This window comes from Pinus tabuliformis, chromosome X (assembly GCF_031772625.1).
Source record: "Pinus tabuliformis cultivar Carrire ecotype Pingquan chromosome X, CPIR1, whole genome shotgun sequence".
NCBI lineage: Eukaryota > Viridiplantae > Streptophyta > Pinopsida > Pinales > Pinaceae > Pinus > Pinus tabuliformis.
This window is the reverse complement of record NC_142308.1, coordinates 456,791,548-456,863,636: the sequence shown is the minus strand read 5'-3', so window position 1 is coordinate 456,863,636 and position 72,089 is coordinate 456,791,548. Positions and strand designations below refer to the sequence as shown.

At 37.9% G+C, this 72,089-nt stretch overlaps 1 long non-coding RNA gene and 1 pseudogene across 1 annotated transcript; one reads left to right on the top strand and one right to left on the bottom strand.

The window, feature by feature from the left end:
- Positions 1-43,680: 43,680 nt before the first annotated feature.
- On the bottom strand, positions 43,681-50,179 carry LOC149140580 (polyadenylate-binding protein 2 pseudogene; annotated as a pseudogene).
- Positions 50,180-57,836: 7,657 nt separating this feature from the next.
- Positions 57,837-58,802, top strand: LOC149140579 (uncharacterized). Its single transcript, XR_016263999.1, has 3 exons — positions 57,837-58,028; positions 58,188-58,301; positions 58,461-58,802. It is a non-coding gene; the product is annotated as an uncharacterized LOC149140579 (long non-coding RNA).
- The last annotated feature ends 13,287 nt before the right edge of the window (positions 58,803-72,089 follow it).

Sequence of the window (72,089 nt, the reverse complement as noted above, 5' to 3'; positions counted from 1 at the left end):
AGATACCTTGCGGATCCAAAAGAAGCAAGAGGAAGCCAAGAGGGCTTTGGTCATTTTTTGTCCTAGGTGCACTAGAAAGTATCCTAGGAACGAATGTCCAATGCACTCCCTAGAAGTGTGTTTCATCTGTGAAGAATACCATCCTATAGATCAGTGCCCTTCCTTACCCAGATTCAAAGCTGCATATCAGAGAGCCAAAGGAGCCACTGAATCACCCTATTACATGAACCAAAGTTGGCCGCATGGACCTAGATCTTACCAGCAGGAACTGCAAGGGACACCCGAGACCTATTATGACCCCTATCAAGACACTTTCATTCCTTCTTGGGGTCCCCCTGCTCATCCTTCTTGGTTCACACCTCCTCCTTGTTCCTTCACAGATCCATATTATGCCCAACCAGCTGCTCATTCATTTCACTCTTATGCTCAACCACAGCCTCAGTGGAATGCACCTTATCAGGAGTGGAGGCCCCAGTACAACTCTCATCCCGCTCATTTTCCTCCACCACCTGCTCATCCACAACCATCACCTCCTCCTCCACCAAGGCAACCCCAAATGCCTACCCAACCACAATGCCATCCATCTCCATCTCAATTTCACACCTCCACTCAACTACCCGTACCATTTCCAAAGCCATACCATGGAGTAGCTCAACCCAATTGCAAAGCTGAGGCACAACATGTGCAAATGACTCCTCTTGAGCTCAATGATCTTCACCATAGCTCAGGAAAAGCATTGCAAAAAAGAGATCATCTTGAAAGCATTGAAGGATCACATCCAGCAAAAGAAGATTCAAAAGAGGAGATCAAAGAACCATGGGCTGCACTTGATGAAGAGAAGAGATCAGAATCAGAGATCGAGAAAGCTTCCTCATGGTTACCATCAAATCTTCCATGTATTCAAGAGAAAGATCAGCAAAAAGAGGAAGATGAGAAGGTCATGATAGAAGGTGACATGAAGAATGATCCAGATCAGCAAAAGGACCAAAGATATCAAAGCTATATTGAGACATGGTTCCAGACAGTCACTAAGTTGCAGCAGTACTCTCTTCCTCAGCTTTGTTTGATCCCTTCAAAGCCAGATCATTTGGTCTCTGAGATCTGGATACCTGTCAAAGCATGCATTTTGAGCCTTCACATCATTTTTTATTTAATCTCGATGTGCACATGGCTCCATTGGAAGTATTCTTATACTTGAAAATGATTTTATTTTTCAAGTAGGGTAGGGTAGAAAAAAGAAAAAAAAGAAAAAAAGAGAAAAAAAAAGGAAAAAAAAATGAAAAAAGAGGAAAATAGAAATCTAAGGTGAAAACCTCCTCAGAGGCGCCTTAGATTGGCTCATTGATTGAAAACCTCCATGAGGCGGTCAATGGGTTGGAAAAAAAAGAGAAAAGAGAATAAGATCTTTGGGTGAAAACCTCCCTTGGAGGCGCCCAAGGCAGGCAATTAGGGTGAAAACCTCCATGAGGCGCCCTAGTTGTTTTTCAAAAAAAAAAACAAAAGAGAAAAAGAAAAAGAAAAATAAAACTAATTCCATTGGCTAATTGCAGGTTGCAAGAAGGACGTTTCATGACGGGAGGAGCACTCAAATCAAGGTTAAAGGAATTTTTCTTGTGCCTTCTACAGGAAGCTCTGTATTCTACAAGAAACATCCTGTAGAACCTTTGGATGAGCCAAATTCAAGTCTAAAATGGAATCTGAAGGTGGGAATCTATTGGTTAGGCCTGCAAGCACTTGTGTGACCATCCCTTGCCTTTCACCATCATTTTTTCCACCTCCTTGTGCTTCTCATTGTGCTTCTACAGGAACTTCCTGTAGAAATTGTGGGAAACTAGACATGGATTTCAAAAAGTGGTTTGGCGAACATGGTAGCTTCCTCAAGGGTTCAGAAGTCCTCATGCAATCTTCCAACTCCTCCTCCATCATCTTCATACCTGCATCACAGCCCAAGCTCAGTTTTCCCTTCCATGCAAACACATGCAAAGTGCCTTGAAGCAAAAACACATAGAACAAAATTTGTTTTTGCCATAACTTGAAAACCATGCATCCATTTGACAAACCATTTTATGGGGAATTGTACAAGGGTGATGGCAACATGCTTGAGCAGTTTCAGCCAATTACGGTGCACGGTTTCCAAGAAATCAGCCTCCATCACCATCAGCCATTTTTGCATTTTCTCCATAACCGTGCATCTGTTTCAAAACTTGTTTCATGGGGATATGCATATGAGTGATGGTAACCTACCCAAGCAGTTTTAGCCGATTCCGATGCACGGTCTCCGAGAAATCGAGCTCTGAAATCTTCAGCCATTTTCCATCTTTCTCGAAATCCGTGTATCCATTGATCACGATTTTGCTATGGGAGATGCATAATGATGATAGGAACATGCTCACCGAGTTTCAGATCAATCCGGTTTACCGTTTGAGAGCAATGGTGAAAACAAGTTCTGGTTTTGTGACCATGCAGCAGCAGCAACTTGAAGGTGCATATCTGAACGTGGAAACAATTGCATGCAGCTCAGATCCGGCCAGAGGATACCTGCACAAGGAAAAGCAATCAAATATTAGCAGCCAAGCAACATGCAATCAGAAAAACCAATGCATGCAGCAATGACAGGCCACAACAGCTCACGGCAGCCATTCAACTTCGAGGTATGTGACTGAAACTCATTCCTCTATTGCATAAATTTAATTTAAAAACTGCATGAATTAATGGGATGGTGGAATTAAGCCACGAATATAGCAAGGTTAAGTCAATTTCCTTCTCTAGCACTCAGCTGGAAGTCACGCAGTACACATGGACAGCTGACTTACGTGAAAATTAAAGCAACCAGGAGTGTTGGCCATTTAAACTTCAGTTCAATTCACGGCAGTGATTACAGGGGTAAAACATGCAGTTCGGGGACAACACTTCCAGTTGCATGTGGCCACGTACACTTGGCCACTTCACTCTCTCACGTGAATCATGCAGCAATTAACGAACGCTCAGCTGAAACTCACAGACTGCTGTTAACTTGCACTTGCAACATTTTCAACTGAAGTATGCATCCTCTGCTTCCACAAAATGATTAACCCATCGTCCTCCATTGAGATTTGTGGCCTGGTTCACAATTCTCCAGCGTATCGGGCTCACTCAGAGGCGCAGGGGCACTCTACAGGCGTTTCTACAGGAAGACGTCCTACAGGAAAGTATAGCAAAGTCTTCCAGAGTAGAAAAGCCCGAGTTTTTCTTCATCCAGTTTGGAGATTGAAGAAAGGTAGGTTGGAAAACACCATTCCCATGCATGATATTTCGGAAGGTGGTGAATTAAACTGTTTTGAATAAGAATGTATGAAACAAGTCTGCTTGTGAATCCAGAATAGTAGTTTTCCTGTGTGTTACATGGAATGTTTTAGTTGGTTCTGCGTCAAATTCTCTTCCACAGTTCATGTTAAGAAATTCCTCTGCTAGAAACGATAAACCACTATGAGGGTTAACCTATGCATGAAGAATATGAATTTTATGTGGTTGTATGCGTGCTGGGGATGAAAATTAAGCTCTACACTTTGTCTGTGGGAGCCTAATTCCCTTCTGACAGTCGAGTATTTGGGCAGCAAAAGTCTTGAAATGAGGGAATTGTTGTTCATTGATCAAACAGCTGAGGAATTCTTCCTTGAGTCCAGGGGGAAACTATAAACAACACTTCTGTTTCTGAAAAAAGAATAAGAAAAAAGGGAGCACTCTTACCATGCCAGGGGGATTCATGATTCTGCATTATCCATGGTTGTCATGTGAACTTACACTTCCTCCAGCAGTGAGGAAAAAGAAGCAGTGGCCAAGGGAAAGAAAGAAACAGGCCAGAAGACCCCGACCATAGTGCAGAAGAAAGAACAAAAGAGGAAGCATGAGAAAAAGGATGACAAAGAAGAAGGTGACACACCCATCTTGTCAGCAAGAGAAAAAAGGTTGAAGAGCGGAACGGACAAAGCTGAGGTGGTCCACATCAGCCCAAGTACCTCATCAGCACCTGCAACCAAACCAAAAAGCAAAACCCATGCAGCAAAGCAAGCAAAGGTGGTGACACCCGTGTCTACAGGAAAGCAGAAACAGGGGCTTCTACAGGAAGCCCGAAATTGGCTAAAACAGGGTCTTCTATAGGAAGCCTTAAAAAGGCGAAACCCAAGGAGAAGAAGGCGGACATCCTAGCTAGGGAGGCAGCAGCTGTGCTGTCCGCCCTAAGAACCTCTCCCAAGCTGAAGGAGAAGTGAAAGAGGGAGCTTCCACTACATTTTAAGGCGAGAAAAGGGATGCAGATAAGAACTGGCAGACCCCAAACCACAGTCAAAGAATCAAACTGTCATTGAGGACACAAAAGTTAAACAAAAGGAGGAGTCTCCTTCAAGGATGTCCATCACCTACGAATGAGAAAGCCAAAAACCTTCACTGGAAGAGAGAGAATTCAGATAATGGACTTAAAAACAGTTCTACAAGAAGACAGAGGACTGTTTCTACAGGAAGCCAGTGAACTGTTCTACAGGAAGTTTGAAAAGAGGGAAGCCAAGGAAGAAAACAGCCAAGATGTTAGCCAAAGAAGCCACCAGGGCTATCAAAGATGAGGAGAGAGATTGGTTGCTCAGAGGATGAGCAACACTTTCAGTAGGGGGGTGATGATGAGCCCCAAAAATGGACAATTATTTGGGCTCATTCAATCTCCTAAGTTGACTTAATCCACCATTCTCATTAGTTTATTGCATGTTTTTTATTATATTTATGTTAAGAGAGTGAATTTGGTTAGTCATTATGCCAACAAGTCTAATGGGTGCTTTGTGTAGCCTTTTTGGTCAACTTGGAGACAAAATTCAAGGTCTTAATGAGCACTTGGCAGCCAAATTCGTGGGAGAACAAGCTAGAGGATTTGTAGGAAGGTGTCCCCCTCATTTATGGGCCCTTACCTCGAATTCTCCACCATCAGCTCGAAGTTCAAAGGCCACCAAATCAATGAGCACAAGGGAAGCCAAGCAAGTCAAGTAGGACTGCTGTTAACTGCAAGTCTTGGGCAGCCAAGTCCCTAAATTTTAGGAGGACTGTTGGGTCCTCAAATTGTATAAATAAGAGGGCTTAAGACCTCATTTCAGTTAGTCAATTTGGTTAGCCAGTTAGTCATTTTGTTAGCCAGTGGATGTTAGCTAGTTAGCCAATAGATAGTAGCTAGTAGTTAGTCATTTCATAGCCTTGTTGTAGTCATTTTGTAATTCGATTTGTAGGCCATGGATTAGCTTTGCTTTCAGCTCATTCTCGAGCTCTCCTTGTGGACAGTTTTGATGTAACTCTTCATTTCTTGATCAATAAAGATGAATCCAGCTCTAAATCTCTCTTTGGAGGCTGTAGCTCTTGGGGTTGGGCCCATCTCAAGCGCCCAGTACCTCCTTTGTTTATCTTTATGTGTTTTGCTGCGTTCTTAAAATAAAATCTACTATCTAGATTTAGATCTTTCTTTGTTATTTAGATTTCTTTTGATGGTTAAAGTAGCTTTTTATGTTTGGAATAGAGCAGTAGGATTTAGTCATGCATTCAGATCTTTTGGACTGTTCTTGCTCACGTGTTGTACATGGTTTCCTTGCAAATAAAGCTGCTGTCCATTCTTGTTACTGTTAGCTAGATCATATTAGGGTAGCATAACTAGATCTTTGTTTTCTTGCATGTCTTTGTTTGTTCAGTTTGAAAAACCACTTGCAGAGTACCTGTTATCCTTCCTTACCTGCCCATACTCCATCCAACCTACCTGCTTCATCCTTCACTTATAAACCTTACCTTACATTTGCCTCATCTGCTTACTTTGCCATGATTCTCATCTTCTTGTGCAACATCGCTTCATCCATCCTTGAACAAATCCAATCGCTCCTTAGCCTCATCCACCAAGTCCTAGACCTTTTCACACCCCTATTTCACCTCCATACTCATTCCTCCATCTTTTTCCCTCCATCCATGCTCCAAAATCCCATTTCGAAACATCCTGTAGAAGAATTACAGAACATCCTGTAGAAACCCCTGCAGACTTCCTGTAGAAGTTCATAAACACGGTTGCATGGCATCCAGACTTTGTGAAACTCTCGGAAAGAATGTTAGGGATCCCTTAGACCCTCTTTGTACCTTCCTGACCTCTTCCATGCATTTCTCCTCCTTGATCCACCTCTGCACAGTGAAAAGCCAGTTAAAAGCACATGCATGATAATTCTAATAACTTAATCAAAAATACAAAAAGATGTTTTCTTCAGATAGTGATAACTTAGACACATGCATTTTACCTTCCTAGAAGTAATGGCATCTCTTTTCGTAGTTTGCATTCTCTCCTTTGCATCAATAGGACTAGCTGGTAGAATTAGGGTTTGCTAGGGTTTGCGTTTCTTTTTGGCTTTCAGTTTCTTTTCGCAATTAGATTAGCTTCTTTTGAGTTAGCTTTCATCCATCAATTAAAAAGCTTTTTCTAAGAGCTCATAGAAGTTGGCTTAAGCTCCTAGCGGACTTGTGCCAGCTGACCAAGTGACAGCTGCGGCAAGAGCTAGTACTTGTGCATACAGCACCGTCGCTTCCAAGTTTGTTACGAACTACCGGGTTGATAAAATTAAAGAAGGGAGTTCTAGGAGTTGTAGCATTATTGCTACAATACTGGAGCCCACCAGCAGTCACCATGGAGGAGCTAGAATCCACCATTAAGTGGTTCAAGAAGGACAGAAGCCCTGGTCCGGATGGTTGGACCATCGAATTCTATATCGCTTTCCCTGATCTACTGGGCAATGATCTCCTCAATATTATTGAGCAAAGCAGAAGATCTGGAAGAATATCATCTGCTATTAAATCCACCTTCATCGCTCTCATCCCGAAAGCCAATCTCCCATCATCCTACAATGACTTCCACCCCATATCCCTCTGCAACTGCCTATACAAAATCATAGCTAAAATCATCGCCAATCGTCTTAAGCCCATTTTATCCCGCCACATATCCCCTGAACAATTCACTTTCCTCCATCATAGGCAGATTCATGAGGCCATCGCCACCGCACAAGAGCTCCTTCATACTCTCCATACTAAAAAACAAAAGGGCCTGATTTTAAAGGTTGACCTGTCAAAAGCATTCGATAGAGCCATCTGGCTCTACATCAGGCTTCTCCTGACTCATCTAGGCTTTCCCTACAGCTACACTAAATGGATAATGAGCTGCATCTCTGATGTGCCCTACAGCATACTTCTTAATGGTGAAGCCACATCCTTCTTTACCTTTGAACGAGGGCTCAGGCAAGGATGCCCATTATCTCCACTACTATTCCTCCTTATCATGGAAGGATTGAGTCGGCTTATCATATCTGCCCGAGACAGGAATCAACTCAATGGCATCAACATCTCTGAGAATTTTCATCTCACGCACCTCTTGTTTGTTGATGACATACTCATCTTTCTTAATGGTTGCACAGGTGACACCACTACTCTCCAGAACATTTTTGCTCTCTTTCAACAGGGCACAAGCATGCAGATCAATGAGAACAAATCTACAATCACGGTTGCAGGCTGCTCTCAACATGAATGTACCTTTGCTCTACAGCGCTTTCCCTTCATCTCTTTATCATTAACTGACGGCATCAAATACCTGGGGTACAGATTAAAACCACTTGGCTATCGGATTGCAGATTGGTCTTGGTTAATAGCAAAGGTGGAGAAAAGACTGCAGGTTTGGTATCACTGATATCTTTCCAGAGCCGGTAGATTAACTCTTATAAAAGCAGTCATCGAGGCCACTCCAGTATACTGGATGACCTTGGCATGGATACCTCGGGGCATCCTGAATAGATTACAAGCCATATGTGTCAATTTTTTATGGAATGGGCAACACACAGGAAAGCATTTTTCCTAGGTGAATTGGGCTACCATAGCAAAACCCAAGCGATGGGGCGGATGGGGCATCAAAAACCTCGACTACTTTGCCAAGGCGCTGGCTGCCAAACTTGGGTGGTGCCTCTTGACCACGGATAGCCTATGGGCTCGAGTCGCACAGGCTAAATACATCAAACCAATGCACCTTATGGACTGGTTACGCCTACAACACAACCCGGGCCGGAACATTTCAAATATCTGGAAAGCTGTCCTCCAATCGTTGCCGCTATTGAGGGAAGGAATCACCTGGCGCATCAAAGAGGGAAACCGTGTTAGGATTGGAGTGGATCCGTGGGTCGGGTGCGGTAATTCGCACAGGTTACCAGAGGAGTTAATAGCGCACCTCCATGCCAAAGGCATCTCACATATCAAGCAAATCGGAGACAGGGCGAACACCACCTTTCTGCAACAAGCGTGGGCATCCCCCCGTACCTTAGAGTTACCTGAACAATGGCATCAAGTATGGCGGGTTTATACCGATGCTCTGTCGCAGGCCCACATACGGCTCACTGAAGGCCCCAACGACATAATCTGGGCAATCGCACCCCATGGCAACTATTCGCCTAGGTTGGGATATTTAACTCTTATGGAGCCATATAAACCCACAGTTATTCTCCCTGTCTGGAAAGAGCTCTGGAAACTGGACGCTGCCCCCCGAACCCATCTCCTTATGTGGAACATCTTAGCTGATAAAATTCCAACTGGTACCAACCTCATGAAACGTGCATTCCATGGCCCTTTCAGATATCATTTGTGCTGTTCAGGTGAGGAAAGCACAGCGCATTTGTTCCTCTCTTGTCAGGTCACTTTAGCATTTTGGCACAACATCGTTTCACATTATCCATCCCTCAAGGTCTGGCAGGGACAGAACCTCATGGAAACATGGAGCGAATGGTGCTGATCCCAGACAGGCAAATCCGTCAACATGCCCTTACTTGTTTGCTGGGCAATATGGATTGCCCGAAACCAGGTCATTTTTCAGAACAAGGAGCCACATTGGCCTGTCATACTAAGACACACCATTGCTGATTTTGAATTACTTCCTATAGCTGTACCAAAAAATACCACACGCACCTTCAGACATATCAACCTGGATAAATCGATGCCTTGGGCTTTTTTCGACGGCTCTGCCCAAGAAATTGGTTGTGGTGGAGGAGCGCTCCTATATCTCAACGATACCCATTTCTATAAAATTCAGATTAATCTGGATCGTGGTACCAACAATTTTGCTTAATTATGTACAGCAAAGCATATCATCCACTTTGCCATACAGAAACATTGCAGCCATCTTCAGTTATTCGGAGATTCACAAATTGTATGCAATTGGTTGAACGATACAACACATTTCCATTCTTACTCTCTGAGCCACATTCTACAAGAGACAAAAAGGCTGATTGCATCACTTCAATCCTTCAACTGCAGCCACATATACAGGGAACAGAACACTGTGGCGGACCAGCTATCCGAAGCAGCAACACAAATTCAAAGGGCAGGCTGGCTTATCCAAGAGGAGATTGATGGATCATCCCATCAATACTACCACAGACCATTCCACGATATTCCTTAGGATTGGGCTTGGTCCCACATATATCCAATGTTTTTTTTGTAGTTTACTTGACCAACTGTTTTATTTTATGTAGCTGAACCAGCAACTGATGGGCTCTCTGCGCAGAGCCGGAATGTGAAAGTTTATAACAGGCATACTACAGCTTTCGCTGTTAGGACTCCCTATCAGTAGACATGATAATGAGGCTCCTACAGGATGGTTACCATCCCACAATCTTGAATGCAACTGCATCTGTAAAATGTAATTTCTCCATTAATAGAAGTTACGATATTTTCCTCATGGGAAAAAATTAACCATCATTTAAAATTACTTTATCTTAATATATATATATATATATATATATCTATATATATATATATATATATATATATATATATATATATATATATATATATATATTAAAGGTGTGGTTATTTGTCCCTCTATCTTAATATAACCATCTTTATATATAATATATTAAATTAACATATTTTATGACCTTGGTCTAACTAACTGATCCCCTATCAAAATTAAGTCGTTGGTCAATATAGTCGTTGCCCGATCAGGAATTGTAGCTGTTGGAGGTTCTGCTTTGACCATTTAACATGCAAAAGCTTGATCTCATTCTTCAACTTGTCCTGATGATGAACCACACTGGTTGGTTCGAAACACGTCGACAAATCAAATATCATGTGATTTACACCGAAAAATCTCACAGAAGCCTCAATTCAACAAGTATAAAGTTTTAATTTTAAAAATGTTATATATTAAATTAAAATAGAATATTTATAAAATTTGTTGATGTTATGGTTTTTGGGTATATTACATAACAACATCTCTGTCAGCGCAAAAATGTTATAAAATTAAATTAAAATAAAATATTTATAAAATTTGTTGATTTTGAAATGAGTTATGGTTTTTCGTTATGTGGTATTGATAAGCCATGGTATTGGCTCATGGTAATGCAAAAAAGCCTTAATAGTCATGGTTATATTGTAAATATTAAAATTTTATGTGCTTATTAATTAAATTTAAATATGGTTTTGGAATTATAATTTTAATTTCTATGGTAAAATGAATGTTAATTTATAACTATTATTTATATGTTATATTTTAATGTGATATGTATATTAAGATTTTCTTTTGTCTAATCCTAATTTTACTAATAAAAAAAAAATTACAATATAAAGAATAAATTTAAAAAATATCTACATCTAAAGCCTACACATCTATTCTATACTAAGAGAACCTCTTGATGCAATAAAATTTATATTATCTTTTTTAGACATGGAATTATATTATTAAAGAGGATTATATTTCTAGAAAAAATGGTTTTGTAGGTTTTTTAATGCTATGTTTAGGCAGGGGCTAATGTTTCCACTCTAAAATGGATCCATAGAGTGAGGAAATATCTCTTACTAGTACTTTAAAATATCAAAGTGAACTAAATTGATTTTTAAAATCAAAAGGAAATAAAGAACATTGAGGAAGTGATAATCAAAATCAAAAGACAATAAAAGCATTGATGAAGTGATAGACATCCCCAAAAGATCATACACGTAAGTTAAATGTTAGGGGAGCCACTAAAAATGATCCAACAAAAAGATATTAATATCATAATTATTCAACAAGTTAAAAATAAAGATAACATAAAAATTGACCACATCATTACATTTATGGTGGTTAGATATATGTTAATATTAAATTATTAAATTTATATTAAATTTTAATTTATGTATTTTTATTACGAAAGGTAATTATATTTATGGAAAGTTTGGTTATATATGCGTGTGTTACTTTATGCTTAGGTAGGGGCTAATTCACATGTTGGATGGAAGATTGATTTGTTTTTAGAACGAAACATCTTTACTCCCTATCAAGTCTCAAGTTCATATCTCATGGAGAGAAGCTAAGGGTGGGACCCAGTTGTGGGTATTAAAAGAGTCTCACACAATCTTTGTGACAACATCCCATTATTGTGAAAATCATTCTTACATCCAACATCTGGGTTGGCCCCAACCTAGGCACAATCTGGTGTTGAAAAAAAAATAGAACCATTTTTTTCTAAATATAAATTACACTATAATAATAAAGAATACATAGAAGAATATACATAATAAATGATATAACTATATTGTATTCATGAAGAATACAAAGATTGAAATTCTATATGTATTCTTCATTCTTTCAAAATTTCGATCTATGTATTCTTCATTATTACAATATAATTATATTATTCATTATGTGTATTTATTATGCATTCTTCACTATTATAGTATGGTGATATTTTAGAAAAGTGTGGTTCTATATTATCTTTTTTTCCTATGGGCCAACCCACACGTTGGATGGAAGAACCAAATCTCAATCTAGGTATTCTTCATTATTACAATATATCTATATTTTAGAAAAGTATGGTTCTATATTTTTTTTCAACATTAGATTGTGCCTAGGTTGGGGCCAACCCACATGCTGGATAGAAGAACCAAATTCAAATTTATGTCTTCTTCATTATCATAGTATATTTATGTTTCAATAGAGTTAGGTTCTACATAATTTTTTCAATAATAGAATGTGCCAAAGTTGGGGCTAACCAACATGTTGGATGGAAGAACATTTTTCCCAACAACGGGATGTTGTCACCAAGAATATGTGAGACTTAATCGAGCCTGGATACCTCTTTGGGCAATGTAACCCCCCAGAATTAGCTCCCACCCTCAACCCCTACCCACGAGATAAGAACATGAGACATGATAGGGACTAAACCCCATAAAAACCTCACACCTCATGGGGCAACTAAAATCACCTCAATTTCTCTCCCCTATGGCATTTGGGTGACCATACTTAAAAACATCACCATTTCATGTATAACTTTCAATTAATAAATCAAATTCCTAATTCAAATCAAAGTTTAATCCACATTTAAAGATACTAGTTCAAAACTAGTAAATACTTTTGTGATCAACCATACTCAAACTAGAAATTCAAAATAATACATATAAAAAACAACCTTACTACTTTATGGTTTAAATCCCATAAACACTGATGTTAGACATCAACCATATTCAGTTTTACCAAGTTAAAAAATTAAATAAACAAGCTTACTGCTTACTACTTTATAATTTAAATCATATAAATACTTCTTTAAAACATCTATCAAACTCAATCTATCCATTCAAAAAATTACATATACAAAATAACCTTATAATTACCTTATTTCACATACTAAAATTTAACTAATCAAAACATTAATTACACAAAACAACTTTACTATTACACATTAAAAAAAACCTTACTACTTTTGGATTCACTAGATTTTGTAGATACTTTTCTATAAAACATCATTCATGATAATATTTGCCAAATTTAAAGAATTACATATACAACACTAGGTCATTGTTCACATACTGTGAATACTTCTGCAAAAATTACATATAAATTAGAATTTTGATTTTAAAAAGTTAACATACTCCTCAAACATTACAAATCAATGCATTGCATTAAAGTAACATACAAATCAAATTTCCAATCCTGTCTCCTCAAACATTACAAATGAATGCATTACAGTAACACTGCTTTCTGGATACAAATCAAATTTCCAATTTTAATCAGGAGACCACTCTCAATCTCTACCAAATGAAATCAAAAGAGAATGCAATCCCTAAATCTCTTACCAGAGAATCCAAAAGAGAATCCAGTCACAACAATGCAAACCAAATTATGTTTTCACAGACTAAGAAAAATGCAAGCAAAATCAATCAAAACTGCTTTGACGACTTCCATTAATAATAATAAGGTCGATAGCGTATGGGGCGCCTGTATCTTCGCATCTTCCCATACCCATACCCATAGCGTAATAGTAAGGCCGAGCATATGGACTGTTTTAGGATTTTCCATTGTGAATAACTTAGTCCAATGGATTGTTATTGTGTCTAGGTTTAGTTATGCTAAAGGAATAAGTGATTGGTTTACAATCTTCCACATGAAAATGATGAAGAAGGTCACATGCATACTTAATATATGGATGAAGATAAATTCCTTTCTTGGTTTGCAATACTTGGAAGCCAAGGAAACACTATAAATAACCTAAGTATAACATTTAAAAAAAAATAGTAGTTGAAGTAGCAAGGTCTAGCATGGTGGGGATCTACACTTATTGAGTGACCTTGGCATGCATTTCTCTAAGGGTGACTTCCTCTTCTCCAATTTCTTGTAGCCTTTTCTTCATCACATCCAAATCTCTCACTAATGTCCATTTTGATGTCTTATGATTCATACTCCGGAACTTCCCTTCCATACACTTCATGCTCCTCCTCCATTATTAGCTTGTCTCCTATCGTTTGGTAAGATTATGGTGTTTAAGTATTTCTACCATATGGAAATGGGTATATATATATATTTTATGCACATCATTAATGGAAGTATCTATTTCCCAAGGCCAACATGGATGGATGGAGAATCACTAGACATAAATGTTGTTAAGCAAGTTGAAAGGTCATGTACCTTGTGATTATGGACCTTGGGGTTGTTGAAATAGCAACAAGAAATGCTAAATATAGAAATGCTAAAAATAGCATTGCTATAAATACCATTTCGGGATACATTCCAATTTTAATTAGTCCCTAAATTAAAATTGTGAATTAAAATTCGAATTTGAGCTCAGCGGTTGTTTGTAAAATAATTAATTAATTCATCTCGAGTTAATTAGTTAGAGAAAATCAAACATGAAGTCTATGTGAAGACATGCAACAGTTATCCCTTTGATTGAGGAAGTTATCCCTTAATTAAGGAGATCAGGATGAGTTGTATTTTGATTTGTAATTAGTTAGCTCAGTTAACTGAGTTAAGTCCAGTTAGATTAGTTCCAACAGTTTTTGGAACTGATTGTGAGTTCAGTTAGTCAATGCATGCATGCATGCAACTAGTGTACTTTAGATAACTAAATGTTCTCTCATAAATAACTCATGCATGTTAGTTCAGACAGAGACCCAGATGAGATCAAAGGATGGGACAGTGTACTATTAGTTGCAGGAATATTCCCATGAGGATATCTCTTGCATGCAGAAGGAATTCTTTCCTTGAGGATTGCACAGTTATTTCTGTGGTTGGTGAGTAGTGTGTGAAGTGATTACACACAGGTGGCAGCTTGAGGACCCATGAGAAACTACGCAAGGAAATAGGAGGCTTGGAGGACTGAAGGAAGGCATATGTGTTGTCTATTTTGTCTATGAGCGACAGTGAGGGATTGTACTGAGATATGGATAGCTTGAGAGCTAAAGCTTTGTGTAATGATGAGATATTTCCACTTGTATGATTATACAAAGATTAGGGTTTTTAGCTGAGGCTTTCCCCAGAGTATTCTTCTGTGTTCATGTGTGATTCATTTCTTCTTCATTTGTTATATGTGTTCTATTTGATCTTGCTCAAAATCAATTAATCTTCCACAAGTTTGTTTGTCGAAGTAGATCTAGTATTTTTCTTTAGTACATTGCATTATCAGGTGATCTACAGTGAGAATTTCTACATGGTATTGGAGAAAAGGTGATCAAAGCAAAGAACAGTATACAAAGAAGGGAGAAGTTTGAAGTTTGAAGTTCTTGATTGTAGAAATCAAATTCTTATCACATCTCAAAGTTCACCAATGGCGTTCAACGGTTTGAGACTCGAGTATGCCCTCGATGGTAGCTCAAATTATATAGCTGGGAAGGATCGCATGGAAGTGGTATTAGAGGAAAATAGTTTGAAGGACTTCATTGATCAAGAAGTCCCCAAGCCAGCAGTAGCTAATGCCCAAGAATTGGCGGAATGGAAGAAATGTGTGGCTAGAGCGAGGAGGATTCTTCTGGAGGGAGTTCGAGACCATATTGTCTCGAGTCTCCATGGAAAGGAGACATTGTTGTCAATGTGGAAAACATTGAAGGATCTATATCAAAATAGTAGCAATCAGAGGAAGCTAGTGCTAAAAGAAAAGTGAGAAAAATCAAGTGAGAAAAGGGCAACATGATCTCTACATATCTGAATAAGCTCACCACTTGCAGGGATGAGCTTGGAAGTGTATGAATCACAACAGTCGATGATGACATGGTGAGTCTTGCTTTCCTCGATCTTCCTAAGAGCTGATCCGGATTTAAACAGGAATGCAACAAATTACAGAGATAATCATAAACACAGAGGTGCAGCGGATATAATATTGAAATATGCTTACAAACAGGAATGGAAATAAACCAGCTAGGGCGATGGTAGCTTATCTCTGAGAAGAGATGTGGCGGCTACATGCCTCTGAACTTCCTTACAATGAGGCTTAAGGGCCTTTTTATTATTGAAAAATAAGAGAAAACCCTAAACAACCAAAACCCTAACCCGAGGAGATGTAACACCAAGAGTTTATGGGCCCTGTTAGGGTGAGTTGGACAGCCAACTTCCTGGGGTCGCGACTTGGTCATATTATCTCTGTTTGATGCACATGATAGCCCATTGGAATGATGTCTCCGAGGACTATGACAAAAAATACAATTTTGGTAAAAAGATCGCTGGTAGTAGATTTCCAAAAAAACGTCGTTTAGGACCCGAAAAACTGCTAAAAATAGTAAATTGTGCTATAATTAAGGAAACTGAAAAATTGAAAGAAGAAATGGTAGGGGTCCAGTGGAATTGGTGGGTGGCCACCAATATCCACCTGGATCATTCCTCCCCCCTTAGGAAGCAATGGTCCCCATTGCATTGTGTTGCTCCATGAGATGAGGGAACTTCTGCTAAACTTGGTCCCTAGTGAGCCACTTGCCCTGGTGAAGGAGTTGGCCTGCTTTGACAACTCGATACAGTTGGATATTCTGCTGGCGAGCGTGCTTGATCTGTGTGTCCATGATCCAATTAGTTATAGCTTGTTCCATGCAATCTGGATTTAACTCTGTGGGAGTGAGATGTTTTGCAATGTCAGATGTGTCTAGTAATGGTGGAAAGTATGGCCGAAGGCAGTCCACATTGAACACTGGGTGCAGGCCAAGGAATGGGGGAATGTTGAGCTCAAATGCGTTGTCTCCCAAAGCCTTGGTAATGGTGTAAGGACCATAACAGAGTGGTCTGAGTTTCCGATAAGCTCCGGTAAGGTGTTCCTTTTGCAAATGCAACTAGACTTTGTCGCCCACCTGAAATTTGTGTGGCACCTAATGTTGATCATGTTGTTGCTTGTACTTGGAATTTCACTTCTCCAAAATGTCATGGACATGCTGGCGAATATGTTGGATGTGCTCAATGAAGTTGTTTTCCTTATCTGTTTTGGACTAGACATGCGCCGAATCTACGTGAGTAGCTGCAAATGGCATGGCCACGTCAATGGGACATAGTGGCTGGAATCCAAAGCCCACCTGAAAAGGGCTATGGCTAGTCGAGATATGGAGAGCCCGGTTGTAGTTGTGCTAAACATAGGGGAGGCTCTCGTCCCATGTGCGTGGATGCTTTGAGTTGTACATACGCAGAATGTGTATGATCATCCTGTTGACAACCTCCGTCTGGCCCTCAGTTTGAGGATGGAAGGCTGTGGACTTAGTGAGTTTGGTCTCCAGCATCGACCGAAGACTGGACCAAAATGTACTAAGGAACCTACTATCCCGATCTGAGACAATAGATGGTGGGATCCCAAAGTGTACCCACACTCGTTCAAAGAAGAGTTTAGCAGTGAATTCTGCTGTGATATTCTTCTTCCAGGCCGCCATAATGGCCATCTTCGAGAACCTATCAACAACCACAAAAACACAGTCATTTCCATGATTAATGGAAGGAAGGCCTGACATGTAATCCATGGCAATGGATTCCTAAGGTCGACTAGGGGTAGGCAACGAGGTATAGGCCTTGCTTCTTGATGGATGGTTTGGCAATGGCACAACAGTGAATGATCTGATGTACTTCCCAACATCCTATAGAAGATTCAGCCAATAGAAATACTTTTGCAATACTGCCACCATTTTCTCGACCCCGAAATGCCCAGCAGCCCAATTGTAGTGTGCTTCCCAAATTGTCTTGGCACGCTCACTTGAAGGAACACAAAGGTGACCTAGGTGGCATAACAGGGCATCGTGAAGGTGAAAATCTGGAACATGCTGACCCTCTAAGAGTGTTTGGTATGTGTGGCCGAATTCTGGGTCGCTTTTGTAGAGAAGTGGCCAATCAGAATTCTCATGCCCACAAGAGTTGAGAACGGTGGTTAACGTCATGATTGGTGGTCGACTGAGGCAATCTGCAACATTATTGGTGTTGCCCTTCTTATACTTGATATTTCAAATGGAACTGTTGCATGTATGTGGACCACTTCTAATGACGATCATTCTGCAATTTCCCTTGGGTCTGTATGAACTGCAGGGGTCGGTGGTCTGTGTGTATGACCGTTTCCTTCCCCAAAATGTAATGCTTCCATTGTCAGTAGGCCTGCACAATGGAATAAATCTCTTTGTCATAGGTGGGATACTTTCAAACTGTGTTTGAAAGTGTCTCACTGTGATATGCCACTGGATGCCCATGTTGAGTAAGGACTACCCCAGTAACATAGTCAGAGGCATCCGTCTCGACCTCAAATGGTTGTTACAAGTCTGGTAATGCGAGCACTGGTGCTGAGCAGAGGTGATCTTTCAACTCTATGAATGCCTTCTGTTGTGATTCAGACCAAAAGAATTTTGCTTTCACTCCTCCCTTAGTGACTGGACTCAAGGGCCAAGTGATATGAGAAAATCCCAACATGAACCCGCAGTAGAAGTTGGCAAGACCTAGAAAGCTGTGAAGCTCTCTCAGAGTGGTTGGAGATGGCCAATCCTAAATGACTTGGATCTTGGCTGGATCCACATGCACCCCCTGTTCATCAATAATGTATCCCAGATACTGAACCTAGGTCATGCAAAAAGTGTATTTCTCTAAATTGGCACATAACTTGTGTTGTCGTAGTGTTTGGAGAACCTGTCGGATGTGATGGAGGTGCTCTTCCCAACTCTAGCTGAAGATCAGGATGTCATCCAAGTATACCACTACAAATGAGTTGGTGAATGGCCACAATATGTCATCCATTAGCCTCATGAAGGTTGCAAGAGCATTCGCCAATCTGAAAGGCATAACTAGCCATTCGAAAAGGCCCTCCTTGGCTTTGAAGGTAGCCTTCCACACATCAAAGGGTTTGATTGGTACTTGGTGATATCCTGACTTCAAATCGACCTTGCTGAAATATTTTTCCCCTTTAGTTGGTCTAGGAGGTCATCAATCCATGTGATCGTTGACCTATTATAGACAGTGATCTTGTTTAGTGCCCGATAGTCAATATAGAGTCTCCAAGTCCCATCCTTCTTCTATACCAACACGATCGAGCTCCCACAGGGTGATGAACTCGGATGGATGTGACCTTTTTGCAGCAGCTCCTAAATCTGCCTCTTGATTTCATCGTTCTCTAGAACGGAGCACCAATAGATTGGTCCATTGGGCAGGGGCGCACCTGGGGTCAGATCGATGGAGTGCTTAACCTGATAGTGCAGAGGAACCCTTGCAGGAGAGGTGAAGATGTCCTCGTACTCCTCCACGACCTTGTCCATCTGTAGTTATCATGCGAAGGGACCCTGTCTAGAGGTCGTGGCCACCGTCTTCTTCTTTCCTTGAAGGCGTATCATCAGGAAAACAAATTTCCCAGTTTTGGAAATGAGCTTACTACATTGTTTTGCAATAACCAAAGAGATGGCGGTAGGCGGTGCTACCTCTGGTATCATGTACAACTTATTTCCTAAAGTAACGATAACAACACGAGGCCTTGATTCATACACATCATGTTGCTTCCACAAGTATGGTTGTCCTAATAATACATCAAAAACTTCAAGGGGAGCAATGTCACACAATACCTCATCCGTGAAGGGCTTGATGTTGTATGGGAGGTGACACTACTGGCTCATGCGAAGATCTCGTCCTTGGTGAAGCCACCCGATGGTGTACAGTTGTGGATGTGTTGTGGTCGGTAAGCCCATCTTCTTCACGACCTCTGCCGAAATGAGGTTCTTTTGGCTCCTGCTATCGATAATGAACTGTAGTGGGGAGCCCTTTACCCACATCTGGGAGTGGAAGAGACGCTCCTCCTCCTATGGATATTCGGGTTCCTCCTTCTGGATCTTCATGGTGGCAACGGTGGCGTTTGGCTCTGCATCGATAATCTGCTTCCCTTTTTCATTCCCCTTGTCGGGTTCTAAGTCAGAGTCGAACATGCATCTGATTTTGAAACCTTTAGCTCGGCCACCAGTGACTACTTGGCCTGACACTCACTTGTGTTGTGAGTGGAGCTCTTATGGAACTCACAACACTTTCCCGTGTCCTTTTTCGGCTTCGCAGCGCTATTCTTTGCTTGTATCTTTGGCGGGTTGTCTTGCGCCTCCCACCTTGGCTTTGTCCTTTGTTCTGTGGTTTGGGGGCACCTTTCCCTTCCTTCGGATTCGCGGATCCAAAGTCTCGCTTATTCTGTTTAAACTTTTGCTCGACCTTGACAACATATCGGTATTTCGTGCCGAGTGAGGAGATGTTCAAGAATTCTATTTCTTCATGGATGTACTTGTGTAGGCAGTTGCAGTATTTGAGTACCAAATGCTGCTTCGTATCCTTGATACCCATCTTTGTCCGAAGGGTATGGAAAATATTGGTGAACTCCGACACGTCTTGGTCCCTTCCCTGCCGCAGCGTGGTCCACTTTATGTATTGATTCTCATAGCTTCGGACAGGGTAGTACTGCTCCTTGATGGCATCCCAGAATGAATTCCAAGTGGGTGCGGCTGAAAATAGTGAGCCTGTACTTTCATCCTTTTGCTCGCGGTAGGTTTCCCACCAATCCTTGACGTGGGGGGTTGCTTTGAGAAGAGCGAAAATAATCTTTTCCCGAATGGAAAAATCATGAACAGAAAAATAACCCTCTAGCAGATTTAACCATTTATCGATGACATATGCGTCTATCTGACCCTCAAATATGGGGATTTAAAAATTAACTTGTACCTCAAATGGTGTGGCGTTTCCAAAGTAGCTGGTGGAAGCTGATGCATCACCCTTGGGTAGCAGCTGAAGGATCTGGGCAAAGTTGTCCATCATCTCATTCCTTTGTTGCTAGAGAGCTTCTTCTAGCAAGATTTTGATAGGATCTCCTGCCCCCTCATCTTTCTTTTCATCCACCATGGGAGGCCGTCGAGATTTGTGAGGCTGGCCTTGCAAAGGTTCGACCAGTTCAAGCCCTAACTCCTTATATCCCAACCTTGTTGGGGACATGCAAAGAAAAACAGAGAAAAAAAGAAGACCGCTTTGATACCAATGATCTGGATTTAAACAGGAATACAACAAATTACAGAGATAACCATAAACACAAAGGTGTAGCGGAAATAATACTTCATTTCATTAATGTAAAATACTGAAATATGTTTACAAATAGGAATGGAAATAAACCAGCTAGGGTGATGGTAGCTTATCTCTGAGAAGACATGTGGTGGCTACATGCCTCTGAACTACCTTACAATGAGGCTCAAGGGTCTTTTTATTATTGAACAATTAGAGAAAACCCTAAACAACCAAAACCCTAACCCAAGGAGATGTAACACCAAGAGTTTATGGGCCCCGTTGGGGTGAGTTAGACAATCAACTTCCCAGGGTCACGACTTGGTCATATTATCTCTGTTTGACGCGCATGATAGCCCGTTGGAAAGATCTCTCTGAAGACTACGACGGAAAAGACGATTTTAAACAGAAAATTGATTTTAAACTCAATTGTTGGCTCTAGCATTTTTCTTGCATCCTTCGTAACATGATAGTAAAATGATGAACCAAATATCTTGAAGTGTGCCACATCTGGTTTCTTACCTGAAAAATCTTCTTCTGGTGCACTCATCCTGAGAATCTCATTAGGAATCATGTTTTTCATATATATAATTGTGTTGCGTTCTTCAGCCCACAAGTGAAACGTTAGGCCCTGATCATGTAACATCGCCCATGAAACTCCCACAATACATATGTTCTTCCTTTTATCCACCCCATTTTGTTGTGGGTTATGGGGTACTATTAACTCTCTTTGAATTCCTTATGATTGATAGAAGTTCTTGAATTCATTTGACACATATTCTCCATCGTTATTTCTCATGATAGCCTTCACTTACCTGCCACTGTCTTTCTCAACAAGCACTTTAAATTCACAAAATTTAGATAATGTCTTATCTTTCTTCTGCAGGAAGAAAATCTAGCACTTACATGAGAAATCATCTACAAATATTGCATAATACATGTGCTTGGTCATTGAGGTTGTCAAGAATGGTCCACACACATCTGAGTGAACTCTTTCAAGGATTGCTTGCACTCTATTGTCCTTACATTGAAAGGTGGATTTGGTGTACTTCCCCAATGTACATCCTTTGCATGCATTTCTTTTCACTAGTGTACCCTTTGGAAGTCCTGTAGAAATCTATTACATGATCTTCAAACCTCCGTGGTGCAAGTGACCCAATATTCTATGCCACAACTCACCGATGTCTAAGCTTTGCACCTTCCCTGCTTTTGTGCTCAAAGCAACATAGTCTTCTAATCCAATTTGTAGAGTTTCTTCAACTGAACCCGATTTGCTTCACTTGTTCTAAGGCTATGTGATGAAGGAAATCCTTTCCTTTTCTAAATATCACATTGTAGCCATGGTCCACCAACATAACAACTCAAACCAAATTCTTCTTCAAACCCTGAACATATACGACATATTTTAATGTGAGAGGAGAACCAGACTCCCTCTGAAAAGTAACAGTATTGATGTTGGTCGTGCGACACCCTCCATCATCTCCCATTTAGATGTGCATCTAGAGGGTCCTTCTCCTCCAAGTCACCAAAGAATTATTTGTTGTCAGTCATATGGAATGAGGCTACATTAGTAAGATACCACACACTACCCATCACCGATGTCACCATGAAAGAAATGAAGGTGAAATTGAACTTGAATTATGAAGCAAGAGCTTCATCTGCTGCTCCTCTCGAGGGCTTATTTCCGACCTTCTTGTGCAGACACTTCGTGGCATAGTGTCCCAGCTCATGATAGTGAAAATTTTTAATCTTTAAAAAGTCCTTCTTCTTTCCACCCTGATTAGAATATGATTTGGAATGGGATGAATTCCCTTTCCCTTTCTTCACCTTTCTAGCCAAGGCACATTTCTCCTCATTATCATGCTTGGATGATGTTCCATCTCTGGTGTTTCGTCGATTCTCTTCTTGCACCAAGTCAGGCCACAAATTCTCCCACTTTGGTAGCTTCTCCCTCCCATTTACCAAATCTTGGTAGTTGTGTCAACTCTTGGGAAACCATAAAAGTGTTAGGCTAACTAAATAATCTTCATCAATTGTAACACCAACAGTTCCAAGCTCATCCCAGCATTGGGTGAACTTGGTCAAGTACTTTGGTATTGTGTCGCCCTTCTCCATCTTGATTTTTATGAGCTTGCCCTTCTGTGCCAGCTTCCTATGATCACTGTTGTTTTGAAATAGTTCTGTCAAGGCCTTCCACATTTGATATGGAGTGTCCTTACCATGGAGGTTTGAGATAATATGACCTTGAACTCCTTCTAGGATAATCCTTCTCACCTTTGCAACACATTTTCTCTACTCTACCAGATCTTGAGCATCAGTTGGCTTAGGAATATCAATGTCTATGAATTCCTTTATCTTGTTGTCTTCCAACACTACCTCCATCCTATCCTTCCAAGAAATATAGTTCTAACTACCCTCAAGGGCATATTTGAGTCTCAATCTGTAGAATGAATTCCTACTTAACTCTGAAGAATGATACTGCAAATTTGATTTCACCTGCAAAAGAATAACTCGTATTCTCCTCTTCAAGAGTGATTTCTGCTCTGATACCATGTAGAAATTCCTTGTAGATTCAAATTTATAATTGTAATTTATTAAGAAAATAGACTTGAATCTACTCTACTCATCAGCTGAAACAATTAAATGATCATGAAATCACGAAGCATGCAAGAGAAAGAATTCAATCAACACATTACACAATGATTTCATGGGGAAAGCCATAGCTAAAAAACCCTCCTATCTGTATATTGCATTAGTCAAAAAATATTAGAAGATTACAATGCTTTTCTAAAGCCCGAGAAACCTTTGCACTATCTCTATCTGGCTCACAGATTCCTAGACAAGCCTAGGTCAATACTTAACTAATTTCTTGCTTTCCCAACTCCCTATTTCCTTGTGTTGTTTCCTTTCGAATTAGCCACTATTAATTAGGGAAATTCCTCAATTGGATTTGTGCAATCCATCATAGGCATTCCTCTGACTTCATGAACCACCTGTACAATTCAAATGATTATACAACTGATAGTAAATTGTCCCTGAACTCCAATCTCAATTGGGTAACTCTCAAATATAGCATGCATGAGTTATTTATGAGTGAATCATCAATTAACTGGTTGAACACGTGAAACAACACCCCACTGTCTGACCTCCTTCTAGTTCCTCCATCAGTTGGAACTAGTCTAACTAACTTAACTCAGTTAAACTGAATTAATTAATTACAACTCAAAATAACCTCAAACAAGGCTCCATAATGTAGGAGACATTCTACATGACTCAATTTATACCATCAACTCAAATTAACCGAGCCAAATAAGTCAAATTAACTTAGTTAACTAATAGAATTTGTCATGTAATGTGGAATTACAATTTTATCCCTCATTTAATTCAAGGACAAAATTAAATTAGGATTTTCTTGTTGCATTTTCAACAAACAATTCTAAACTTAAGTATGGAAATGTGAAAAAATCCATCTAAATGAATTAAAGTCATGGCGACCAGATATACATCATGGATCCATGCTCATATTGACTCAATATGAACATAGTCATCATTATATATTGTGGATCTATACATCAATCGTGAAAACTCCATGCAGCCTGGATGGATGAAACCAGATTCAGGGTCTTCATCACTACCACTCGATAATATGAGTCTAACCATGTGAATGAATGTGTTGAATTTAAACTTGGTAGACACCATCTGATTACTGGTTAATGATGAGGATTCTTAACAGGCGCAAGAGGAACCACCAATAATGACAATGGTCCTCAAGGTACACTGGCACAATCTATGAAGTGTGAATGAATAATCTGAATTCAAACACTTATAAAATCTTCTGATTGAAAACCAATGATGTGAACCTGTTGTCAAAAGTGAGGAGAACTGCCATTGATGCATGCATTTTGCAAGGCACTAAAGGGATTTTCTAATTCATCTTCATAGATAATGTGTTTAAGTCGATAGAAAATGACCTGTCGTAGGAGGGCCTTGATGTATCCCTCATCAACAACATGAAAAAGGTATCAAAATTTTGAGTATGACAAACATAGTAATTTAGGACTTAATTAGGGATGGTTGATGTGAAAGAGGACTATAAGTACTAAAAAATATTTTCACTGGGGTTGAACTTCTCTTGAACATATTGACGACATTATATGGAGGTTGCATCACCTACTCAATATGGGATTAAAAACTAATATGAAGACTTTCAAGGAGGTGTGATCACAGATAGGTAAGTGCATTTCCCAACCCAATCAAACACGAAAGTGAAGGAGTGTAATTTTCAAGAGCGACTTACTGCCAAACACTGACTCTATACATTGTTTTCCTAATGTTCCCCACCATTTTTGGAAAGTACCTCTTTATTTTTACACAAGCTTGAGGAGGATAGCATATGCTTGTAGTATAAGTTTATCCTTCAGATAAGTACCTCGAAGTATTTTTAACAAGCCCTGGGAAGGAGTGGTTTGATCTCATCATGATTGATGAGTCCTACACTTTTGACATTTTACGAGTCCAGTGAAGGGGGAACTTGACTTCTTTTTCACATTTAGAGAGTTTGAAAAAGAAATAAAAAGAAAACTTCATAGTGTTAATTTTTGTAAATTTAGTCCCCCAATTACGAAAAAGTGTAAAATGATACAAGGGAGAACTCTTTTGACCATGATTGATCAAAGTATACTTTTTTCGTAAATAGTCTATGTAGTCTATAAAAGGGGTAAACTTATATTAGGCAGATGTTTCTTCATATACTTTTACGAGCATGAAAGAAACAAGTTCAATCGACAATATTTTCATATTTCAAGAGTTAGAAAAGGGTTTAAAGGTATCTCCGGAGGGTTTATTTTTCGCTATTAGTTTAAAGAGCTTGAAAAATTAAAAAAAAGTATGCTCTTGCCAAAATGATTCACTTTTTAAAAACTATCCTGTAATCTGCACATGTAAATTCAAGCTCATTATATCTGCTAAAAAATAACATAAAATGACCAAAAAAAATGAAATTTTAAACAACTAGGTAAAAATATTATTAACGTAGACCATTTTTGGTTATAAAAGTAAAAAAAATAGTTCATTTTTACCATTTTTGTTTGTTCACCATTTGAGAGCTCTGATAGTGAATTTTCCCCAATTCTTCAAGAACCAATTGTGATTATTCCAATAGATCGACGATGACTATTGGATAGGGAGTAGCAGGAGGGGCACACATATTTCTATCGTAAATTTGGAAAGCATGACATTTTTGGACTGCAAGAATACAATCCTTAAACATAGAAGGTCGAGAATATCCTACATGGAAGATCTTTTGAATGACCAGGGAACCCAACTGGGAAAACCCTCTGCTTGATGAGAATTTTATTGATAAAAAAAACTGACCAATAGATCTCTCTCATAATAATTGTTTTAATATAAAATATACACTCATCTTTCCTACTTTTTATAAGCTTGAAACCCTTACAAGACTATTAATCTTTGTTTCCCTCCAACAACCTATGCACAAGCTTCTCTTGCACACTCTTCCTCTCGCAATCTCCACGCACAAACTTGTGCTTCTTATTGCTTGGTCTCACCAACTCGTGCTCACAAAAATAAAGATTAAACTTGTGGCTTCGTTCCTCCTTTTAAATGAAATTCAAATGGTTAAAATTAGTGAGTTTCTAATAAAGGAATTGAACTGGATATTTTTCAATTAACAAAAGTCAACATAACTAGTTAACTGGATCTTCTTAAAATTTAGGAGGCTAACTCCATGTTATAGTGTTTTCTCCGAAACACTTAAGACTATGGATGACAAAAAGTCTCAACAATATAAATGGATGCTAAACATTGTAGATCTGTAGCAACTGATAGAAACAAAATCTGCCAAAGTCCTAATCTATGCCACAATCATTATTAAACAAAATAATGAAACAATAATAACTCCAATAATCTAATGGAAACCGGATATACAAAGAATAGATTTTATTATAACACCTATGAAGGGAACAAATAAATGTTACCAGTCCACCTCTATGGGATGGGTTCTTAGCTATCCTCAAACGTCTTCAGCTTGTGTAGAATCTCTCTCCTCTATAATGTGTAAACCCAACAAATAAAAAGTTTGAACTCAATGGGAACTCAAATGGAAGAAAAATGGTGTGCGACAGTGATAATAATCAGAGTTACAGTAGTGATTGCAACAATGAAAATAATGAAAAGTGAATAATGAATGGAAAACTTTTCTATTTATAACAAAATATTGAGTTATCTTCAAATAATGAGCAATAACAAAATATTATTAACCCCATTCTTGGAATAACCACTTGGAATATTTTATTATATTTGATTAGGAGGGAAAAAGTGTTTAAAATTTTATGTAACTTTTATTTGGAAATAATAAATAAATAAATGATTTATTTATCATCTCAACAAATATGGTTAAGGAATAATAAACAAATAATGATTAATTTAATTATTCCTAAGGGATTTAGTCAAACTTGACAAGGAATAATAATTAATTAGTGATTAATTGATTATTCCTAGAGAAAAATAAGATAATTAATGATTTATCTTTTTATTTGTCATAACTGAGTCAAATATGACAAAGAATATTAATTAAACAATGGTTTAATTAATTATTCCTAGAAGATAATTAAATAAATAGTGATTTATTAACTATTCTTCATGGGTTTAATTATAAATTACTTAACAAATGTGGTTTATTAAGTTTCTCACAGTGAAAGCAATTTTACTATGGTAAAATTGCCCTTACGTAGTGTACTTCGATCCATCTAGTAAATTAGGCTAGATGATCAATTTTTTGGTGATAACAGATTGCCCACCAACAACTGAGTGTTAGGAGCAACATTTCAGAGAGCTATGGATGTGGCTTTTATGGGTTAGGTAAAAAAATTTGTGGTTATTTATCTTGATGACATTACTGATTTTCCTAAATCTGATGAGAAACATCTAAAGCACTTGATCAAGGTTTTTGACGGGTGTAGGAAATTTGAGGTATCATTGAACCCTAAAAAGTATTTGTTTGCTATCAAAGAAGGAAAATTATTGGGCCATATAATCTCAAAGGAAGGAGTGGTAATTGATCCCAAGCATGTGTCTGCCATTGAAACATTGACCTTACCTAGAAACAAGAAAGAAATTCAAGATTTTCTGGGTAAGATTAATTTTTTAAGGAGATTCATCTTGAATTATGCAGAGATTGTAAAAGATATAACTGACATGCTTCGAAAGGATCGTGAAGTCAAATGGACTGTCTCTTCCAGGCATGCATTTGATCAGATCAAGAAAGCTATCTCCGAAGCTCCCACCTTGGCCAACCCTGATTATACTAAACCATTTAGTATCTTTTCTTTTATCTCAGAAACAACCCTTGTTGTTGTTGTATTACAAAAGAATGAAGATTCCCATGACCAGCCCATAGCCTTTTTCAGTAAGGTTATGAGAGATGTCGAGCTTAAGTATGACATAATCGAGAAGCAAGCCTATGCCCTTATTCAAGCCCTGAAATCTTTCGGGATGCATGTCCTACATTCACCTATTACTGATTATGTTCCTAATGGTGCTGTAAAAATCGTTTTAACTCAACCTGACACTAATGGGAAAAGAGGTAGGTGGATCAATCAAATACTTGAGTTTGATCTAACTTTCAAAAATACAAAGCTATTAAAAGACCAAGGATTAGCCAAGCTTCTAGCAGAATCCAATTGCAAAGTTCTTGGAATCAATTCTATTTTAGAAGTACAAGGGAAGAATCCACAAGAACCTTATGTCCTTGCACAAGGGAAGACTCCACAAGAACCTTTCCAAATTTTACAAGGGGAGAATCCACAAGAACATTCTCTTCAACCTAAAGAAAAGAATCCACAAGAACCTTTACCTTCGGATCAGATTAGCCCTTTACATATTAATGACAAATTTCTATTGTCAGATTGGTATCAAGACATTGTAAATTTTCTACTCCATTTTGAATGCCCATCATCATTTTCCAATTCCCAGTGTAAAAATCTTAAATTGAAAGCACTCAAGTACTGCATCATAAATGCAAATTTCTACTGGAAAGATCCACTGAATATTTTGTTATTATGTTTAACATACTGAAGGAATCATTGATCATTTTCGTACAAGATTTTGTGGAGGACATTATGCTCGAAGAGCAACAACATACAAGATTTTAAGGAGAGGATTTTATTGGCCAACATTGTTCTTGCAAGTAGGGGTAAAGGTCAGAGGTTGTGTCCCTTGTCAGATGTTTGTTGGTAAGCAGAAACTGGCAGCTCTTCCATTAGTACCATCGATAATCTCAGCGCCTTTCCTTCAATGGGGATTAGATTTTTTGGAGAGATCCATCCCACTTCAAGTAATCAGCACAGATGGATCCTCATAGCAACATACTACTTCACTAAATGGGTGGAAGCAATTCCGGTAAGAAATGCTTCCGATTCAGTAGTAATTAAATTCATTGAATAAAATATCCTATCTAGGTTTGGTTTCCCAACTCAGATTGTCATAGATAATGTAGCAGCATTCTCTAATGTTAAAATGATTGAGTTTTGCCAGAAATATCAGCTTTGGTTACATCATTCAACTCCATACTACCCTCAAGGTAATGGCCTCGCAGAATCCTCAAATAAAAGTCTGGTAAAGGTAATAAAAAAGACCCTAGAAGATCATAAAAAGAGTTTGGACTCTCATTTAATTTATGCAATATGGGCAAACATAATAACTCCAAAAAGATCTACTGTGAAATCTCCTTTTCAGTTAGTCTAAAAGATGCAAATTTTCCCACCAACTTGGCTTTCCCAGTTTTAAAATTCTTGCAAGACGAACAAATGAACCTGATCATTTTTCAAGAAGGATAAATTAGATTATTGAACTAAATGAAAACAGAGATGAATTTTAATACAAATTGAAGAAATATCAGAATAAGATGAAAAGCTTGTTTGACAGAAGAGCCAGGGAAAGGGACTTCACGGAAGGTGGTCTAGTTCTAATATGGGACTCCAAGAGGGAGGAAAAGGTAAAGCATGGTAAGTTTGATAACTTATGGTTTGGTCCTTTAGCAATTGTTGAAGTAAAGGGTAACAACACTTTTGTGCTACAAAATCTTGAGGGACTATATTCCACTTATCGTGTAAATGGAAGGTTTCTCAAACATTTCATCCAATACTGAGAAGTTCGAATACATTTCATTGTAAAAACTCTGATTTCTTTTACTTTTTAAGCTATCAGTGATATTTTTTACAGCGAAGGACTCCATAGCCTGAGGAGAAGACACATGGATCTACAGGTTCTCTGCATTCTACAGGAGAAAGCAGTCCCTAGTTGAAGCCAATGTTGTAGCATTTTTTGGTTTTGATAAGTTAGAATAAATTAGACAAAAAATGAAAATGTATTTACAAAATGTTAATATAGGATATGGACAAAAAGAATATTGAATAAAAAATGTTAGGAAAATATTTTGATAATATGTACATATCAAAGAAAATGTTAGGGTAGATGCCCTAAAAAATTAAGGCAAAATAAAATGTTAGGTTAGATAGAAAAGAAAAAGAAATCAACTCTAAAAGTGTTGCAAATCTAAATGCCATTACATTGTTCTGAATTCAGTTTGAAAAATAATAGTTGTGTGCAGTTTGTTTAGTTGCCACACTAGGTTATTTTATCTAATTATATAGTTGCATCATATTTGGATTTGTTTTAAATTAATTCTCATAGGTAGAAAATAAATTAGCTCAACAGTTTAATCTAAGTCAATGGAAGAAATAAGTTATAGAGATAGATTGTTCATAAAAAGAAAATATTGGGTTGCTAGTTCAAATGCACTCTGGAAGGATAAGTAAAAATGTTAGGAATAGAAGGGTAGGTAGAAATGTGAAAGTTTGAGATGCTGAAATGGTTATTTCCTAAAGATCAAAACATTGAAGGTGGGTAAGCGTTGCATAAGTTCCCTGTGCAATACTGTTGTCAACCATTGGATGAATGTTGATTGCTAATCGTGGGATCAATATCGCATCACATCATTCATGAGTGAATGAACCTTGGGCGGAAGAAAGTGTGATTTGCGATGTCACTGCCAATCATTAGATCTGGAGAGAGGAGATCAACGGCGTAGAGTCAATTGTTGTTCAGTTGCTGTTCAATTGATGTTCAATTGTTGTTCGGTTGTTGTTCAATTGACCTCCTGCGTCATTTTTCAAATAACCAAAGTTCAGACTTTATGTTATTTCATTCATATGCTATCACTTCATTCACTAAAACACCTGAACCCACAGCCGCCACATTCGCCTATCATATCGGGACCCTACCATTCATTCCCTGCTCACACGTTAAAATCCCCCCACCTTGCCTCTCATCCCACACACTCCTCCACAATCATACGGCCCACACTCCCTTTCAGCCCTCATTCGTCATCCGAAGTTTATTGCGGGGGAGGGGGGGGGAATGGTTAGTCTTTAATACTACCTATATAAACCACAAAAGTACCTTTTAGTCTTTCGGGACTAAAAATCCCAAAACCAAAAATCGCTCTGTCTTACCCCCGAACGTGGTATCCTTCATAGCTGTTACTGCCACCCCACGTCACCTCCATGTCATGTTCACTTCATATTTCCCGTCCAATCATCTGTCGTCTCTCTGTTGCCCATTCATTTCCGCTCCCGCACATTTATAACCAAATGTCCTTTAATTAACCCATTGGATAATTAAGGAACTTTCAAACATTTTGCGCCACCTTCCCACTCCATTTTTCTCTTTATAAACACTGTGTCATGCATTTCAAAGGTTACACAGTTAACTTCTACGACTGAGAGTCTTTTTCAAGCCCGCCTGCTTAATAGCTTAGCCATTGTCCCACATTCTAGTAGCCACTTGTCTTGTTCGCAAGCACATCTTCCAGGTCCACTTGTCAGTTACCTGTCTCCACTCTGGTAACTCCTTTTACCATTTTGTCATTTACAGTGCGTAGTTTCGTTTGAAAAAATGCCTCCCAAGGGAAAAGCAATTGCAGAAGTTTCAAATCCTCTAATTCAACCACAGATTGATTTCCACCATATTCCATTAGTTGACAAGGATTGGAAAATAATTGAGAATTCTTCTCAATTTGATTTATTTGAAATTTATTGTCAGTGGGAAGAACAACTAATTGATCAGAGTGATGAAATTGGGCTCTGGGAATCCCAATTACCTCACTATATTTTTCCACAAATACACAGAGCTCTAGAGTTTGTGAGAAAATGCCATGAATCATATGATCCCAACCAGAGAGCCATTATCTCACTTACTGGAGAAATCCTCTATCCTATTAACACTGATTCAATTGAGAAAATGTTGTAGGCCCCTGCCACTACACCAACTCATCCTTTTTCTCATGAAAAATTGATAGAATCTTATAACAAATTGGACTTTACCAAGAGATCCCAGACCCTGGAACTATTTTTAGCAATTGGTAGTCCTCTACCAAAGAAAAATCCCCCTTATGATTCATATATGTTTCCTAATAGAACCAGGCATATTACTACTATCATGTCCTATTTGCTTGTTATCACTTTGATCAGTCTATCAATGAAGCCATCCTTTGTTTCTTATCCATGTTTTCTTCTGATTCTAAGCCTACTGTTATTTATGATTTTAGTCATTTCATAGCTGAAACCATACATGAGCAGTTTGTCAAATTTAACACTGAAGAAGTATTCAAGTATGATTCAGTACTTGTGTATCTGTTTATATATTTTCAGGGGGACAAATTCCCATTTTCTTTGCAGAAACTTGATGAAGAATGTTCGCCACAATCAATGATTTTTTGGACTGCAATGGGGATGAAGGACAAAGAAGAATTCGCATATAAGCAATTCATAGAACTGTTTATTCATCCAGTCCTCGGCCTTATGAGCAGCACTCCATTACCAAGGATCAATGAAGAGATTGTCAAAGAACTTCAGTTCATAGATCAAGCTGCAACAGGAGATTGGTATTGCTACACAGAAATTAGGATTTTTGGTTGTGAGCTTCCACCCTACAAACTTCCAAAGTACCTCCCTGTTAGAATCTTTGCACTGGAGTACTTGAGGCAAAGATTGAATGCAAATGAAGTACATTTTGTAGCTTCCAAAAATAAATCATAATTTAAGCTCAAAGCTCAAGTTGGTCCCTTCATTTGTAATATCGGGGTAGTAGGGGAGGAAGCTGATAAGTTTCTAAAGGAAATTAAATTTGCTCTAAGTTTCTCTTGGTCATATGACCCATTTGGATTCATCTCCAAACTTAGGGTGGAAAATAATTTCACACCGTATCATCATACAGCTAGGCCTAAGATAGAACAGTTCAAGAATCAGTTGGAATGGATAGAGAATAGCCTCTAGAAGGCCAAGGAGCAAGTAGTCTCTACATCTAATATGCGAACTCCAATTTCACAGGAAAAGACAACCAAGAGAGGGAGGGAAGAACGATCTCCACCTGCAACAAAGGAAACAAGCCAAGGCTTCAAGGTTTTTCACAGGAAAAAGAAAAAAAGAGTCTCTATGAATATTGATTCACAGTCTGGTGAACAGTCTATACAATCTCCAACTCAGTCTACCACTTCTCATGAACAACAGATAGTTCAAAGTGTTGGAGTCATTCTAGAGAATAAAGAAGAAGACATATTCCATGTCTTTAGTGAAATCAAAAGAAAGAATGAAGAATTGAAGTTGAATACTTACACCCAGTTCTGGAAGCATTCTTCCAGCTCTCAAGCAAGGCTTCTTTCAGTTTTTAACTCTGAGAAGGGGAAGATGCAAATGGCTTTCTTGCAGACCCAATTTCCTCAGCACAGGACTACAGCACAATACCAGAAACACACTTCTTTTGAGTTTACTGTTAAGGATGTGCATCCAATTGATCAAATTGAGATGCACAAACAAACTGGATAGATGATTGCTTCAACCTTGACAAACACTGCTATGAGCTGTCAAAGATGCAGGTTACATTGGCCAACATTCAGTCACAATTAAAGTTGGAGAAGGTTTCCTCATTAACAAAAGATACCAAGATTCAGTCTTTGGAAAAACTAGTGCTAAGGATGGGATATGATCCCTCAAACATAAATGCTGCAAAGGAGCTCATTAAGAAAAAGAACACTGAGGTTGTAGCATTAAAGAAATAGTTGAAACTACCAACATCTGAGGATCTAATGGCCAAAGAAATCGAGGAGACAGAGACTCAAAAGTCAGATATGATGAAACTCATCATAGAACAGAATTTGAAAATAAAACAAATAGATGAGCAGATGGAGAAATTGGTTAAGGAGAAGGAGGAAGCTATCAAGAACATTCAAACTTTAGTGGATGTAGTCTCTCTTGTTCCCATCACTACAGTTTCTACTATAACCACTACATCAGCAACAAGTACAACAGAAGGAGCTGAACAACTTACTGAAGTTGTTCAGAACCTATCTACCTAGACAGGAGAAATCAATAAACTAAAGGATGAACTCAAATAGTTACGGCTTATGAAGTCTATATCAGACAATTCACACACAACTAAAACAAACAGACTCAAAGGGCAAGTAGAAATGTTGAAGAAAAAACTCACAAATTCTTTCATAGGAAATAAGTTGGGTTTAGCAAAATAAATTCTGTGGGAAGAAATCACAGAGGCAATCAAGGAGATTTGGCCCTCCATTAAGATAATATTCAATCAAAAACATCTCTTGGAGAAAGCTTAGGAAGCAATGGAATCCATAACTAGGCAACTGGAGGATATGCCAGAGACTGCCTCTGATATAATAAGATTTTTGAATTCCAAGGATGACTATGAGCTTGAGGAATTAAGGATAAGTGACAAAACTACAACAATATTGGAAGTAAAGAAGATTATCACTAAGATAAATCTCAACCTTCAACTACAAGAAAAGTGCAGCAATGTTAACAACATGGTTCAGAGATTCTTCAACAAAATTGAACCTTTGATCAGCAAAGGTTTACCTTCTATGATGGTTATTAATGATAAATTGATGCCAATTGAGGATTATGTCAAAAAGTTAACAGAGGTGGGCACCCATGCAGCTTCAGTAGCCAATATCAAAGGATCAACAACACCAGTTCTCATAGTAAAAACACTCAAGGATTCTTTCTTCATCCTGGATGAAATCAAGCATATATTTTTGGTAAAACCCACTTTTACTAAATATACTGAGATGGATGAAATCTACAGGAGGGTAACAAAGATTTCTATCCCAGATAAGAAACGCTGGGAAGAATTAATAGAATTACTTGATTAAGGATTATTGAACAACATTCAGTTTTTTAGGGAACAATTAGCTAGCTTCAACCACTTTTCAAATTTTTCAGTGATAGTCATCAAATAGTGAAGCACCAAAGCAGTGCCAGATCATTAGACAGTTTTATTTTTGATTGTGTAAATAATCTATTTTTGTAAAAATAGTTCAGGATATTTTTTGTCCTGTTGTTGTATAAATAACTCTCGTCACGAGTTATTAAGGGTTGCACCCTTAAAGAAGCATTTATAGATAATTTTTGTAATTAATCTTTCTGGATCATTAATACGAAGCAAAGGATTCTGAATTTTGTTTTGCACAGTCTGTGTTTCCTTTAAGTGTTTCCAGTGTCATTCATTATGTTTTTCTTCATATACTTGTGTCTTGCAGAGAAAACTAGGTAGGAGTAATTGTATTTCAATCTATTCCTATAAGCTTTCTGAAGTGATAATCTATAAAGAGAATAAATTAATGGACTGTTTGTTTAATTAATTCCCTCATAATTAATAAATCATCACCATCTTTTGTAAGCTCATGTGTATTTCTCAAACCTGTAAACATAGTTTAAAGGTTTTCATACTTATGATTATCTAGCTTTCAATTTGAAAACTGTGGCAATCATATTACTTTTTTTGTTTCTGCTCATCATCTTAAAAGCTATTCCACTGTGTAAATATTTATAGAAGCCCTCTGCTGAGAGATTGATATTATTCAAGAGGTTAGGCACATCAGTTCTATATCTGTTTCATCTATTGGTCTCCCAAATAAAAACAAAACCCCCAAAACATTTATCTTAGATGCTCTGGCATAATAGCTGACCATTATTATCTTAGAGGTACAAAAACCCCACCATGACAGGCGTCATGTCACCTCGTCCATCTTGGTAGACCTGAGCACCCTAACTCCACTCCTACTAGGGGGGATATATCTATTGTGCTGATCATCTGTGACCCCTAAGTCCTAAACCTCAATGGGAGAACATCGTCTCCATATAATATCTGGTCTGGTGGCCGACCCATGCCACCTCCTCGAACCAGCTCCTGCTAGAAAATGTTAATCATCCTGTGCCCCCATGCATAACCAACATGCCAAAACAACCAATGGATTCTACTCACAAACCACCTGGCCACTAGCGTCAACTAGAGCTCCCCTAAGGAATGCATGCGCTCAGGCATGGGGTTGACTACCTCATCAATTCCATAGCCATCCCACATGTCTGATATCGGATAGAAAGCCCTACCTGGATCCAATTGCCAACTTGGGCCTCTAACACCCTCAATGTCTGAGAGCTCCCACTGAGATTTACTCTGAACTACGACCATCTCCATGAGTCTAGCCCACTCCACCAAGTACCAACTCAAAATCTCTCGCCATCCAACCCCAAGAGAGGGATCAAATGCACAAACTCTGGCACATAAAACAAGCCTGACATGCAGATGTTGCATCTTGTGCAACTCTGACCGTCTCATCCCACTACCCAGGTCAACACATGAGATCTGACTAGGTAGCTCTCTCTCTCTCTCTCCAATGGGCAAAGGAGACCCAACATTTCTGCTAACCTGGTCATCCCCTTTGGTATGTCTAAACAACTCTGCCTCTCTCAATCCAATGCATAAGGATGGGTTGATAACGCTTTAAATCCTGTCATTGTGCCTCTAAAGTGAACTATGCTCAAATCCCAACGTGCACTCTCTATGTTGCCCCTCATCATTGGCTAGCCCAAAGGATGGTTACACATCCTCCTCCATCATGGGCTCCACATGAGCCTCCAACTGCTCCTCCCTAGACAACCCAACATGCAAGACATGCTCATCAGTCAGTTGTAGGTGACTGTCATCTGGCAATTGTGTCATAGATCTGGATGCCTTTCTATCTATTGGCTCCTCATCAACAGTGGGGATGTTTCCTGACACCTCATGAATGGATGGTCCTATGAGTGTATGCTCTACTTTCTCCCCCAAGGTGTCAACTGGTTCTATAAAAGAGGCCTCCAACAATGGTGACTCTTGTGCCACACTAGGTATACCAATGTGATCCTCACACTCCCGCGTGTCCTCTACCTCATGTTCAATCTCCTCCTTAGGCCCCTAATGTCTGAGAGTAGATATCCACAGCAAAATCATCTCCTTGACTCATCCTCTAACTGTCTCTAGCCTGCCTACTCCTTTCCAGGAGATTTTGTGCCCTGATTCTGTCGACTCTCCCCACATAGTGTAGATGGTTGTACTCCCACGGCTTATGCACCTCTAGTGTCTATGTTGTAAGGAAAAAGATGGATCTTGGCTAACACCTTCCTCAACTGAGCCAACCTCTCATCACTCCAGTGGATTCCACCCCAAAATCCCTGCATATTGAATCTCCCTTGAGCCATGGGTAGTGTACGGTGTAACTCGTCAATGTGCATACATGCCCAAATCTTCCATGATCTTATTGGTTACCCACAGCTAGGCTAAGATCATGCTTTGATACCACTGTAATGTTCCTAAATAGGAATTTAAGTGATAAAACAATTAAACAAATAGTGCAACAATGGAAAATTAAAAACATTTAGCAAAGACCCATGAAACATTGTAATAATAGAACTGTTGAGCCATATATTATGAAATATGAGAGCATGAGTACAATATATAAATGGAGTAGTGCACTTGAACTTGTCTCAAGGACAAGTTGGACCAAACCCAGGTGGTAGAATAGCTAGAAAGATGATTGTTCAACAACTGCTCTACTATGCTCTGCGTTGTCCCAGTAAACCACTGATCTGCTGACGTCGGCCTATTGGAAAGTGCCCAAAAACTGCCCAGAAAACACTGCCTTTTTAGCCTTAGACTCCTTGGACAAAACCCAGAAGGGAATTTCTCTAATTTTGACTTTATATTTTCGGCCTCTTGGGAGCTGCTCTCCGGCTACTACTGCCAAATTCATTTTGTAGGAAACAACCTGCAAATCCACCTAAAAACACCCCTCAAATGTTGCTTTCCTGTATACTATTTGATCCCTTGCTTCCCAGATGATCCTTGGCCCTGATGGTTGCTCAATCAAGCCCCACGAATTTGTTGTTGGAGGCCATTGTGCAGTCTCTCTGCCCAGAAATGTATACTACTGCGTGTACTAGCTAGCTGGCTGCAAAACACTGATAAAATACCCTTAGTCCTCCACCTTCCTTACTCCCGAAAACTCCCAGCAAGTGAGGGTCCTCTTGGCTGGCTAAATCAACCTCTGCATATTTCTGGCTACCCAGAAAAAACACAGTCCCTTCCATTGCATGGTTGGCCGAGCTGTGAATCACTGTTGGAAACTCTTGCAATCTTTGTGGAACAACCTCCCCAAGCGGGCACAGATGGCCCTTGAAAGTACAGGTTTAATCTTCCCTACGAAGACTCGTGGCTAAACAGTGGGTAGACTCGCTAAGAAGCAAAGCGTACAAGAGTGAGTTTGTTTGTCAAATATTCAGCATGAAAACAAAATGAGAGCTTATCTCTTTCTATAACTCCTTGGGCCCCCTTAACCTCATGTGGGCCCCTCCATCCACCCATTCGATTTTCCCTCCAAGCATATCAAATGGCTAATTCTAACTCCAATGTGGGTGGCCCCCACATTCCACTAGCAGCTAAATAAAGTCGATTTGGACCCTAAGTCCCTAAGTCAAAAGTGTGAGGCTCTCTTCCTTAGTCAAAAATGTGCAAAATTGTGTAGCAGCACCCTATTACTAATGTGTTTGAGAAGGTACATGACACATAGCCATTTTTCCTCCAATATTATATCACAACCACCCATGTTGATGGCATGTAGATGTGTTTTTAATAGTCTCCCATCTAGAGTTTGGCACTTTTAACATCTACTGCCACATTTTGTCATATCTCTATTAAGGATCATGATTTGAAAGTTCTACATCAGGTGTACAAAATAGTGAATTTGTTCTACCACTCTCTTGCGAATGAAATTGTGAGTGCTACCACTATTAACTATGACTATAACTTTCTATGCTTTATGTAGCTCATGAGTTTCAAGGTTTATGGAGTCGAAATGACTAAGGATGAGTGTTAGTGTCCTTATCTTGCAATTCCAATGTTTCTTTACTAGTTATGTATTAAATCAAGTTTTGATTGGTCTTATCAATTTGGAACAATTTATGTTTTTTACACACATGACCTAAAACATATTTTTCATCACAATTTTTGAAAATTTCATGTCTTTGGTATTTTTCTATTTATGTTCGAGACAACCTTTGTACTTTTAAGAGATGAGTAAGAGTTCTGCTTGGTGAATTTCCTTGGGGAGAATGGGTGTGGAGTTCCCTTAGTGACTTAGATTTACCTATACAAGTGGTTTATTAGCTATACAACAAGCACCATAATGATAGATAGGCATCCAATAGGCTCAACAGTTTTCTCCATGACTTCCTTTGATCCTTATCTCATGCTCCATAGTTCCACATTATTCGTGCTAGTCTCAAACACTCTAAAAAACAACAACCAAACCAACCAAGATGTAGAATAAGAACTCAATCAAGAATAACATCATGGAATACTCTAATATGTGTAAATATACTTTCATCTTCATCCCTTCATTTTCAAAGGTGCAATCTCTCTTGGTTTCTCAATCTACTTTTTGCTCTTGAAGCAGACTATGTTCCCCTCCACCATTTATGCCACCATCTTCAACGCTTCTTTTTCTTTCTTTAAGATTCATCATCTACTCATCCATTCCTCGATCATCAAGGGGAGATGGGAATCGTCCCATGCCCCTCACCTCTATGTCAAATCTCATAATTATTGTCAAGTGGTGGTGGCTCAATTAGGTCAGAACAACTCCAATAATAACTCTAGGAAATTTCATGGAGTTTCAAACAAGCAAGCTTCATATTCCCTCAAAACTATGGATTTTTGGTGTCCTCTCCTCAATCCATCCATTTAAGTTTGCACTTAATTCTTGAGTTTATAGTCTAGCCGCTTTAGCCAGTCATGACTCTTACATTAGTAGTACACAACTATGTATACAAAATCTAGGGGTAACAAAAAAAAATGTTGCAATGTTCAAGTACTCAAGGGGTCTTGGTCATAGGACAAATAATCAAGTAGAGATATATAGTCTCTAGTAGGGACTTGTTAGCAAAATAACATAAAGTCAACACACTTATTGTTATGGGAGATTCTCACCTAATCCTACATCATCTTGTCAAAGGCTCCCTCGTAAAGGAGAAATATATGAAAAGCATCATGAAAGGAATCAAGAAAATTGTCAAATACATCCCATCCATAGCATATTTCCATGTCTCTATAGAATTCAACGGAGAAGTAAACAAGTATGCCAATGAGGGGCATAAATTAAAGATAGGTGAGTTAAAGCTTAGTGGCCAAATCAAACCTGATATAATTCCCTAATGGAAGATTAATTCTATTTCTAAAATTCCTTGGTAGTATTGTGTGTTGTAAATTTGTGTTTTGATGGGGTAGTATTGTAAGCTATTCACCTACAAGGCCCCTCTTTTATTGCTCAAATATATTCTCCTCAAGAAAATTATGTATTTCTATAAGGAGAAAACAATTAGAATTTTTTTATGAGTTTGTTGCAAACCAAACACATAATTATATAATACAAATACTTCTTTCTGATTAAAAAAAAAATCTCCATACAATGAGAATCCAATATTTCAAGGGAGCATGCCCAAATCCCTTGAACATGCCCCTCTTTAATGAGACTAATGTACACTTTTTTAAAATTCATTATGACTTATCATGCATAGCCATTTTCCCCCAATTCTTATTATTATAATTATTATCCATTTTTAAGGTCACAGCCAAGCCAGATACCAAATTTGTGTATGAGACCCCTTTGTTTGTGGGACAAGGGACCCAACTCTGTGCAGCGATTTGACTGCTAAGTCTACAAAGGCATACATACTCTACCCCCCTCTGTTTTTGAACCTGTGACCTCTTAGGAGGAAACACATGCTCTTAACCATTATATCACAACCACCCATGTCGATGGCATGTAGATTGGTTTTGATATAATAATCTCCCATCTAGAGTTTGACATTTTGACATCTACCTCTATTAGATATCATGATTTGAAAGTTCTACTTTGGGTGTATAAAATAATGGATTTCTTTTACTACTCTCTTATGAATGAAATTGTAAGTACTACCACTATTAACTAGGACTAACTTTTCGATGCTTGATGTAACTCATGAGTTTCAAGGTTTGTGGAGTTAAAATGTTTGCAGATGAGTGTTAGTGTTTCCATCTTGTAATGCCAATTTTTCTTCTTTATTTATGTCTTCTATCGAGGGTTGATTTGTCTTACCAATTTGAAAGAATTTATGTTCTTTGCACCTATGACTTGGAGCATATTTTTCATCACAATTATAACAAAGTCCATGTCTTTGATATTTTTGCATTTATGTTGGAGACAACCTTTGTAATTTTAAGGGACAACTACTTGGTGAATTACCGTTGGGAGAATGGGTGTGGTGAATGAATTCTAGTGTTTTTTTAGCATTAATCACCATCTCCGCATCTAGGACCCTCACAATTGCTCCTAACCATATAACAAGACATTACAAATTAACTTTTATTGAAACTCCTCCTTGGCGCCAATAATGAAACATTATTTATAGAAGGAATCAGTGTTAAGTTCTTTGTATGGACGGTTATTTCTCAAATGATGCTCTAAAGTTGATTATTGAGCAAATATGGTGTAAACTGATAAGTTTCTCTAAAGAATGAGTATCTTTGTTGAAGTGTACATAACAGTTTTAACAAACTAACTTTAGGAAATGTAGCCTAAATATATGTTTGTCATTCCCACCATTTACATCATTTTGGATCTAAATATAAAACCCCCACCCTAATTTTCATCATATCGTTAGTAATACATTCAAGGGAGAAGCAATCCTGGTGTGGCTCAATGTGTTGTCGAACCCTATGTTGTTATTCTGGTATTCCTTGAGCTAAACTATTTGACAACTTCTCATTCAACCCCCTATAAAAATTCTCAATTTCCTTTCGAATAATCCTCCAAATTAATGACTTTCCAAGTTGGTTAGTATTTATGAAGTAAATAGGGTATTCATATTATTCGATGAAGTATGAGGATGTTTATAGTTATTCTCCTTCATGGATGAGCTACCTCTCAAGTGAATCCATACATGTTCTAGCCCCACATGATTGTGTACTTCCCCCCTATGCACCATTATTCCATCATAGGTCTTTCTTGTAATGTCTTTTTATTAGTAACTGAAGCTCTCTTTTTTAATGTGGAAAGTGATGTTCATATCAAGCCCTTACACGATCCAACTATCCTTACAACTTGAATTTAAATGTTCACGAACATGGGAATGCCTCTCACATCTACAAAATAGATTATATGTATCTATCACATTTATCTTGTTTATATTGCTAGTGGTCTCCATTTCTCCCCCTAGGCAAGCCCCCACCCTCCTCTCTCTCGCCCCCCTACTATTCTACAATCAAGCACTTGGGTAAGAAAAACATGATGTTTTTTGGCTACATAAATTATTCAAACCTCACACATCATGGGGCAACTAAAATCACCTCAATTTCTCTCCCCTATGGCATTTGGGTGACCATACTTAAAAACATCACCATTTCATGTATAACTTTCAATTAATAAATCAAAATCCTAATTCAAATCAAAGTTTAATCCACATTTAAAGATACTAGTTCAAAACTAGTAAATACTTTTGTGATCAACCATACTCAAACTAGAAATTCAAAATAATACATATAAAAAACAACCTTACTACTTTATGGTTTAAATCCCATAAACACTGATGTTAGACATCAACCATATTCAGTTTTACCAAGTTAAAAAATTAAATAAACAAGCTTACTGCTTACTACTTTATAATTTAAATCATATAAATACTTCTTTAAAACATCTATCAAACTCAATCTATCCATTCAAAAAATTACATATACAAAATAACCTTATAATTACCTTATTTCACATACTAAAATTTAACTATTCAAAACATTAATTACACAAAACAACCTTACTATTACACATTAAAAAAAACTTACTACCTTGGGGTTCCCCAGATTTTGTAAATACTTTTCTATAAAAATCAACCATGATAATATCTACTAAATTTAAAGAATTACATATACAACACATCAACCATAATCAAATCTACCTATTTAAAGAAATACATATACAACATTTCATCGTTTCCTCATTGTTCACATATACCTATTCAAGGAATTACATATACAACACTACCTCATTGTTCACATACCGTGAATACTTCTGCAAGACATTTAATCTACCCATTCAAAAAAAAATTACATATAAACTAGAATTTTGATTTTTAAAAGTTCAAATATTTGAATCCTCCGGTCTCCTCAAACATTACAAATGAATGCATTACAGTAACAGTGTTACTGCATACAAATCAAATTTCCAATCCTGTCTCCTCAAACATCAGCATTACAGTGTTTACAAATCAAATTTCCAATTTTAACCAGCAGACCCCTCTCAATGTCTACCCAATGAAATCAAAAGTGAATGCATTCCCTAAATCTATTACCAGAGAATTCAAAAGAGAATCCAGTCACAACAATGCAAACCAAATTATGTCCTCACAGACCAAGAAAAATGCAAGCAAAATCAATCAAAACTGCTTTGGTGACTTCCGTTAATAATAATAAGGCCGATAGCGTATGGGGCGCCTGTATCTTGGCATCTTCCCATACCCATAAAGTGGAGGGGGAGCGTAATAATAAGGCCGAGCATAGGGATTGAACCTTCGACCACGATAACGGTGCTGCCCCATTCCTGGAACATTTGTCCTTTTCGCTGTAATCTTCAGCTGGTGATTATGAAGTTCAGAATTATTCAGACGAAGTGCATTTTGAACAGAGACAGCGTCCAGAAATTCAACATAAGCAAACCCTTTTGGCTGACCAAACTTGTCAGTTTTAATAGTAACCCTGTTAACTGTCCCACATGACTGAAAATGATGTAAAATTTCTCTACTGACAGCCCAAAGATCATCAATACCAAATATTTCACTAACAAAACTTAATATGATATATTATGTAAGATGACATACCTTGACTAACAGCGGAAGATGTAATGGCTGCCATCTTCTGTCTTCTCTCTCCTGACAGCTGCTACTCTTCTTCTCAGAATTCGGTTTCTCTCCTCTTGCCCTCACTTCCTTTATGTGTTTCTTGATGGAGAAGAATACAACTCTTGTGTGTGGGAGAGAGAGGACCCAATCCTTTATATATTATTTAACTCTAATCTGGTACGTCCATCATATACCAATTCAACGCTTAAGATCTAATGCTTTAGATTAGAAACTGCTTTAGGATAAAATCTAAATGCTTTAAGATTAGATCGGGTCACATTAAGATTAGAAACTGCTTTAACGTTAAAAAGCAATGAGCCTTTTGCTGTTTCTAATAGCAGTTTCTAACATTCTCCCACTTGACCCGACTATTCATAATATTAAGTGTTGAACATCATACTATGATAAATTGCTGAGAGTTATGGCGGTTGTGCATTATTAATTCAATGCATTCCCTTCCATATACTACAATACCAGCAATCCATCAATTCATACTCATAATTTATATAAAACAGCATAATGGTCCACATAATGTCTTATATCATAATGATTAAACATAATATCTTTATAAGACTCTTTCTTGTTTAAAATTCCATAAAATACGTACTACTACATTAAAACAAGAAACACATGATTGTATATCAGAAACACATAAAAGAGCTCAGAATGTCACACATCAATTATTATTAATACAACCAAGACCCATTCTTTGAACATGTTCCTTAAATTGTCTTGGTTGTAACCCTTTCGTCAAAGGGTCTGTAATCATAAGTTCTGTCCTGATGTGCATGATTGACATTCTTTGTTTCTGAACCTCATCTTTCACAACAAGATACTTCAGTTCTATATGTTTGGCACCTTTAGAGTACTTGTCGTTCTTTGAGAAAAATACTGCTGCAGAGTTATCACAATAAATTTTCAGCGGCTTGCTAATGGTGTCGACAACCGCAAGTCCTGAAATAAAGTTCCGCAACCATAATGCATGAATTGTGGCTTCAAAACATGCCACAAATTCTGCCTCCATGATATGGCACCTTGAGCAAACATAAACAGGTAACCAAAAGTCGATTTTCTAGTATCGATGCATCCAGCAAAATCTGAATCGCTATATCCAATCACTTCCGATTCATTGGATGAGCATGTAATCTTTCGTTGAGAGAAATTCCTTAGTCTCATGCAATATACTTAAATTATTTGCAGCAAGCAAGACGTCATCAACATAAAGGACCAGATAAATAAACTTGCTCCCACTGATCTTTCGGTATATACAGTGATCAACCGTATTTTCCTTAAAACCAAAAGATGTAATAATGGTATTGAACTTAATATACCACTGCCGGGATGCTTGTTTAAGCCCATATATTGACTTCTTAAGTTTACACACCAATTGTTCTTTACTTTCTACAGAAAAACCCTCAGGTTGATCCATATAAACATCCTCATCAATATCTCCATTCAGAAAAGCTGTTTTCACATCCATTTGATGCAACTCCAAATCATAATGAGCTACTAATGTCATTATTATTCTTAGTGAGTCCTTTTTCGAAACAGGAGAAAATGTCTCCTTGTAATCAACACCATCTTTCTGAGTGTAACCCTTAGCAACAAGTCTAGCTTTATACCGTTCGATATTACCACTAGAGTCGTGTTTGGTTTTAAAAACCCATTTGCTTCCGACTCTTTTACAGCCATGTGGTAACTCAACGAGATCCCAAACTTCATTCTGTTGCATGGATTTCAGTTCTTCTTTCATGGCATTAATCCATTCCTTTGACTCTTTACTTTCTACAGCATGTGAAAACGAAACTGGATCCTTATTGATTCCAATATCATAATCTAATTCTTGCATATAAACCACATAATCATTAGAAATAGCTGACCTACGATTTCTTTGAGGTATTCTTAATGCTACTTGTTGTGGTTCATGCATATCAGCATTATGTAAGTCATTTCCTTCAGGAAGTACTTCTTCATTTATATGTTGTTCATTATCATCATGCTGTTATACAACAGCTGGAACAACATTTGGAGTAATAGTAGATGGAGGAACTATTCTAGGTAATGTAACATTTACCCTTGTTTCTTTATTTCTACTATTTCTCTTCTAGTACTCCCACTGACTTCACCATTCTCATGAATCTTGCATTACCAGTTTCTAATTGCCTCTCAACTTCATTTACAAACGTCTCAAGGACATTCACAGATTGAGATTTTTCATGAAGCAAATAGACATAACCATAACGGGAAAATCGTCAATAAAAGTGATGAAATACTTTTCTCCATTAAAGGCTGGAGTGTCCATAGGTCCGCAAATATCAGTGTGTATTAGTTCAAGAAGTTGGCTGCTTCTAGTGGCTCCTTTCTTATTATGTTATTATGTTTGGTTTGTTTACCTTTAATACCATCCACACATAATTCTAGATCACTAAAGTCCAAATTTGACAAAATTTCATTACTTACTAATCTCATCATTCTTTCTTTGGATATATGACCTAGTCGTTTATGCCACAAGAAAGCAGAATTTTCATTCAACATGCTACGTTTTCATCCAACATTATTTACTACATTCAACAAGGAATTCGCATAAGTGTCATTCAGTTTCAATTTATATAAACCATCAATTAGAATACCAGAACCAACATTATCAGCAAAAACAACCAGATCCATTCATACATCTAAAACCAGAAATATCCAATTTACTTGCGGAAATAAGGTTTCTAGATAATGAAGGTACATAAAGGGTACTGTATAAGTTTAATACATATCCACTTTCTAGAATTAGACGATAAGTCTCTTTTTACAGACACGACATTGAACACCCTTTAGTTCCTTCTTTTCCTCATCCTGCCCATTCTTAGCAGGTGCCTTTTCCTTCTTGAAATGACTTGATTTTCCTTTCTTTTCTTTACCAGCTTTATTACTCACAAAACTTACTGAGTGATTCACTTGATTTTTCAAACGTCCTTCTTCCTAAACAAGTCTACTGGCCAATTCATTAACATTCCACTTATCCTTTATAGTGTTATAGTTAATCTGAAAAGGTCCATATTCAGAAGGTAGCAATTTCAGGATGAACTGGACAAGAAAGGAATCCTCTACTGTAAGTCCCAGGGAGTTTAACCTTGCTGCAATATTAGTCATCTCTATAATGTGCTTTTGCATAGTTCGCGACCCATCAAACTTCATGGTCGTGAGTTCTGCCATAAGAGTACCAGCGAGTGACTTATCAGCTGAACGAAAACGCTCTTCCACAGACTGCATATATTCCTTAGCACTTTCTGTTTGTGGAATTGTTGACTTGATGTTGTTAGCAACAGTTATCTTAATAAACATAAGGCTCAATCTGTTACTGCGTTCCCATGCTTTATGGTGTGATTTTTCTGCCTCAGTACTATCTCTTGTAAGAGCAACAGACTTATCCACAAGGAGTGCCACGTCAAGATCCTGTATACCTAAATGGAAATTGACTTGTTCTTTCCATTCAGAAAAATTAGCACCAGTGAACAATGTAACAGATGAAGCATGTGTATTCATGGTAACTCCTGCAAATAAAAATTGAAATATCTATAAGCTCATAACTAACGCGATTCAGATGTAGACATAATAGTATAATATAGCACTCCTTTGGGTAGATACTATCTTATACTTAACATAATTAAATACCAAAACATAAGCAGGTAATAAATATATTCAATCAAATAGAACTGACATCTTTGGATGATCAATATTTATTTAATCAAAATATCTATTAAACCTCATCATGTCAACTAGTTATAGAACAAGACTTTCCTTTGGGTAAGTTCTCAGGTTCTATCATTAGTGACGCCAGTTTTAATTGGTATTTTTATAACTGGCAATTTCTATCAATAATCATTATGTCACTTATGCACTAAATGATTATTCTGATTTTGACCACTTTGGTGATTAACAAAATCATAAATCTCATGTGCATAAATGATTTATAACACATACTTGATGCGAAACAATCAGTCACAGAACAATTACTATAGAGATCCATCATTATATGGATCCATCATTATATGGCAAAACAATCAAACGTCAATAACTTCTATTATCAACGCAATTACTCTGTGGAAAAAATAAATTTCCAACACATTATTCTATAGAGCATGTTCTTGTACAAAATATATAATGGATTATATCAAGATATTTATATGCTGTTATTGATTCCACTATGGGCCAAAATCTTACGCCTCAAGCTAGCAGCAACCAAAACCTTGATTTTTTACCACTCAACCACCACGGAACAACTTAGAGTTTCGCAGATTCCATTACAGCAAATACAAAATGATGAAAAAATCACAATACGGCGGTTGAGACAGGACGGCAAGTAATAACGATGGTCACGATGAATTTATTCACCATATCGACCCCATATCGCATTACTTTAGCTTTAGTATTATTGTTTGGGTGGGCATAGAATTCAATACAATCAATACCCTTATGTGATTATAGTATACATTTCGATATTGAGGGGATTCATAGTTATTCTCCAGAGAAGCCCAAATTTCAAACATTGCCAAAAGTGCATAAATCTTGCCCTAAAATCCAAAAAACGTTCTAAGAATTCAGTCTTTCACATTGTTTGGGGAAAATCTTGTTATAAAGTATGGTTTGCATACACGATATGCTATGGCTAGGTAAACCTTTAGCTTGAAACCAATCTAGCAGCTCCTGTAAAGTCAAATTACCCTCAATTACCCACCGGTCCCAAAGAAACCGGCTTTGGTCTCAGCGCTTTGAGTTATCGTTATCCACGTAAATCTACTCTGCCCTGCGGGCATGGAACTAGCATATACGACAGACGTTTTTCCCATCAGGTTCAGCGCAAGGGGAAAATGTAAAGGACGTATGTGCTCCATGGGACCAGGGTTTAAGAGTATTTAATTTTGAAAACGAATGACGAAAACGAATACACCATCTTGTGAATAATATATACATACGCGGCAACATTCCAGATTCATGAAAACAGGATCGGACGAGCCAATTTTGGGTTCAAGACAAACCTCTAAGTGGGGTTCCATGGCTTTCAATAATACGAACTGAGTCTTAATCTTAATCTACGGATCAAAAGTTACATGCGCAGGACTTACACAGTATACACTGCCGGAGTATAGAATTTAAATAGCCGGAACCGGTGAGAAAGCATAGAATTTAACTAACGTGAAGCGCTTGATTAACAGTATACGAAGACCAATTGCAATCATAGGAAATATTCAGTTATTGATTGTAGCTCCGATACCAAATGTAAAATTTCTCTACTGACAGCCCAAAGATCATCAATACCAAATATTTCACTAACAAAACTTAATATGATCTATTATGTAAGATGACATACCTTGACTAACAGCGGAAGATGTAATGGCTACCATCTTCTGTCTTCTGTCTCCTGACAGCTGCTACTCTTCTTCTCAGAATTTGGTTTCTCTCCTCTTGCCCTCACTTCCTTTATGTGTTTCTTGATGGAGAAGAATACAACTCTTGTGTGTGGGAGAGAGAGGACCCAATCCTTTATATATTATTTAACTCTAATCTAGTACGTCAATCATATACCAATTCAACGCTTAAGATCTAATGCTTTAGATTAGAAACTGCTTTAGGATAAAATCTAAATGCTTTAAGATTAGATCGGGTCACATTAAGATTAGAAACTGCTTTAACGTTAAAAAGCAATGAGCCTTTTGCTGTTTCTAATAGCAGTTTCTAACAAATGATGCTGCACTTCCTCTGGACTGCAAGAGTAATCAACATTTCCAACAAAAATAGAGTGAGAATCCACTTCTTCTCTGCTCGCTTGATCCGCAAGAGCTGAAGTAGCAGGGTTTGGCGCGGCGGGGATCTGCATTTCCTGAGCGACCTTGCCCTGCATTTCTCTGAGGGCGGCTGCCTCTTCCTCAATTTCCTGTAGCCTTTTCCTCGTCACATCGAACTCTTTCTCACTAATGCCCATTTCAGTGTCTTCTGGTTCATACTCTGGAATTTCGGTGTCTTCTGGTTCATACTCTGGAATTGCCCCGCCATACACATTATGCTCCTCCATTACTAGCATGTCTCAGGTAACTTTGTTGTGTGCAGGTCTTTCTACAATATGGAGATGAGTTTATATAGTTTTAATGAACACCACTAATGGAAGTATTTGTTTGCCACGGTAACTTTGTGTTGTGCAGGTCTTTCTAGAATATGGAGCTGGGTTTATATTAAAGGAAGTATTTGTTTGCTAAGGCCGACATGGATGGATGGAAATTTATTCCACTTAAATGCCGTGTGATTTGTCAATGTGGACCTCCTGGTGGTGTCTTTTTGGTCTCGCTTTCTGTAGAGCGGTTTTTCTGGGCTGATGGGACAATGGATGTTATCTTTTTTAACCTGGTTTCCAATTTCAGTAAGATATTTTCAGTTCTTTCACTTTATTATTCCAATAAATTTTCAAATTACTCCAATAAATTACTCATTCACCATATATATAAAGTGTGTATTCTAATATAGAGTAAAATACCCAAACTAGTAACTTGGAATACCGATTTGATAACCAGATTAAAAAATATCTAACATGAATACATAAAATAAAGAAATGCAGACTTCTACTCTTTTAAAATATCAAAATTAATTAAATTAATAACAAAAAAAAAGCAATAAAAGACATTGATAACCAAATAAATAAAATACCTAAAATGAATACATAAAATAAAGAAATGCGGACTTCTACTCCTTTAAAATATCAAAATGAATTAGACTAGCATTTGCACCAGATGCTGCAAAGAAACGTCGTAAGTCAGTATTGTATATGGAAGAAGAGCATAGATGAAAAAAAATGAGATATGTTAGGTGATCTAACTATTGCCAAATTTGAAAGAAATCCTAATGTTAAATGTAATACACACCAATTTACCAATTTTTGTTATTGCAAGGAGGTTGATCTCATTCTCCTTAGAGAAGAAATCCACTACTTTCAGTGCAGTTATGATCTCTACCAACACCACCCCGAAGTTGTAAACATCACTCTTATCAGTGAGGTGGCAATTCTCATGATACAAGGGATATAGATAATTGAAAGTGCCCTGAGGTGCACTGGAAATGTGTGAGGCTTCTGTTTGAACAATCCTGCACAACTCAAAATCTGCAACCTTAGCATTGAAACCATAATGAAACATAATGTTGCTTGATTTCACGTCCCTGTGATTAATTGGAGGATTTAGGCTTGAGTGAAGGTAAGCAAAAGCGTGAGCAGTTTCTGTGGCCACTCATACTCTTGCCCTCCATGAAAGGCCTTTTCTTATTTCCTTATGTAAACGCTGATAGAGTGTGCCATTGGGTATAAATTTATAGACAAGAATGGGTTCATTGTTTTGAAGGAAACAGCTTAAGAGTCTAACCAGATTTAGGTGATGTACAGTTGACAGAAGCCTGACTTCGTTGAAGACCTATTCCATTCACTAAGTATCTTTATGCCTTATCTTTTGTTTTCCCTGAAGCTTTCCTGCATAGACTATGCCAAAGCCTCATGTACCCAATCTTAGTTCACTGAAGAAGATTTTTGTGGCTATTTCCATTTGTTTGTATGTGTAGATTGGAATATTTTGTGGACCTCCCTGGACAGACATGAACCGTTTGAGGCTTCTCCTTGTCTTCAATCCACCACGATACCTTTAGTAACAACAATAGAGAAGGATAACATGCTCAGGAACTACAAAACCTCTATCTGCGTCTACATCATGATCATATTCTAATATTGAATTTCTCATCCCTAGGCAAGTGACCTCTGTATCCACTTTATTTTCTGATTTTTCCACTTTTCTTGTCAAGTATGTAAGTTTGGAGAGCTTTGAAAGATCATCCACACTCATTGCACAAATAGACTCCATTAATGGCAAGATGAGAGTGTTTAATGAAGTGACTTGAGAAATATTTTTTGGAAGCTCATTTACACTGTATCATGCATCCAATTTCAATTGCTTTAGATTCTTGAGCTTTCCCATTTGACTGGGAAATGAACATTATGCCAAACAAGAACTAAGATTCAAAACTTGAAGGCTAGATAGAGCGCAAAGAATCTTTGGCAAATCAAGAAGTTTGGTGCACCTAGTTGAGTTAAGAAACTTAAGTTGCTGAAGTTGTTGCACTCTGACTAGCTGTGTTCCTATGGATGTGCATGATAAATCCAAAACCTTTAGAGACTTGATGTTTGAGAAAAATCCTTTTGAAATCTCTTCCAAATTAGTATTAGAGGCCAACACCAAGCTCTCAAACTTCAAACATTTCAAATAAGTTAGAAGACCCTTAATAGCATTATGGCCAACTGATATCCAGTTGTAATCCCTTATATCTCTTTCACCGGGAAAGTTCTGCAACTTTTGACCTACTAAAAAAAACATTTCTCCTAGTTGCCTATGTAAATCGCCATGCCACAGAGAGCTTCATGAATCTTTAAATACTCCACAGTTGATAGTCATCATCAACAATATATTCCACACACTCCAACAGGCACCTACTTTCTAGTTCTTTTATGTGATGTCACTCGACATCCACTAAATAAGGCATTCATGCCCCGTTGAGAAACTCTTCATTGTCCCACATTTGGACCAACGTCTGCATAAGAATTTATTTATCTCTAAGAAATTCTGCACAATTTAGAAAACATTTCTCTGGGTGGGGATCAGACAAACTATTAAAAATCCATCATAAAGGTTGATAAAGTTGTGTGTCAATGTTCATCTCGCTCCTTTTGAAGGAAATACCAAATAAGGCATCCTTGCCCCGTTGAAAAACTCTCCAGTGCCCCACATTTGCACCAACATCTCCGCAAGAATTTATTTATCTCCAAGAAATTATGCACAATTTAGAAAACAAATTTTTGGGTGGGGATCAGATAGATTATTAAAACTCCATCTTAACACCACCCCGAAGCTGTAAACATCACTCTTATCAGTGATGTGGTAATTCTCATTATACAGGGGATCTAGATAACCAAAAGTACCCTGAGGTGCACTAGAAATGTGTGAGGCTTCTGTTTGAACAATCCCGCACATCCCAAAATCTGCAACCTTGGCATTGAAACCATAATCAAGCATAATGTTACTTGATTTCATGTCCCTATGATAAATTGGAGGATTTAGGCCTCAATGAAGGTAAGAAAGAACGCAAGTAGTTTCTGCGGTCACTGATACTTTTTCCCTCCATGAAAGGCCTTTTCCTATTTCCTTATGCAAACGCTGATAGCGTGTGCCATTGGGCATAAATTTATAGACAAGAATGGGTTCATTGTTTTGAAGGCAACAACCTAATATTCTAACCAGATTTGGGTGATATACAATGGATAGAAGCCTGATTTCGTTGAGGACCTATTCCATTCACTGAGTATCTTTATGCCTTATCTTCTTCACTGCAACAATATGTTTTCCCTGAAGATTTCTTGCATAGATTGTGTCGAAACCTCTTGTACCCAATCTCAATTCACTAGAGAAGATTTTTGTGGCTATTTCCATTTGTGTGTAGGTGTAGACTGGAATATTTAGTGGACCTCCCTAGACAGACATCAACCATTTGTGGCTTCTCCTTGTCTTCAATGCACCACGATACCATTCATAACAACAATAGAGAAGGATAACATGCTCAGGTGCTACACAACCTCTATCTACATCTGCATCATGGTCATATTCTAATATTGAATTTCTCATCTCTAACCAAGTTAACTCTGTATCCACTTTATTTTCTGATTTTACCACTTTTGTGGTCAACTACATAAGATTGGAGAGCTTTGAAAGATCCTCCACACTCATTGCACAAATAGACTCCATTAATGGCAAGATGAGAGTGTTTAATGAAGTGACTTGAGAAATATTTTTTGGGTGCTCATTTAGGCTATAGCATGCATCCAATTTCAGTTGCTTTAGATTCTTGAGATTTCCCATTTGACTGGGAAATGAACGCTATGTCAAACAAGAACTAAGATTCAAAACTAGAAGGCTAGATAGAGTGCAAAGAATCTCCGGCAAATCAACAAGTTTGGTGCACCTGGCCGAGTTAAGAAACTTAAGCTGCTGAAGTTATTGAACTGTGACTGGCTATGTTCCTATGGATGTGCATGATAAATCCAAAACCTTCAGAGACTTGATGTCTGAGAAAAATCCTTTTGAAATCTCTTCCAAATTAGCATTAGAGGCCAATACCAAGCTCTCAAACTTTGAACATTTCAAATAAGGTAGAAGATCCTTAATAGCATTATGGCCAACTGATATCGGGCTGCAATCCCTTGTATCTCTTTCACGGGGAAAGTTCTGAAACTTTTGACCTGCTAAAAAAGCATTTCTCCTGGCTGCCTATGTAAATCGCCATGTCACAGAGAGCTTCATGAATCTTTAAATACTCCACAGTATGATAGTCATCATCAACAATATATTCCACACACTCCAGTAGGCACCTATTTACCAGTTCTTTTATGCGATCTTGCCCAACATCCACCAAATAAGCAAGAACGCAAGCAGTTTCTATGACCACTGATACTCTTGCCCTCCGTGAAAGGCCTTTTCCTATTTCCTTATGTAAATGATGATATAGTGTGTCATTGGGCATAAATTTATAGACAAGAATGGGTTCATTGTTTTGAAGGCAACAACCTAATAGTCTAACTAGATTTGGGTGTACAATTTACAGAAGCCTAATTTCATTGAAAACCTATTCCATTCACTGAGTATATTTATGTCTTATCTTCTTCACTGTAACAATATGTCTTCCTTGAAGCTTTCCTACATAGAATGTGTTGAAACCTCTTGTACCCAATCTCAATTCACTGAAGAAGATTTTTGTGGCTATTTCCATTTGTCTTTAGGTGTAGACTGGAATACTTAGTGGACCTCCCTGGACAAACATTAACCGTTTGAGGCTTCTCCTTGTCTTCAATGCACCACGATACCTTTGGTAACAACAGTAGATAAGGATAACATGCTCAAGTGCTACACAATCTCTATCTTCATCTGCATCATGATCATATCTAATATTGAATTTCTCATCTCCAACCAAGTGACCTTTGTATCCACTTTATTTTCTAATTTTACCACTTTTGTGGTCAACTATGTAAGATTGGAGAGGTTTGAAAGATACTCCACACTCATTGCACAAATAGACTCCATTAAGGGCAAGATGAGAGTGTTTAATGAAGTGACTTGAGAAATATTTTTTGGAAGCTCATCTAGACTATAGCATGCATCCAATTTGAGTTGCTTTAGATTCTTGAGCTTTCCCATTTGATTCGGAGATGAACGTTATGCCAAACAAGAACTAAGATTCAAAACTTGAAGGTTAGATAGAGTGCAAAGAAACTACTTACCAGTTCTTTTATGTGATGTCGCCGAGCATCCACAATTTTAATTTACAATATTAACTAAATTCTATAACTCATTTTAACATTAAAAATTTACAGCTATAATTGAAATGTATTCTTGATTTTAAGTCAAAAAAAGATAAGAGGTACAATATATTGAAATAAATTAAATTAAAATTAAAATTTATATTTGAATTAATTAATAAATATTAGTTTATTTTATTTAATTAATTAATTTGATTATTTTCTAACTCGAAACATAGATTGAATAAAAAATCAAGTGGAAATAGGCATAGGGTCACAAAACGCCCCAAAGTAGTGTGTTGTAATCTAATATTCACGAAAGGTCCTTTATCCTAGAAAAATATATATATTATTAAAAAATATTGTATCTATATTATCATTATTAGTTTTTGTTAATTATTTACATGTACATAATTACAATTTCAAACTTTTTTATTATTTCATATTATATATTACATCCACTGAGTAATATAAACATAAATAAAGATACAAATTAAAATTATAAAAAATAAAAAGTTATAGTTTTTAAATAAATTTTAACTAAAAAATAAATAATATTTTAATAATTTGTTTATTATTTTATATTAACATTAAAGAATTTACAGCGTTAATTAAATAAATTGTATAATTGATTTAAGCGATTTTTTTTTGTAAATTTAGAAATACCTTATAGTCTAGTAAAAGAATTCAACATACACACAAAAAATACCACTTACATACCTAAAAATTGCATGTTACAATATTTCAAGTATTTAATATTATTTAATGAAGAAATAAATAATATTTAATATTCTATTGAATAAACACATCTTCAAATAAAATTAACTTTCTTAAAAATTAAATGAGATATATGCTAAAGACAATTGCATTATCTGGATTGTCATAGTTTAAAATGAGACAATTGCATTATGTGATTGACATAGTTAAAAATTCAAAACGTGATTTGTAGTTTTTTGGTATAAATTTTGGTTGAATTTTTTGAAAATAAGGTAAGTAAATGCACTCAAATATTTTAGGGTGCTAAATCTATATAGTAGTGAAAAAGGCATTTTAAAGAACAAAAAATATTGTTTGAATAAAATTTGTTTTTATTGAATTCCTAAAATGGACGTCCTATATCTCTAGAAATTATAGATAAACATCATTATAACTACTTTTTAATAAACAACACTATCTAATTTCAAAAAATAAATTTTTAATAACTGTCAAGAGGTGCCCAATATGGTAGAGATGTTGTAATGTAATATTTAACATTTTGACTAAGTCAAATTACATAAAAATAAAAATAAAAATAAAATAAAATAAAATAACTAAAAAGATTAATGTAATGTAAGTATTTTAACTTGGTCAAAATAAAATAAAAATAAAAATAACCCTATAAAAATAAAAATAAAAATGGCCCATGGTATTAAAAACCCTTGGTATTGATACATGGTATTCATGTGGAATTTAGCCTATTTAAAGGGAGAAATTGATCCATATTAACTCTAGATCTACCATGCCTTGATAGAAAAAACTCTTTAAGAGTGAAAATATATTTGATCTCTTTCTAAGCTCTTGGTAGATAGAAAATTAAGATGGATCTATGCTTATCAATTCAAATAAAAAGTGCACAAGATACATTAAGAACCATATTTGAGAAGAGTTGGGTCAATTTACGAAGTGAGAAAAGCTAATTGAGTTAGGATTTTTGTCTTTAAGAACTAGACAAAATCCACATAATAAACTACTTGAGCTTATGCTGTACAATATTTTATGGCAGTAGAAAGATGGGAAGGTTTTTATGTTTAGAATTGAACAGAATTCAAATGACAGGAGCATATGTTGTACAGAATAAACTACTTGAGCTTATGTTGTACAATATTTTATGGCGGTAGAAAGATGGGAAGATTTTTATGTTTAGAACTTAACAGAATTCAAATGACTCGAGTATATGTTGTACAAAATATCTTGGCCACAAGAAGTAGGAAGCTCTACTACTGGAAATGCATTATGTTTTTTTACTTTTACATTAAAGATCGAGTGTTGTACTTATACTCCAAATTGATTACACATTGCCGTTCTGGTGTTATGGTAGTGCAGCTTCAGGTCGGCGAGTCCTATTTCCAACACTATAGCATATTTATGACGCTCTGACATGCGCCGGAGATAGTCCCTTATAACACGCGCCCGGATGACTATAGGAAAAAAGAAAAAACTGCGCGTTATAAAGGGCTATCTCCGGCGCATGTCAGGCGTCATAAATATGCTATAGTGTTGGAAATAGCTCTTGTCGCTTCAGGTCGGGCCATTAACTTAGTTGTACGTGGATGGTTCTCGATGCCACATGTTGTCTGTGATAGTATCGAGACAACATACATGACATCCACCTAGAAAAATCTCCACGGTTGATTTCTCTGATATTGATCTGACCGTTAGGGTAACTAACCACCCAATTCCCCACCGGAGTCACTCATTTGCAGCTAGTCAATTTGGAGGAGGTTCCACAGTTGTCGAGGGTTTGCAGGTTTCTTGGGTGTTTACAGGGCTTTACCAGTTATCGCCTCCAGTTAAGTTTAACCTCTTGTAGTTTTTATATCCCTTTTTATTGCGAGTTGTCATGGCTGAAAGTCTTCTTTGGTTTCTTTTGTGTATTACAGTTTATTATTTTTTTTCTAAACTGTTACTTCCTTTTAACCATGCTCATCTTGCGTCCTTTCCATGTCAGGACTCACGCCAGGATTAGTTCAAAGGTTGGGGTTATGGAATGAGTTTGTTTGGCCTACAACCAGGGGTCTTTTTCCCAACACTGCTCTGTTGCAGCCAACACCTCGTTTCTCAAGTAACTTCCTGTCCCACTTCTTGGTTTTTCTTGACACATATATTTCCAATTTTTTGTCTGAGACTCAAGTGGGTTCTGAACTAAATCCACCGTGTCCTTGTGGGGTTAAGATCTTGTTCAACACTCTAACTTTAGGTATCTTCTTTTCTTTCATGTTAGGTGCAGTCAATCTCCAGCCTAGCTCCTCGACTAAATGTGGCATAATACTTTGCACAGAACCAGGTTCTCCAATAAATTTTCGTGTTGTTCTTTCTTACAGGAATCTTCGCGTTTGCATTTTTAAGGCTGTCTCTATGCATCCCTTTCCCGCCGTGCTACCTGGGATGTAAGGCGAATTGAAACAACCGTGACTATATATGTTATTGTCATTGTGAATATAATAGGGTCAAATGTGCCATTTTCTATTGAGAGTGTCTAAGAGCAGTTTAAAGCTCTCTTCAGGGTTTTATTGAAACCCTTTGCAACATCGTTATTCATGGATATTTACTTGTACGCACTGAATGATGGAATAATTATAATTTTTTTTTTGAAATATAATCATCTGGGGTTAGCTAGAATCTCTCTTGAAGCATTATCTTTGGCCAGAATATGTTCGGTTTCTTCCTCTTATAAGCTTTGCAAGCAATTTACTCTTTGGTTTCGTTTTTTTGTTTGTTAATGATATCACAATGCAGAGTTCTTATCCTTGTTTCTCTGGTTAAATCTTCAAAGAAGATGAAACTGATAGTATTAGGATACAGTTAATTTAAGTTCTTCTAAGTTTTATTTAAAATAAAGTCTCTATAACTTGCAGTTGCATATATTCCATTCTGACAAAGAAACAATTTTTTTTCTTTTACTCTGCCTCAGATACTGAGCATTCTCCATTTCCTAAATGAGACTACTCATCTCACTTGCTAATTGAACATAAAATTTCCAGAACAGCCAAGGACAAATCTGGAAAATTGTCTGAGGATAGTTTCTTTTTGTTTTGGTTCCCATTAACACGTATCCTGACCTCTTTATGCTAGCTACAATTATTCATTTAATATTATCCTTTTTTTTTTTAGCAAAAGGCACCAGCAGGGTAGTTGTTAACCCATGCTCATTAATTGAGTTCAGTTCTTTCTTTCTGGCCATTACAGACTTCTTATGGTTCTTTGATCTTAGGTTTATCAACCCACTAAGGTTTCTTCTCGATAGAAATAAAACCATATGTTCCAATTATTTCTAGAGTGAAATTACAGATTTCTCCTATAATTCTTTCTGCATAGACCATTAATAAATTTCCATAGGTCATTCACAATGTAAAATACTTCTCTAAATACATACTTGCATAGTAGTTAAATGGATCTAGGTTGGTTTTATTATTAATGATAATTATAACTATTAATTTTGTATTTTATATTTTATTTTTATTTTTATATAATTTGACCAGGTTAAAATGTTTTATTCATAATTATCATTATTAATTTCTTTATTTTATTTTATTTTGATGGAGACAAAATGTTTACAAAGCATTATGACATCTCTACATATTGGGTTGGAGAGAGTCCCTCTAGGAAATTATTTTTAACATTTTATTATTTTTTAATTGAGCCCACATGTAAATGTTTTTTTTCAGAGAAAAAAGCTATATGGATTATATTAAGATGATATAATTATCAGGATTTACATATAGAAGATGGGCGACAGCCAATATTGCCAAAAACATTTGTGCAAATCGTTGAGCATGGGAAGGACATATTCCCAAAATGTTCAGAAGGCGCAAGATCGAAGGGATATCAACAATGTTCAGAAAGGTCGCATATGAACACATGCTGAAGAGATGCTGAAATGTAAACAGAAGTATAACAGAGAGATGCTGAAATGTAACCAGAAATATGACAGAGACAACATATAAGAAGACAAGAGGCGGACAGTTAGTCCGATGGCATGGTTCCCGAAATCGAGGGCAAAATGGAGTCCAGTGGCAAGCAGCAACCCTGAAAAACACGTCCATTTCTCCATTTCCAGATGTGCCAGCAGGAAAGAATGAAGAGGGCATGCCATTTTGGGCATTGAGAGGCCCACCACAAAAATGCTTCCTGTACAGAGGAGAACAGGCGGTGAGGAAAACCATAAATTAGGGAGAGCTCATACCAGATTGCAGAGGCGGCAGCACATTGAAAGAACATGTGATTGTTGGTTTCTACTTCGGCCAGACAGAGTTGACATCTTCCAGGACCGTGCCAACCTTTCTTTTGGAGAACTTCCCAGGAGAGGTTCCGGTTGGAGAATAGAAGCCAAGAAAAAAGGATAGATTTGAGGGGGCAGGGAGCTTTCCAGAGCTTGACGGGGAAAAGGGAGGGGAGGGGAGGGAGATCAGATGATAGGACAGAGTATATGAATCGGACAGAGATGGGGTGGATTTTGGTTTTAGGGGACCAGATCAGTTCATCCTTCGTGCCCAGTTGAAGGATCCCCCGGTGAGAGAAAGCGTTGGTGAATGTGGACCAGTGAGGGCGGAGAGGAGGGGGGATGCCTAATTGAAGGTCGCTTTTCCAGATGGGTTCCAGAGAGGACCAAGAGTCTATTAGATCGAACCAGGTGAAGTGGCCCTTTGTGTGGAAGAAGGAAAGTAAACCCTGAGGAATCTTGGACTCTAAGTTGTATAGGGTAGGATCAAAACCAATGAGGACAGACGAGCCAGAGAAAATTGTCCATTTTAAATTCTTCAAAAAAAACGATTGGATCTTTCTGAAACTGCACCAAATGGGGGAGCCATTCCTGATGCCGAGGGAAGACCTTCTGAGCCAGAATGCCATGTTCCTACCTTTTAGATATCTTTGCTTGATAAGAGAGCTCCACGGACTGTTCCCGAATATACCCCTGTGTAGAGATTTGCAAATGAGCGCCCTTCCAAATAGCTTCATGTTTAGAAGGCCCCATCCACCATTCTTTTTCGGTCTAGAGATAAGATCCATTCTCGCGAGATGAAATTTTGTTTGGTAGGAACGACCACCCCACAAAAAGTTAGCAGCGATGGAAGTCATTTTCTTGGTGACAGAGGCCGGAAGAAAGAAGAGGTGGCCCCAATAGACCGCAAGTTGGGAGAGCACCGCCTGAACCAAAATGAATCTGCCAGCAAGAGACAGAAAGCGCATTTCCCATCTAGAGATCTTGGTGTAGAAGCGCTCAATCAGCCAGAGCCAGTCCTGGCAGCGGTATCCCTTCGCTTTAAGGCGAAATCCCAAATATGAGAACCCATCCTTAATGAGAGCGAGATTAACACGAAAGCGATCTGCGATCCAATGTGCTATTGCAGAGTTTGATTCATTGTGATATAGCACTGATTTCCCATTATTAATCTTGAGACCTGTGGCGGATTGAAACTTCTGAAAGAGCACGTAGAGACAAACCCAAGAAGATTTGCACAGCATAGCAAAGATTAAAATATCATCAACGAAGAAGTTGTGGGAGAGAGAGATGTCCTTGCATATCTTGACTGGTTTACATCTGCCGAGAGCAACAGCATGATTGATCTGAGAACTGAGAGTATTCATCACCAAAATAAACAGGATGGGCGAGAGAGGGCAACCCTGGCGGAGCCCTCTCTCAGCATGAAAGAAGGTAGATGGGATTCCATTAATTATAACAGAGAAATGAACAGATTCGACGCATGCCATAATCCAGCTAATAGCCAAAGGCCTTAACCCGATTTTTGCAAGGAGGATTCTGAGGAAGCTCCAGTCGACGCAATCAAATGCCTTTTGAAGATCAATCTTGAAAGCCGCGGCATCAATATTCTTGGTGCAGATGGAGAAAAGGCATTCCTGTGCCATGGCTACAGCATCTAGAATAAGTCTACCCTTAAGGAAAGCATGTTGTTCCTTTGTTATGAAAGAGTTAAGGGTTTTTTTCATTCTTTCTGCGATTATCTTGGAGATGATCTTGTAAAGAGAGTTGCACAATGCTATTGGCCTGTAGTCCCCAAACGATGTAGATTTATCTTTTTTGGGAATCAATGCAATGAAGGTGGCCGATAGAGCACTATTTATGCTTCCAGAGTGACGAGAGGCATCCACCATATTGAGCAGGTCATTTTTGAAGAGATCATAAAAATGGGCAAAAAATTCAACCGGCCAGCCATCTGGGCCTGGGCTTTTATCTTTTTTGAAGCTCTTGATTGTCTCGGAAAGCTCCTCCTCCGTGATAGGCCTATAGAAATCATCGTTAGCTGCTTCGTCGAACATGACCGGTAAAAGGTCCACAGCCCAAAGCATATCGTTTAGGTGACTGTGTTGCCTTTTGTATTGCTCCTTGAAGAAACGGGTAGCTTCTGCGGAAATATCCTGTTGTGAAAATAGGAGGTCACCATTACCGTCCTCAATTTCCCATATTGCATTCTTTGCTCTGCGCGCATTTGCGAAGTTATGAAAGAATCTGGTGTTCCTGTCCCCTTGCTTGAGCCATGTTGCTCGACTTTTTAACCTCCAAGATGCTTCCTCATTTTTGAGGAGCTCTTGTTTCTTTCTTTCTAGGAGCCTGATTTGAACTTTTTTGTCGAAGGACAGGCCGCTAAGATGAGATGTGGAGGCGAGCAGACTGATTTCGTGGTTGATGTTATGGAGGTCCTGCGAGTCTTTCCGCTTCTTACTGATCTGCCATGACTTGACTTTCTCCCTCAACTTTTGAATTTTATCGCGAAAAGTGTATAAGAAAGCATCCTCGGCTTGGTTGATATTCCTCCAACAGGACTTGATGAATTCGATGAATGATTCATCATGTAGATAGGTGGAATTGAACTTGAAAGAATAGCCCCTTTTGTGCTCGGTGAGCACCCAGTCAAGGAGAATGGGCTTGTGATCCGAGGACAAATCCCCTCCAGTTTTTGCAGTAGGCATTCCCCATCTTTCGATAATGCTGGAGTTTAACAGAAAGCGATCAATTCTTTTAGCTATGTAGGCAGGACCCAGCCTACCATTGTCCCATGTAGGAGTCATTATTTCTGGGATGATGTCGACAAGGTCTCTTTTTAAAAGCTCCATTCTCATTCTGTCTGCCATTCTATCCACGGAAATGCCTTGTCCCCAGCATTCTTCCGATCTAAGGGTCAAGTTGAGATCACCTGCAATAAGCAAAGAATTAATGTCTAGGATTTCCGAGTTGAACAGAGAATCCCAAAAAGAAAGCCTGTTCCTGTAGGGCGCGTAAATATTCAACATATTAAGAATATGTGGTCTTCCTCTGATGGAGGCCGATAAAAGAATTCCAGCGCTGCACTTGTAGGCCTTCGCTTTGACCATGAGCGGATTCCAGAGAGCCACAAGCCCACCAGACAGGCCATCTGCATTGGTGGCAGCCATGTGCCATGTTGGAAACATTCTTCTAAAATACGACAGAGCCACCATGCTGGAGTGCATGGTCTCTTGGATAAAAATAATATGGGGACGCGCAGAAACAAGAGTCGCCTTCAGAGCTAAGAATTTTGGGCCCGCTCCTAAGCCCCTGATATTGTATGAGATTAGGAAGGTCATTTTGAGGCCTGTCCAGCCAAACTTGCTCTAAGGGGCTGTGGCGGAGGAGACTCCAGAATAGGAACATCAATGAGGGGAAAATTTGAGACACCCAATTCAGAAGCAATCGACCGGCCTCTGAAATGTCTGCTCCCGCCTCTATGCTTTTTCCTTACTGTGATATTTTTAGCAGAGTCAGGACTAATGGAGGGGAATGACGGCTTGTGGATGGTGAGGGGTTCGAGGATGGAAGGATGGCGATTAAGGAGAAGGTCAATATCGCTGTCGAGATTATTGACCGGGGACTCTGTAGGAGAATTGAATGGAGTCGGGGTCAGCAGTGGCTCTTTTCCTTTGTGAATGGCGGAGGGCGAATTTAATGGAGAGGGCGATGAAGAGGATATGAGGATGGGATGCGAGCCCACAACAAATTCTGCAGCATTCATCGCCGGTGGGGGAGGAACCGCATTTTCTTCGAACTGTTCGAGGACAGGAGGGCTGGTGAAGTCCGCCATGTTCATGAGAGGGGGAGAGAGCGGGGGGCTCTTGAAATCTGCAAGATTAGGCGATTCGGGCCTGTTCTGTGAGTCATCCTGAGAGCATCGGTGGTCTGTGGACTTGAAGGAGAAATGATTCCCCGTGGGGCTGCCGCTTTCGGAGCGAGAATCCGAATTCATTTGCCTTCCCTTCACCTTGGTAAAAGAGGGGAGCCTGTGGCGACGGAATTTGCAGTCTCGGATGAGGTGTCCAGTGCGATGGCAGGAGGAGCACCGAAACGGGATACCCCAAAAATCAAGCCTTTGACATATCTTAGAACCCTCCCAAAAGATATCAATTTGATCAGGGTAGCCACCCTTGTAAGGTTTGTCAATGAGAATCCAGGCGATTCTTTTGTCCTTTTCCCCACGAACCCATGGATCGACATAGATGAACTTGCCAATCGCATTTCCGATTGTGGCCAGAATCTCCGGCGTCCAAAGATGGAGCGGAAGATTTGGGAGTTTAACCCAAATCATACTGTGAGAGGGGGTGTTTTTGAGAGGGTCGAAGCCGAGATACCATTTAGACAGAGAGAGGAAGCTTCTACCCGAGACCCAAGGTCTGTTCAAAACCAGCTCCAAGTCAGACTCCTTTTGAAAATGGAAAGAAAACCACTCTTTCATAAGACGAGAGATAATTGGTGTGTATCCGATGATGGGGGACCATGACTTTGTAATCCAGCTCCTCATTTGGGCCTCGTCCAGTTCCGGGAAGAACCATTTCCCAACTAAAGCGAACTTTTGAAGACTCTCAATGCGCTCCACCAGAGAAGGGCCAGAAACAGAAACTGCCTTGGGGGGAGGGACCGTTTTGACCGGGGCTTTGTTCTTGTAACGGCCGCGAAGCTGTCTGTGAGAGGCAAGGAGGGGAGGGTCCCGCAGCCCAGAAGGAAGAGACACGGTCAGCGAGTCGTGCCAGCTAGGATTCCCACTGGCAAGATTACGTGCTGATTCAGCCTCAATGGCCGCGGCAAATAAAGCCTTCGTGGCCGGCGAGTCACTGTCTTCTGCCATCACTATCAGGAGGAAGATCCCAAAAGGGGATCCCCCGTACCACCCGAGCTTGTGGAAGATCCCAAGGAATGTCACCGACGGAGAATGTTGCCTGGACAAATAGATTATTGCAGGAAAAGAAGCTGGAGAGAGGACAGGATTAGATCAGGGTCCAGAGCTCCCGTCATGCGAAAAGGACAGACAGAAGAAAGAGAAGACTCTAGAAAGGCACTTTGGAGGGAAAAATGACGTTGGCCAGCCTCCAAAAAGGCAAGTTCGAGGATAGAGCATTTATGGAGCAGGAGGGAAAAGCCTGGAAGAGCAGAGATGGGATTCAGAGGCTTAATTAAGAGTCACCGGAAAAGGAAATTTGAATTCAATTGCCGGGAAAGTTATCGGAAAACTGTAGGAACCTCAGAGAGACTCGATGGCGGGGCGAGGAGAAGCGATTGCGCTTGAGATCAGCTGTTGCAGACAAAGCAACAACAACAAAAACACCGAAGGATACACCACCATTTCCCTACACGGAAACGTATATCTTGACAAGGACTGTGTATGAAAAAGGAAGCTCTAATTTTGTTTAGGAGAGCTTTTAGCATTTTGTACCTAAAGAGGTAAGGAAAGTCACTCAGGACATGGACGGGTTGAGGACCATAAAACCCCCTGTAGCTAAAGCCAGGAGTGAGCTTTGATAGCTACGCAGCAGCTTCTAACGAATTATGGGATTGTGGAGGATATCGAGTTGTAGAATAAGAGAAAACCTGTTGTGTTAAATCGTCCACAGGATAGCATATAGCTTACCCTTAAGTTAACAAAGAGAACTCTATGAACGAAGCAGAGATGCAAAAATATCTGAAGAAAAAAACCTTACTAACCTGTGAGAGGAGCCGCAACGACGCCAGGGACGGAGAGCCGAAACCATGCTGAGAACTGAATCGCCATGCGAACGTTAATGGAGGAGAAACAAAGCCTCCAGCCCGCGAGGCTGGAGGAGAAAGCCGAAAAGAGCCTTAAGGCGTGGAATAAAAAGAACAGGCTAAGGTAGAGCAGGGACCGAAGAGTCGAGAGATTTGCATGGCCATGGTAGCGTCGAAAGAGCCACGTTCCAGTGCGAGAAGGGTGACAAGAAGGCTGCTTGCATGCAGGGTTGCCACGATGAAAACCGGGCGGAATGCTATTGGCGAATGTATCAATAGACTGGAAGTGGATTCAGAGGCACCTGCATGAATAGTAAGGACAGGTGCATGCGGAGACGCCACGTTCGAAACGGGCCAAGGAGGACGGATGGCTATTGGGCACAAATAGCCATGGCTTCACTGGTTGGCAGCTCCCTCCTGACGCGCGCGCAGCTCCCTCCAGGCATTTGAAATTCTGGTCATGAACCCATGAATGGCATCTCCACAACATTTCCCCTAGCTTTTTACTTTTAGATTTAATTTAAAAAATGTTATAAAATAAAATAAAATTAAAACAATAAACATGATATTGGAAACCCTATTTACACATTAATAATATCCATTGTTGAGAATCTTGTTATATTGTATGTTTATTATAAGTATTAAGTTTTAATTTTTAAAATGCTATAAATTAAATTAAAATAAAATATTTATAAAATTTGTTGATTTTGAAATGAGTTATGGTTTTTGGGTATATGGTATTGATAATGAAATGAGTTATGGATTTTGGGTATATGGTATTGATAATGAAATGAGTTATGGTTTTTGGGTATATGTTGACATTTATTATATTAATTTTTTTAATTTAGTTTAATTTTTATTTTTAAGTTTTTTTACTGGTCAAAATGTTAAACATTACATAACAACATCTCTCTCGACATAAAAATGTTATAAAATTAAATTAAAATAAGATATTTATAAAATTCGCTGATATTGGAATGAGTTATGGTTTTTCGGTATGTGGTATTGATAAGCCATGGTGTTGGCTCATGGTAATGCAAGAAAGCATTAATAATCATGGTTATATTGTAAATATTAAATTTTTATGTGCTTATTAATTAAATTTAAATATGGTTTTGGAATTATTATTTTAATTTCTATGGTAAAATGAATGTTAATTTATAACTATTATCTATATGTTATATTTTAATGTGATATATATATTAAGATTTTCTTTTGACTAATCCTAATTTTATTAATAAAAAAAAATTACAATAAAAAATATATATATATATCCACATCTAAAGCCTACACATCTACTCTATACTACGAGCACCTCTTGATACAATAAAATTTATATTGTGTTTTTTTATACATGGAATTATATTATTAAAGAGGATTACATTTCTAGAAAAATTGGTTTTATAGGTTTTTTAATGCTATGTTTAGGCACGGGCTAACGTTTCCACTCTAAAATGGATCCATAGAGTGAGGAAACGTCTTGTACTCATACTTTAAAATATCAAAGTGAACTAAATTGGTTTTTAAAATCAAAAGGAAATAAAGAACATTGAGGAAGTGATAATCAAAATCAAAAGGCAATAAAAAAAACATTGATGAAGTGATAGACATCCCCAAAAGATCATAGACCTAAGTTAAGTGTTAGGGGAGTCATTGAAAATGATCCAACAAAAGGATATTAATGTCATAATTATTCAACAAGTTAAAAATAAAGATAACATAAAATTTGCCCACATCATTACATTTATGATGGTTTTTTTTTTTCTCTGCAAATACTAAATTCTATTAACTGAAAAGAAGAATATTTTTACATAGAGTTGAGGCCTCAGATATCAGAGCTTGAGGACACTCAACACAGCAGAACTGCCCCCTTACAAAAAGAAGCTGGGGAGACCAGTTACATATAGCAAAAAACCAGATATAAAACACAGAGAGTGACATGTTTAGCTGAGAAGGAGACATTGGCAACAGAAGCTCGAAATCAGTGCAAACCAGCAGTAAGTGTATCACCAATTCCCCAGCAGGAAGCCAAAAACAACAGGCCATGAGTGCTGAATCCTGACTGTGAGCGAGGATGCCTGTAGGTGGTTATCTGAGTAGTAGCCAAAACAGAAAGGAAAAAGTGGTCCCAGGTGGCGCTACCCTTCCTTAACCTTGCCATGATTCTTTTCCTCAACCAGACACGCACTGCCGGTCCTCAGACTCTCATTGCCATCCATTTCGCTGACAGGGATTGCCATGGAGTGACTTGCTTCACCATGAGTCCCTTCCTCAATAGCAGGGCCTATGTCTTCAAGGGGCAGAATACTTTTAAGAAATTCCTCCTTACCAGACTTCTCACTTTTCCAATTCTCCGGGCTATCTTTATCCATGGAATGCTCACTACTTTGGGAAGGATCAGGAGCAATGCAAGCCAGAGGGGAGACTTGATTTTCCTCTTCCAAAAGGATAATGGTGATGTGAGCAGTAATCAGAGGCCTTTTCAAATTTCTTTGAAATTTAAAGTGCGTGGTTTGGAAAGCACTGTTAGGAACTGGCTTGTGCCCAAAGCTCAAAGGTGGCACAACCTCATGGGTGGGGGGAGGATTGATGGCCGCCTGCTCAGGTTCCACAGAGTGACCGGCAGATGAATGTAAGCCACTGTCACGACGCCCCCCAGAGCGACATCTTTTACCCGAACGAACCATTATGACTGACGAAGGGTAGGGCACAAAGAGATTATAGAAACCAGAGACTACAATACAGGGTTGGTTGAAACAACAAAGATACTGAACTGAATGCACAGAAAACACCCAAGACGAAGGCACAATACAACCAATGCTTAAGTCAAGAACAGAGGAGAGCTTACCCCTGAAAACGTTAGCTTGGAGCTCACGTCTGTGAGCAAGAATCAGCCCGTCACCATCTACCACAGCTAACCAGGTTCTGTTGCGGTGAGACTGAGCGCAAGGTGTGAGGAAGACACAAAGGGTCGACATGATTATAACAGAGGGAATGTTGTGTTGAACAGCGCGAGCCATTAATGCAAATCTCCTACCAGATCCAGCCTTAAAACCTCCCTCCCGCTCGCGCAAGTTGAAGTCTTGGGAAGCCACGCTGCTCTGCAGCTGGCAGTACCAGGATTTAATGTTCTGCATGATGATCATTAAGATTTGCAGTGCCACCCGCATCCGGGGACATTTATGATGGTTAGATATATGTTAAAATTAAATTATTAAATTTATATTAAATTTTAATTTATGTATTTTTATTACCAAAGGTAATTATATTTATGGAAAGTTTGGTTATATATGTGTGCGTTACGCTATGCTTAGGTAGGGGCTAATTCACATGTTGGATGGAAGAATGATTTGTTTTTAGAACGAAACATCTTTACTCCCTATCAAGTCTCAAGTTCATATCTCATGGGGAGAAGCTAAGGGTGTGACTCAGTTGTGGGTATTACATTGACCCAAGGGGCATCCAAGCTCGATCGAGTGTCACACAATCTTCATGGCAACATCCGTTTATTGTGAAAATCATTCTTACATCCAACATCTGGGTTGGCCCTGACCTAGGCACAATCTAGTGTTGAAAAAAAAATAGAACCAATTTTTTCTAAATATAAAGTACACTATAATATTGAAGAATACATCGAAGAATATACATAATAAACGATAAAACTATATTGTATTCATGAAGAATACATAGAAGAATATACATAATAAATGATATAACTATATTGTATTCATGAAGAATACATAGAAGAATATACATAATAAACGATATAACTATATTGTATTCATGAAGAATACAAAGATTGAAATTCTATATATATTCTTCATTCTTTCAAAATTTCGATCTATGTATTCTTCATTATTACAGTATAATTATATTATTAATTATGTGTTTTTATTATGCATTCTTCATTATTATAATAAAGTGATATTTTAGAAAATGAGTGACTTGAAATACCAATTTGATGACCAAATAAAAAATATCTAAAACAGATGCATAAAGTGAGGAAATGCCTAGTTCTAGTGCTTTAAAATACCAAAGTGAACTAACTTAATAACCAAAGTCAAAAGGAAATAAAGGACATTTACAAAGTGATAGACATCCCTAAAAGATCACACACCTATGTTAAGAGTTAGGGGAATCAATGAAAATGATCCAACAACCTTAAAAGATCATATACCTAAGTTAAGGTTTAGGGGAGTCAATGAAAATGATCCAACAGTGAAAATACATTAATATCATAATTATTTAACAAGATAAAAATAAACATAACATAAAAATTGGCCACATCATTACATTTATGGTGGTCAAATATATGTTAATACTAAACTATAAAATTTATATTATTATTTTTTTTGTATTTGTCATTATTTAAAGGTAAATATATTTATGGAAAGTTTATATATATATATAATGTTATGCTATTCTTAAGCAAGGACTAATGCTCACACTCTAAAATAAATACATAGAATGAGGAAATGTCCAATACTAGTGCTTTAAAATATCAAAGTGAACTAAATTGATAAAGTCAAAATGAAATAAAGGACCTTGACAAAGTGATAGACATGCCTAAAAGATCACACACCTAAGTTAAAGGTGTGGGGACTCAAAGAAAATGATCCAAGAGTGAAAAGATATTAAAGCCAAAAAATTTCAAAAAGTTAAAAATAAACCTAAAATAAAAATTGGCCACATCATTACATTAATGGTGGTTAGATATATGTTAATACTAAATTATAAAATGTACATTAAGTTTTAATTTATGTATTTTTCATGCTATGATATGCTTAGGCAGGGATTGATGCTTGCACTCTAAAACAAATTCATAGACGGAAGAAATGCCTAGTACAAGTGCCTTAAAATATCAAAGTGAACTAAATTGATAATCGAATTCAAAGGGAAATAAAGAACATTAACGAAATGATAGACATAACTAAAAGATCATACACCTAAGGATTAGGGGAGTCAATGAAAATGATCCAATGGTGAAAAGTTATCAATATCATAATTATTCAAAAAGTTAAAAATAAACATAACATAAAAATTGGCAACGTCATTACATTTATGGTGGTCAGATATATGTTAATACTAAATTTTATAATTTATATTAAATTTTAATTTATGTATTTTTCATTAAGAAAGGTAATTATATTTCTAGAAAGTTTGGTTCTATAATTTTTTTAATTCTACATTATGCTTAGGCAAGGGCTAATCCACATGTTGGATGGAAGAACGATTTGTTTTTAGAACCAAACATCTTTAGTCCCTATCAGGTCTCAAGTTCATATCTCATGGGGAGGGGTTGAGGATGGTACCTATTTATGGGGATTACAATGTCCCAAGGAGCATCCAAGCTCAGTTGAGTCTTGCACAATCTTGATGACAACATCTCATTGTTGTGAAAATTGTTCTTCCATCCAACATGTTGGTTGCCCAGCCTAGGTACAGTCTAGTGTTGAAAAAAAATGTAGAGTCATATCCTTTTTTTTTTTTTTAATATAAGTACATTATAATAATGAAGAATAAATAGTCCCAGGGGGAAGCTCAATTGATGATCCAAGTAATGTAAGTTCTATGAAAAATAAGAGATCTAAGGTTCAGATCCCCTCAGTTGTGACCCAATTTATGGACAGGAGGACAGGTCGTGACTCCTGGAGGTTTACTAGTAGTTACATGTCAAGAAGCTTGTTGGGTTCCTTTGGGATACAAAAAAATAAAAAATAATAATGAAGAATACATATAAGGATATACATAATAATGAATATAATTATATTGTAATCATGAAGAATAAATAGATTGAAATTCTATATGTATTCCTCATTATTTTAAAATTTCAATCTATTTATTCTTCATTATTATAGTATA